The 65,623-nt window shown below is 43.3% G+C and overlaps 2 protein-coding genes across 2 annotated transcripts; both read right to left on the bottom strand.

Annotated features, from left to right (window-relative positions):
- Window positions 1-24,153: 24,153 nt before the first annotated feature.
- Window positions 24,154-39,933, bottom strand: MTFR1L (mitochondrial fission regulator 1 like). The gene is made up of 6 exons (XM_075264602.1): window positions 39,713-39,933; window positions 37,607-37,711; window positions 36,762-36,868; window positions 30,138-30,346; window positions 29,063-29,363; window positions 24,154-28,963 (listed from the first exon to the last, which is right to left on the bottom strand). The coding sequence occupies exons 1-6, from the start codon at window positions 39,806-39,808 to the stop codon at window positions 28,852-28,854; spliced, it is 930 nt and encodes a 309-aa protein (XP_075120703.1). The 5' UTR covers window positions 39,809-39,933; the 3' UTR covers window positions 24,154-28,851.
- Window positions 39,934-62,245: 22,312 nt separating this feature from the next.
- CNR2 (cannabinoid receptor 2) lies at window positions 62,246-63,319 on the bottom strand. Its single transcript, XM_075264641.1, has one exon. The coding sequence runs from the start codon at window positions 63,311-63,313 to the stop codon at window positions 62,246-62,248; it is 1,068 nt and encodes a 355-aa protein (XP_075120742.1). The 5' UTR covers window positions 63,314-63,319.
- Window positions 63,320-65,623: the final 2,304 nt, after the last annotated feature.

The following is a 65,623-nucleotide window of genomic DNA, read 5'->3' as shown; positions in this document are numbered from 1 at the left end:
GTGCACCCTGGGCGGGGGTGCACGGTGCGACGTCAGCTTCGGGCACGCCTTCCTCTTCTGTCTTCTTGGAGTAACGCCCTCTTGCTCCGTGTCTTCTTCCAGCTTCTTCTCGTGAAATCCCGCACCTGCGTAGTAGCGCTTCCCTCCGAATCGCTACTGCGATTTTTTCAGCAGTTTTTTAGTTATCTGTTCTTTTTCAATCTTATGCATCATTTTGTTAACCATTTATAAGACTAAGGCCCCATGTTAAGGAAGCAAAGCTTTTTTGTTGCAAATCTTGTGTGTTTTTTTTCTTTACAGTCAACAGTGACTGCAAAAGTAATAGAAAATATATAGGAAGTACTTGAACTTCTCTTTGTTGCTCAGTCCACTCTTGGCTTTGTCTCAAAAAATAAGAAGCAAATTCTGCAGCAAAAAAAGCTGCGTTTCTGGAATGTGGGACCTCTGCCTGTCCATTAAAAAAATGGATGAACTTAATTGGTCTATTTTTTTTGACCCAATGTACTCAGCACACAAATGTTAATATTGGACCTATCGACATGTATTGTCTGTCCTATTTTTTTTTTTTTTTTTACAGTACAGTAAGATGGTCCATTAAAGGACATTATTATGACCCCCATTGTTCTAAAAAAGGATGTGTAACAGGCCTATGGCTTTTTTACCAAGTTAATAAGAAAACTGCCTTTAGAATCAGTGAAGGGAATTTATGAATAGTTTTCAAGCTAGTTTTCGCCTTGATCATACCACATCTTCTGAGAAAACTTCCTCACAAATACTGCCAGGCTGGTTGGATTGTTTGGCTCAACTCCCAATGAAATAGGACTTTTGTTCTCTCCTGCGACGTACATTGCGGCCAGAGCATAGCGCAGGAGTATGGGTGAGGATATAACAATAACCCACAGTGATTTATTTATCTGTTACATATGCTCTTTTCTGATTCTACATATGTTCTCTATAGCTACTGTTTCATGTACAGTGGGGCAAAAAAGTATTTAGTCAGTCACCAATAGTGCAAGTTCCACCACTTAAAAAGATGAAAGGCGTCTGTAATATACATCATAGGTAGACCTCAACTATGAGAGACAAAATGAGAAAACAAATCCAGAAAATCACATTGTCTGATTTTGTAAGAATTTATTTGCAAATTATGGTGGAAAATAAGTATTTGGTCACCTACAAACAATCAAGATTTCTGGCTCTCACAGACCTGTAACTTCTTCTTTAAGAGTCTCCTCTTTCCTCCACTCATTACCTGTAGTAATGGCACCTGTTTAAACTTGTTATCAGTATAAAAAGACACCTGTGCACACCCTCAAACAGTCAGACGCCAAACTCCACTATGATGAAGTCCAAAGAGCTGTCAAAGGACACCAGAAACAAAATTGTAGCCCTGCACCAGGCTGGGAAGACTGAATCTGCAATAGGCAACCAGCTTGGATTGAAGAAATCAACTGTGGGAGCAATAATTAGAAAATGGAAGACATACAAGACCACTGATAATCTCCCTCGATCTGGGGCTCCACGCAAAATCTCACCCCGTGGGGTCAAAATGATCACAAGAACGGTGAGCAAAAATCCCAGAACCACGCGGGGGGACCTAGTGAATGAACTGCAGAGAGCTGGGACCAATGTAAGAAAGCCTACCATCAGTAACACACTACGCCGCCAGGGACTCAGATCCTGCAGTGTCAGACGTGTCCCACTGCTTAAGCCAGTACATGTCCGGGCCCGTCTGAAGTTTGCTAGAGAGCATTTGGATGATCCAGAAGAGTATTGGGAGAATGTCCTATGGTCTGATGAAACCAAACTGGAACTGTTTGGTAGAAACACAACTTTTCGTGTTTGGAGGAAAAATAATACTGAGTTGCATCCATCAAACACCATACCTACTGTAAAGCATGGGGGTGGAAACATCATGCTTTGGGGCTGTTTCTCTGCAAAGGGGCCAGGACGACTGATCCGCGTACATGAAAGAATGAATGGGGCTATGTATCGTGAGATTTTGAGTGCAAACCTCCTACTATCAGCAAGGGCATTGAAGATGAAACGTGGCTGGGTCTTTCAACATGACACTGATCCAAAGCACACCGCCAGGGCAATGAAGGAGTGGCTTTGTAAGAAGCATTTCAAGGTCCTGGAGTGGCCTAGCCAGCCTCCAGATCTCAACCCTATAGAAAACCTTTGGAGGTAGTTGAAAGTCCGTGTTGCCAAGCGACAGCCCCAAAACATCACTGCTCTAGAGGAGATCTGCATGGAGGAATGGGCCAACCTTGTGAAGACTTACAGAAAATGTTTGACCTCTGTCATTGCCAACAAAGGATATATAACAAAGTATTGAGATGAAATTTTGTTACTGACCAAATACTTATTTTCCACCATAATTTGCAAATAAATTCTTACAAAATCTGACAATGTGATTTTCTGGATTTGTTTTCTCATTTTGTCTCTCATAGTTGAGGTCTACCTATGATGTAAATTACAGATGCCTCACATCTTTTTAAGTGGTGGAACTTGCACTATTGGTGACTGACTAAATACTTTTTTGCCCCACTGTAGGTGGATATAACCAAATGTTCTATATACATATAGCAACAGACTTTGCTTAGATAATTTTTAATTTACCCAAATAGAGTAATGGGTAATTTTTGGAAGTAAAATATACACTGTCATCTTAGAGTTTCATAAACCCATACCCACATACTGACTGATTTGATGCGAGAAGATTGTAGACTGTATCATTTTGTTACAGTAACCATTCTCTTGAATTTGTTGAATTCTTTAATCATACGAGCATGTAGCATCTGAAGTATTGCTGTTAGACTTGTAAGCCTTCTTACATCCAAAATAAATTTAAGGACAATGAAAAGATTATACCAATAAAAAGCAGAGATATGGTAGATAATATTTATTAATGTATGTGGGTAATATGACTATCTGCGTGAAAAGCAGGGCATTTCTGTTATGGTCTGGGGATCCTTGACCACGGACTGGCCCCTGACTGATAACTTCTCAGTCCAGTAAAGGAAAAACATATATAAAAAACAATAATAAATATGAGCAGTTTGGATTTCTAGTGTGGATACTCCTACACCCTGCCTCGCACAACTAGAAGTAGCCGTGGGCCCGACTAACTTGCCTGAAGGGGCACGAGCACAGACGGAGAAGTAGCTAACCTGAAAAGGGAAATAGAGCCCCTGTCTAGCTTCACGTTTACGAAGGAGAGGCAGATACAGAACAAGCCCCCCACGGATGTCCAGACTTGGACTAACGGTGAACATGAGAACACAAAAGCATAGGGAGAAAATAAACGTGAAACACAGAATAACTGAACTAAGCAAGGGATAGGAAAAAACAGAACTGAGTATCACACACTATAAAAACCCCTACCAAAAAAATTCCAAACCTCCAAACAGAAAAAATACCTAGGGCTCGCTGCGCCCGGCACACTATGTCTGGATAGGAGCTCAACACTTAGCGAACCAGTCCTGTGTGAACAGGAGCAAGAAACTGGATGGGCCGGGATGCAGATGGAAGCAGCTTCAGACAACAGAGCATTACTAGGAACAGACATTTAAGACCGGCATCAGATAGCATGTGCAACAGCCTTATATAGTAAGGAGAAGGCCTCGCCCATGGCCTGTAAAGTATTCAGCACTGCAGAGAACTTAACCCCTTCAGAGGCCAAGACACACCAGGCACTGATCCATCAGGCCACTCACCACGTGATCCACGCCCGAGTGCCAGAGCAGAAACTGCATGTCTGGTGTGAACATTCCCCTGCCGTGCATCAGGTGGTTCACGCGCTGAATGCCGTCCGGACACTCTGCGCCAGAACCTAACAGGCCGAGACTGCTGAGACCGGGTCATAACAATTTCACATTTTAAAAACTGCACATTTTTCCAGATTTTTTTAAAAATTTCGTATTCCTATTCAGAAATAAATGCAAAAAATATCAATGTTTACCACTAACATGAAGTACCATGTGTCAAGAAAAAATAGCCTCAAAATCACGTTAAAACATTTCAGTTATTACCATATAAAGTGAAACATGTCAGTTTTCAAAAATGGGGCCATGTCCTTAAAGGGGTTGTCCCATCACAAGGATCCTATCTATACTGCTAGTTTATGTGGATTTAAGACTTTTCCTAAATGCATTTCTTTATCAAAACTGCTTTGTTTGGCCGCTATATTAATTTATTCACTTCATTGTTTACACTCCGTTTCTATGGCTCTTGGGATTATATCTGTTCTAATGTCAAGTGATGTAGCTGCCTGCTCTCAGGGGGGAGAGAGGGGCTGGGAGCAGCTATGAGCTGTTTGAGAAGCTCCGCTACTTAAATGACACAGATAGGGGAGGTGAGAGCTACAGGATTTCTGAGCTCTTATCAGTCAGTTTACTTGGATTTGGCTGATAAGGGCTGAGATAGGGAGTCCATTACATCTGTATGTAATGCAAACTGACTCAAATCCAGCTCTGCCACATCACCTTCACACTGTGGTAATTTATTTAGAACCAATCCCATGCAAGTGAAACCCCGCCCACCTATGTGCCGAGAGAAGCAGGAAGTGAAGAGAGCACAACAGTCTGCAGGTTAGTGAACAAGTGTCATGGGAATACCCCTTTAAGGTGTTTTTTTTTTTTTTTTGGCCGTATCCTTAAGGGTTAATAGGGTTGTGTGGATTGAAAAGCACATATTGAAATACACTTTGAAGGTCCCCTGTTTAGGAACCCTCTCTATACATTGCAGCAAACAGCAGCTACAAAGAACCACCTTGCTTCCGAGGAGTTCAGTTGATCTCAAAGTGTAAAAAATATGCAAATCTAGTCTCCTGGATGGAATTAGGAGAACAGAGTGCACTCTGTACACCACCCTATAGAGGGCAGCATCCTTAACATCATGAACGACTCAGTTATAAAGTCTTTTAATCATAATGTGGATTTAATTGCTAAATCAGTATTTCTGTCCCAAAAGGAACAGATTCCCAACTATGGACAGCGCTGTTTCGGCCTATTGGGCCATCCTCAGCATAGTGTAGGGATACTGATTTAGCATGGTGAGAGACTATAGACCAGGGTATGGGGGCACTCGTCCACATTAGGGAGAGTGTTCGCCTACATAGGCAGTACGGAGACTTACAAGTCATTCCTGCTCCGCTAGGGATTATGGGTAAAAAATATGCAAATCTAGTCTCCTGGATGGAATTAGGAGAACAGAGTGCACTATGAGTGACTATGACTATGGTCAGACAGTAAGATTCATGTGCCTCCCTATGTCACGTGCCACATTCTCAGATCTTGCCAACTATGTTGCTGTTTGGGGACTTTATTGTAATGATGGCCATATGACCCCCCAATATCGGACAACCCAAACTTTCCTGCCAGTCTTCACTCCTCTTTCCTTTCCCATTCTTTGGGTTAACCCACCCTTAGACACCACCTTATATCAACCTCCTCCCTCATTCTAAGCTACTTGCCCTGGCTCCATTGCCTTTCATTGGCGGTATGTTCAGCTTTTTAATTTCTATATTGCTCTTAAGACGTCTCACAACCTCCATAGGCTGTTATTGCCTTTTGAATGTTTGTGCCTCTCATCTAATGCTCCAATTTATATTGTCTGCCTCCTTCAAGGTATGCTCATGGAGGATTCCGCCAAAGGTATAACAACATTCACTGGTAGTTAGGAAAAGAATTTGGGGGTCTTATTCCTGCCAGACGCATGGTGCTCAGTTTTCCAGGCGTGTCACAGGTTCTCCATATCTTGAAAATCAAGATCCTCTCTAGATGGTAGAGGGTCCCTTCTGTCCTCCGTAAGATTTATCCCTCCACTTTGAACCGATGCTGGAGATGTAATATTGCCCAGGGCATGATGGTGCACAACTGGTGGAAATGTACACTCCTATGCCCCTTTTGGACAGGTGTCCATCTTATTATTCAGAAGGTCACTGGCATTGCCTTGGAAGATCACCCTGCTCATTTACTCCTCTCTATCTTCCCATGTAAGTTCCAGAGGCATACTTGCAGACTTTTAGGTTTGCCACTGGTAGCGGTGAGATCCATTATCCCTAGACTGTGGAAATTGATGACTCCCCCTTCTCTATTGTCTTGGCTTCAAGAGATGACATTACTCCTACATGACATTAGATTTACAGTCCTATGAAAAAGTTTGGGCACCCCTATTAATCTTAATCATTTTTAGTTCTAAATATTTTGGTGTTTGCAACAGCCATTTCAGTTTGATATATCTAATAACTGATGGACACAGTAATATTTCAGGATTGAAATGAGGTTTATTGTACTAACAGAAAATGTGCAATATGCATTAAACCAAAATTTGACCGGTGCAAAAATATGGGCACCTCAACAGAAAAGTGACATTAATATTTAGTACATCCTCCTTTTGCAAAGATAACAGCCTCTAGTCGCTTCCTGTAGCTTTTAATCAGTTCCTCGATCCTGGATGAAGGTATTTTGGACCATTTCTTTCTACAAAACAATTCAAGTTCAGTTAAGTTTGATGGTCGCCGAACATGGACAGCCCGCTCTCAAATGATCTGAAAACAAAGATTGTTCAACATAGTTGTTCAGGGGAAGGATACAAAACGTTGTCTCAGAGATTTAACCTGTCAGTTTCCACTGTGAGGAACATAGTAAGGAAATGGAAGACCACAGGGACAGTTCTTGTTAAGCCCAGAAGTGGCAGGCCAAGAAAAATATCAGAAAGGCAGAGAAGAAGAATGGTGAGAACAGTCAAGGACAATCCACAGACCACCTCCAAAGAGCTGCAGCATCATCTTGCTGCAGATGGTGTCACTGTGCATCGGTCAACTATACAGCGCACTTTGCACAAATAGAAGCTGTATGGGAGAGTGATGAGAAAGAAGCCGTTTCTGCACGTACGCCACAAATAGAGTTGCCTGAGGTATGAAAAAGCACATTTGGACAAGGCAGCTTCATTTTGGAAACAAAAATTGAGTTGTTTGGTTATAAAAAAAAAAGGCGTTATGCATGGCGTCCAAAAAGAAACAGCATTCCAAGAAAAACACATGCTACCCACTGTAAAATTTGGTGGAGGTTCCATCATGCTTTGGGGCTGTGTGGCCAATGCCGGCATCGGGAATCTTGTTAAAGTTGAGAGTCGCATGGATTCCACTCAGTATCAGCAGATTCTTGAGAATAATGTTCAAGAATCAGTGACGAAGTTGAAGTTACGCCGGGGATGGATATTTCAGCAAGACAATGATCCAAAACACCGCTCCAAATCCTCAGGCATTCATGCAGAGGAACAATTACAATGTTCTGGAATGGCCATCCCAGTCCCCAGACCTGAATATCATTGAACATCTGTGGGATGATTTGAAGCGGGCTGTCCATGCTCGGCGACCATCTAACTTAACTGAACTTGAATTGTTTGTCCAAAATACCTTTATCCAGGATCCAGGAACTGATTAAAAGCTACAGGAAGCGACTAGAGGCTGTTATCTTTGCAAAAGGAGGAGCTACTAAATATTAATGTCACTTTTCTGTTGAGGTGCCCATACTTTTGCACCGGTCAAATTTTGGTTTAATGCATATTGCACATTTTCTGTTAGTACAATAAACCTCATTTCAATCCTGAAATATTACTGTGTCCATCAGTTATTAGATATATCAAACTGAAATGGCTGTTGCAAATACCAAAATATTTAGAACTAAAAATGATTGAGATTAATAGGGGTACCCAAACTTTTTCATAGGACTGTATTTACCATGGTTATCGTTTTTTAATTAATTATCTGACTGCTACAACATAGTTTTTGTTCCCCTTCTCCTCCTGTATTCCCTTCCTGTTCCTTATGTGCTATTTCTTGTTTTTCCTACCATCCCCACCTTCCCCCAAACCATCCCTCCACCTTGTATGCCCATTATTGTTGATTTCCTGTTTGATTTGTTTTTTTGCATTGTAACAAAAATTTCAATAAAATTCTTAATGTTAAAAAAAAAAAGTTGACTGTGGCTTGACACTAGTGATAGTATGTTCAATATGTCACTAATGGCATATATATGGTTTATATGGCATAAAGCACCCTGCCATACAAATGAATGGTAGACAAGCCTGGGAGCCTTCAGTAGGCTCCCAGGTCTCATGACAATGGAACATCAGCCCTGGTTCTCACTCTGGATGCTGGCAATGCCCGGCAAAATGGTGCCTCGGTCAGCTTTGACCAAGGTGCCACTAGGCACTGATCGTGGCCATTAGGGTCTCTGCTGTATTATATTTAAATACCCCAAATCTGCCATACTATTATGACGGATATAGGAAAGGGGTTGCAAGTAAGCGGGTAACCTGTTTGGGGGTCAGGTTTAACCTTTTAGGGGGAAGGCAATATAATGGATGGGTTTAACTATATTGGGGTGGGGTTGAATGAGCTGTTTGCACTCATTCAGGAGTCGACTCGGGTCATTTGGTTGAAACTGCCGGCACAAAGAGTGAACAATACATCACTATTCCTCCTCAGTCTTTAGCTAGCTGCAGATAAGGAACTTAGTTTGTAAGAAAGTACCATTAGCTTTCCAGGGTAGTTACAATTAGCTAGGGCTTAACTGGCAGTCATAAGTCACCTGACCCCTGCTCGCACGATTAAAACCATCTCATTTTTGTTGAACATCTACACTGCTGTACCAGTGAGGAAACTCTAATGTCTTCTAATGTACCCTGCATTTCCCCAAGAGTGGCGAAAATAGCCACTGTGACCAGTGAAGCTTTCCACACTGCTCACCCCTGGGAGTTGCATAAGTAAATAGAATGTAAAGCAAATTTTGAATTTATTAGGCATAATAATAATATCTTACTAGGAAGCATGGTGATTCTAGTTCTTTATATAACATATAAAAAGCTATTATATGCTTCCATGCTTGGTGTAAGATTAAAAGGAAGTCTGCAAGATATTGCAAAGTCATTGCCATCCTGAAGTTCTGGCTTAGTATAACTAATCACCAAAGAGGAAAACAAACAGTTCCTAAAGTAATGGGGGAGGGTGGTAATTCTTATGAGACCATGTCTGCAGATGATCTTTTTGTCATGTTCTGTTTACAGATGTATCCAGGGATGGATTAAGGGTACCATGGGCCATGAACTGTTCAGAAAGTGCAGAGCCCCTCCTTCACACCAAAGATAATGTCCTATAGCAGCAGAATCCGCTTCAAAATCTGCCTCAAAAAACATCTCCCATTCATTTCAATGGCAGCCAGTAGCAGTTTTTTTCCTCTAGCTGATGTTTGTGTAAAAGTTTTTCTAATCTATTTGTTCCTTGGTAGAGATGAGCGAACACTGTTCAGATCAGCTGTTCCGAACAGCACGCTCCCATAGAAATTAATGGAAGCAGCTGGAACGGAGACCGGCCGCCGGCAAAGTGTATGTGCCAGGTGCTTCCATTCATTTCTATGGGAGCGTGCTGTTTGTAACGGCTGATCCGAACAGTGTTCGCTCATCTCTATTCCTTGGTTTTAAACAGATGTGTGTAGTGATTTCCAAAAACACGTAACCGAACAATGCCTATAGTTTTACAGCACAACTGTTGATTTTTCTTTGTTCCCGCCCATAGTAATGTATACAGTGATTTCATTAGATTTAATTTCAGCTTTTAATATAAGGTCATCTTTATGCTTTTATGCATGATAAAAAAATATATGTACCAGTGTCTATTTAAACTGCCACCCACAAAAAGTTAGTTCATTTCTTTACAGGTTTTTTTTTGAGTTTTCAATTCAGAAAGGATCACATTATATCAATAACATTTGTAAATTCTTACTTGAAACTTAACAGCACCGAGAATGTCATAAATGGGGAAAAAGTTGTACTAAAATAAGATTTGGAAAGTACCAAGTTCAATTCATGTTTATTTATTACTTTGCTACTCAGTACTTTTTAACACTTCTACTTTCTGTTCCTGACTATTGATCTGTCATCACACAAACATGTTTTTCCTTATAATTAGAGATGAGCGAGTAGTATTCGATCAAATACCTCACTGCCAATGGGTATGCGTGTAAGCGGCCGAATATTCGATGTGCTTAACCCCTCGGTATTCGGCCGCTTACACGCATGCCTATGGCAGGGAGGTATTCAATCGAATACTACTCGCTCATCTCTACCTATAATTCCTTACTGAAAATTCATTTGTAGGAATACATTACTAGGCTTTGCAGACCTAAGAAAGTGTTGTGCTCCACCTATTTCATATAACCTCTATTAACATGCAACCCCCAAATAAAGGTAGGATCCCAATAAGAAAGCTTTGTTTATATCTTAGGGTATGTTCACACATAGATCAAAATGTCCATGTTTCGTTTATTAATGGCTGTCTTGCGGCTGTCTTTAGAATACATTCATTGCAATGTGTCTATTCACATGTCTGTTTTTTGATGGTCTTTTCTAAAAGACTGTCAAAAATAGAATATGTCCTATCTTTGACCTTGTTCACATGTTACTCAATAGACAGAAATCTATAAGGGATCAGTGAAAATGGGTTCCAGTCAGATGCAAAACGGCCATGAATAAACGGACCCATGGCCGTTACCATGCACAATTCTGTGAATATAGCCTTAACCCCTAAGACAGGATAGTTTATACATTCTTCATATTTTCCTTCCCCACCTTCCAAAATTAATTAATTAATTTATTTATTTATTTATTTTTTACGTCAACATACCTATGTGAGGGCTTATTCTTTGCTGGACAAGTTGTACTTCCATTTGGCACTATTTTGGGATATATATTATGGTTTGATTAGCTTTTATTAATGTTTTTGGGGGGTCCATGAAAAAAACCAACAATTCTATCATCTTTTTTTTGCATTTTGTTTTTACAGCGTTCATTTTGCATTAAAAATAACATGGCAACTTTGCTGGTGGGTCATTACAAATGCAGAGATACCATATTTATATTGGTTTTATTTTGTTTTACAGCTTTTGCAAATAAAATGTAACTTTTTGAATATTAACAATTTTCGTGGGGTTACCATACTCGACTCTGTAACTTTTTTTACTGGCATGGCAACCTCTCGGAACCCGCAATCTTATCACAAGGGATTCAAGAGTTGGCGGGGGGAGTGATGTTGCCCTGGGACCCCTTGGATGCCATGATCACTCGTGACCATGGCATCCTGGGGGTTAATCCTCCGGAGTCAGAGTATCTTCCAACCTCAGCGGCTAGTCCTGGGGCATTACAGTGCCATACTATTACAGCACTGATTATTAACTATACGTTTTCGCAACATAATACAACCGTGCTGAGAGGGAATGGGTTAAAGGGGAGCTCCAGTTTCAGCAAAACGGCTTGTTTCTCATAATGAAAAAAAACACAATTTTCCATTTTAAAGGGGTATTCCCACCTCACATACTCAGCAGTCTTCACTCTTGTAAAATCTTCTTTCTTCCTGGTTTCTTGCATCATTTGGTGGGCGGGGTTTCACAGGCAACCTGCCGTTTAGCTCCGCCCCCAAAGATAGCAGATACATCATTTGACTCAGGAGCAGCAAGGTCAGGGCTGTGGCCACAAAAAATTTAATAAAGTAAGATAGTGGACAAACAAAGCAGTTTTGCTGAAGCAATGTATTTAGGAAAAGTCTTACATCCACATTAACAAGCAGTATAGATAGGATCCTTGTGACGGGACAACCCCTTTAATTCTTTCTAAATTTCAAGATCTGGGTTTGTGCTCCAACCATATGGGCATCTGGATAGAACAAACAAATGTTCAGTCCATGCTTCTCTGCATAATTGGGTTTACCTACTGTAATAGTAAATCGACTTAAAATGTTATTCAGGTGAGATATTGATTAAATCCAATAAGAGTAAATCATATAGATTATTTATGTTCACTATATGAAATCTCAGCTTCATTTGAATGTCCTCCCTGTGTTTGCATGGCTTTTCCCCGGATACTTTGGTTTTCTCCCACATGCCAAAAATATAATGATAGGTAAACTGGCTTCCTGTAAAACATCTGACTCTTGTGGGTGTTGGGGACAAGTGCCAATATGGCAGCCCTTAATACATAATGCTCCCTGTGCTTTGAGTCTCTGAAAAAAGCACATTACAAATGTTTGTCATTGTCACAGGATTGCAATAGATACAGATACATTAGGGTTTTTTTTTCATTGCATTTGGTTTTATTAATTTTATTTTACCAGGTAGATATGGAGAAGGCTATGTGGTTATAACAATACCGAGGCTCAGCAGGAACATGTTGAATGGTATAGTCCCCTAACCTACTGATTTCCAAGACATTGACTAAAAACATTCCAGCATTTCAAAAGTTATCTAAACATCTAAACTGATACAATTTTGGAAGGACAGATAAGAAGAAAATATTCTTACAAACATTTGCCTTATCTTTTGAAATCATTCACCCTACGCATTCCTTTAAGTCTTCCTCAGTAAAGTCCCCCAAGAAGAAAAATAATTTCTGTAGACACAGCCGGATAAAACATGCATTCCATTGTAATGATGTCACCGCACTCACATTGCTCAGGAGCGTCCAGTAAACATTAAGAATGCAAAGAAGCATTGTGGGAGGTAATGCCACAGATAAAGTATTTTCTTCAACAATGTCCCTTGCTATCATGCCTGGTTTCTATTATTTAATTAACAATATATACTTTATACAATAGTATGTATTAGACACAATGGGAAAGTGCTGACCATTATAACATATGCTGTATGTCCCCGTAGAATTACATTATTTTGCAATGTATCTGCCCTGCCATGTTTGTATACATCAGTCTAGCTGCACCTATGGGGCACCTATTTGTCACCTATGGGGACAAATTCTGTAAGAAACTGGGAGGTGCATTTTCTCCTTCAACCCCTTATAAAAATGAAACATCTGCGGTTAAAGCAAAGATTTATTAGAAAAAAAAAAAAAAGAATCTTTCATTTTTACTTCCCAATCGTAAAAAAATAGTAGTAGGGCCAGAATATTCACTATACCCCTTGATAATTCTTTGAGGGGTCTAGTTTCCGAAATACGGTCACTTCTTAGGGGTTTGGACTGTTCTGGTACCTCATGTGCTTCAAATGCAAAAGAGCACCTGACAATGATTCCAGTAAAACCTGCCCTCCAAAATCCCAGGGGAACTCTCCTCTGCTGTCTTTAGTTGCATATCCATACATCAGCTTACATGCACATATGGGATAAACCCATAACAGATTGTTGGATGCATTTTCTTATTTAAACCCTTTGTCAATATGTAAATTCTAAAGCTAAATGAATGCATTAGTGAAATAAATTGAAATTTTAAATTTCACCACCTTTTTAATTCCTGTGGAATGCTGAACGCGTTAGGAAACTTCCTAAATGTTGTTTTGAATGATTTCAGGAGTGCAGTTTTTAGAAAGGTATGATTTATGGGGTTTCTGTTACAGAGGCCTTTCAAAGCTGATGCTGAATTGGTCCCTAGAAAAATTGGTTTTGGAAATGGTCTTCAATTTCTGTTTGAGTTGTAAGTCTTATAATATCTAAAAGAAAATGAAAGATTAAAGTTTAAAGCAAAGATATGGTAAATTATATTTAGACAGTAAGTTAGGTAGTATGACTATATGAAAGGCAGGCATTTTCAAAAGTTTGAAAACTGAAAAAATATCAAAAGTTACGCCAGTGATTATGCCTCTATACAAGTCACTAGAACGGCCAGACTTAGACTATTGTGTGAAATTTTGGTCCCCAGTATACAAGAAAGACATAATTGAACTAGAAAAAGTGCAAAGAAGGGCAACCAAAATGATTAGGGGAATGGGTGGACTGGAGTACAACGATAGATTAACAAACTTTGGGTTATTCAGTTTAGAGAAAAGACGTCTACGGGGAGATCTAATAACAATGTACAAATACATGAAGGGATAATACTTTCTAATGATTTTTTTACTCCTAGGCCAGTGACAAGAGGACACCCTCTACGTCTGGAGGAGAGAAGGTTTCACCAGAAACATAGAAAGGGATTCTTCACAGTAAGAACAGCGAGGCTCTGGAACTCTCTGCCCCAGGAAGTGGTGATGGCGGATTCATTAAACAAGTTCAAAGAGGGCCTAGATGCCTTTCTCAAAGAGAACAATATTACAGGTTATGGGTTCTAGATTTTAAGGACACGTTGAGCCAGGGTTTTATACTGACTGCCAAATTTGGGTCGGGAAGGAATTTTTTTTCCCCCTGAAATGGGGCAATTGCCATGAGCCTCGGGTTTTTTTTGCCTTCCTCTCAATCAACACAGTAGGGGACTTGTTATAGGTTGGACTTGAAGGACTGTTGCCTTACTTCAACTTCATCTACTATGTAACTGTGTATGTATGTACTATATTCTGATATCCATAGTCTTTTTTTCTTCTTGATTGAGCTATGTAAGGAGCTATGTAAGGACTCTGGAGGCTATGGAAGGGTGTATTAGAGTACGATGGAGCATAGCAGATTGGAGCAATGGAGCCGCCCTTAGTGCTCCAGGTTACTGATTTGCATATTCTGAAATAAATAAACATCTCTTCAACTGAGGCCTGAATTTTCATGGGGAAAAGGGAGTTACATTCAGGTGAGCCTGACTTGTCTAATTTTTTGTCGTTTCACCCTGGTGACGAACTCCCTTTAAAACCAGCCATACAGTTGGATGTTCCTGTTGTTACAGAAATCGTTCAGCTTTGAATACAGATTAATAAAGTGACACGCATAGTTTCTGTCCACTAATCCTTCGAAAGTTTTTGCCTATTCTATTATGCCTGTTAAATATTTTTTACTTGGATAGGAATTCAGACACTTGAAACTCTCCCTGTTACAACTTGTCATTATTTGTCATTCATGCAAAAGGATGAAAAGATATCAGCCAAAAGCAAAATAGTTAAATAAGCAAAGTACTAAATAATTATTCCAAAGTGGAGAGTTAATAAACAGAAGTTTATTTGGTGGAGACAGCAAGATGTATCACAAGCAAAAATTCATGTGTAAATAACCATTCAAAGCAATCTATGAAGAAAGTGTCACACACACGTTTCTTTAGAAGATATGTGAACCTTTATGATACTTTATATTGCTCCAAGGCATCAGAAATAAAAAAAGACAGCAAAGCACGGAGCAGGGGACACTTCCCCATATTTTGTGGGAGTGCACTGAGCTGAGGGGCTTTTGGAACAGGGTATCTGTAAAGTTTACCAGGTTGCCCCTCCCCTTTGATGCCTGCCATCTACCTAGTTCACCGTCCTGAGATCTCCCTCTATGTTTATTGCAAATCTTTTCTGAAGTTGGGGCAACATGGTGGCGCAGTGGTTAGCACTGCAGCCTTGTAGCGCTGGAGTCCTGGAATTGGAATCCTACCAGGAATAACATCTGCAAGGAGTTTGTATGTTCTCCCCGTGTTTGCGTGGATTTCCTCCCATTCTACAAAGGCATACTAATAGAAGAAAAAAAAAAATTACATTGTGATCCCTATATGGGGCTACAATCTACAAGAATTTTTTTTTTTTTTCTGAAGCATCTGGTTAATGCAGCTAGGGCCTGCATCCCAGTGCTTTGGAAGTCTTCTATACCCACCTTCACTCCTACATTGGATCCATAAGGTGGAGGAGATCTAGAATATGGAGGATCTTCTATCTCATTGCGTGTCTCAGGGACACGCATGAGTCCTTTATTGCTTCCTAGACACCATGAATCATTTTTCAGGGCACGTAGGATTATAGAGACCTCGTGAGTTGAACTAGAATCCATGGCTACTGCTTCTGATCTGGGGGTCACTGGAACTCCTACCTTGATACCCTTTCCCCCCCCTTTCTCGATCTCCTCTACCACTCCTTCTGCTCCCCCTTCCTCCGCTCTCTGCATATGCTTCACTCTTGTTGTTAAATTTACACTGACGATTGCCTCTGTGGTTTATACAGTATTTTTCGCTGGCTCCTATTTCAATGGCAGCAGCTTCCTGTTTATGTGGTTTGTTCTGTTTGTTTCTATTTTTGATATAATATATAAATAATTTATTCCCCCCCCCCCCAAAAAAAAAAAAAAAAAACAACCCAGAAAATTAAAATAATCCTACACTTTTGTGCATGCAGAGGCTATGCAGGCCTTTTATGCCTGGTTGCCCATCGCAAATAATTCCTTTACATAAATCTAAGGATATGTTCATACAGAATTTTTGTGGAGAATGGTTCAATTTTGCCTAAATGCATACCTCCCAACTTTTGAAGAACTGAAAGAGGGACAAAATGTGCGGCGCGCGTAGCGGGCCGCGGCAAATTTAGCCCCGCCCACTTTTGTGTTGACCCCGCCCACTCGTTAATTTTTCATGTGCCCGCACACAATATAATCCTCCTACAGTCACCCGTAAATTATATGTCCCCCCTCTATTTCTCCCCCAGTTTCATATACACCCTTCATCTGCCCCCAGTTTCATGTCCCCCTTCCATCTCTGCCCCCAGATTCATGTCCCCACATCTCTGCCCCCAGTTTCATGTCCCCTCCATCTCTGCCCCCAGTTTCATGTCCCCTCCATCTCTGCCCCCAGATTCATGTCCCCCCTCCATCTCTGCCCCCAGATTCATGTCCCCCCTCCATCTCTGCCCTCAGATTCATGTCCCCCCATCTCTGCCCCCAGTGTCATGCCATCCTCTCCTTCATCTGCCCCCAGATTCACGTTCCACCTCCACATTAAACTTACCTTCTCCTCCGCTCCCTTGCCGCTCTCGCTGACACATGCGGCTGAAGGAAGGACCTGTGTCAGCTCCTCGCTTCGCCGCTGCCGCCGGCTCCTGGCTTATAGATGCGATGTGTCACATCGCGTCTACAAGCCAGTAGCCGGCGGCAGCGGCGAAGCGAGGAGCTGATACAGGTCAGCTCCTCGCTTCAGCCGCATGTGTGTCAGCGAGAGAGACATGCAGCGGCGAAGCGAGGAGCTGACCTGTCAGCTCCTTCCTTCAGCCGCATGTGTCAGCGAGAGAGGCGGGCAGCGGTGAAGCGAGGAGCTGACCTGTGTCAGCTCCTTGCTTCAGCCGCATAAGTGTTCAACTCAGATCTGCGTCCTCTGGACGCAGATCTGGGTTGAAATCGGGACATACCTCCCTCCAACCGGGACATGTCACCCAAATCGTGAATGTCCCGCGGAAATCGGGACGGTTGGGAGGTATGTAAATGGGACTTATCAGCATCCTGACTTGTAGCAGGTAAAAAGCTGCAAATCGCGTCATAAACCAATACTTAGCTGAAGATTTCTGCTGTGGGCTTCATGGCAAAAATACATGCATTTTAGTATGTGAACATGCCCTTACAGCTATATTCTGTCTGTCAGTGTCCTCTTTTTGTTAACCTGTAAATCGTAGAAGAGTGAAATATGAAAGTGTATAAATGCATGACTACTGGATCCATCTACACATAGTCCCATACTTCCCAACTTTTGAAGAACCGAAAGAGGGACAAATTTAGCCCCGCCCACTTGTGTTGACTCCGCCCACTCATTAATTTTTCATGTGCCCGCACACAGTATAATCCTGCTACAGTCACACGTAAATTATGTGTCCCCCCCTCCATCTCTGCCCCCAGTTTCACGTCCCCCCTCCATCTCTGCCCCCAGTTTCACGTCCCCCCTCCATCTCTGCCCCCAGATTCACGTCCCCCCTCCATCTCTGCCCCCAGTGTCATGCCGTCCTCTCCTTCATCTGCCCCCAGTTTCACGTTCCACCTCAGCGTACACATTACACTTACCTTCTCCTCGTTCCCTCGCCGCTCTCTCTTGCACGCACAGTTGTAGACGTGATGTGACGTCATCACATCGCGTCTACACAGTCAGTAGGCGGCGTGCATCAGCGAAGCAAGGAGCTGAACTGTGACAGCTCCTTGCTTCAGCCACGTATGTGTTCGACGCAGATTTGAGTTGAAATCGGGACATACCTCCTTCCAACCGGGACTGTGGGACATGTCACCGGAATCGTGAATGTCCCGCGGAAATCGGGACGGTTGGGAGGTATGCATAGTCCTGCATAAGAGCTGTGTACACTAAAACTAGGGCATTTTTAATCAAGATTATTATCAAACTTGCCTAAAGGGAGTCTGTCATTCTACCACTAGTGGCATAGTGAATATACCTTCCATTTGTGAAAGTACAGTTCAGAAAAACTCAGCTTTCAACCCATATGTGTATGAGTTATTTGGTGCAGCCAATATGGGGGTCTCACCTGCCAGAGTACCCATGTTTAGCTCTGATGAACAGTGACAACAAGCTAAAGCAGGTACTCTAGCAGACACCACACAGCCACAAATGCACATACCAGCTCATTTTCATGTTTTTTGTTTGTTTGTTTTTTGGGCGCCAAGACTGCACTTTGACAAAATATGGTATGTTCACTATTTCAACAGCCCCTACAACAGCATAAAACAGAAGGGAGCTGTTAGGAGCTGAATGGTGAAGCTGGGAGCTATCTCTTCTCCTGGTAGTTTGAAAACACTATATCCAGGGGTCCAGGGGTGTAACTAGCAAAGACTGAGCCCCATAGCAAAATTTTGACTTGGGCCCACCCCATCACCGCATAGCATAGTCCCCTTTCCGGGTCCCCACACGGTATAACCCATACTACATACTATAATGTCCCACAACACCCTCGCACACAGTATAATGTTCCATGGTGGCCCCTATGGTGTTCATTACAAATATTGCAAAAATTTCTGGTTTGAGTTTCAGACCCCAGAGTATAATGATCGGAGGCTCAGGGGAGGTGATCAAACATGCAACGTGCAATTCCCTGCTTTGTTAATCCCTCCTCAATGACTTCACAGACGTGAATTACACCAGTCATTATACATTGCAACCCCTGTCCCATGTGACGTCACTAAAGAGGCCTGAAGACAGCAGGGAGTCGCGCCAGAGTCCAGGAGAGATATCTAACTATGGTTTTTATGTTTGCTCACCTCCCTTGGACCACCAATCATTATACCCTGGAGTCAAAAGAGACCCTAGAGCAGTGATGGCGAACCTTTTTGAGACCGAGTGCCCAAACTGTAACCCGATAAATTATTGCGGAGTGCCAACACACCAATTTAACCTTAAAACTCTTTGGATCCACAATTGCGGACCCACAAATTACAGTAGTGTGAATGGGGCTTTACAGAGCTTGTACTGAAAGGTCTGTACACAGTACAATCTGCCCCGCAGTGGCCCCCCCCCCCACAGTACAATCTGCCCCGCAGTGGCCCCCCCCCCACAGTACAATCTGCCCTGCAGTGGCCCTCCACACACAGTACAATCTGCCCCGCAGTGGCCCCCCACACACACAGTACAGTCTGCCCCGCAGTGGCCCCCACACACACAGTACAATTTGCTGCGCAGTACCCCCCCCAAAAGAATTATACCTGTGTACTCTACAGTAGCCCCCTCCCCACACAGCATGAAATGGTCCACAGTAGCCCCCTCTCCACACAGTATGAAATGGTCCACAGTAGCCCCCTCCCCACATAGTATGAAATGGTCCACAGTAGCCCCTTCCCCACACAGCATGAAATATTCCACAGTAACCCCCTCCCCACACAGCATGAAATATTCCACAGTAACCCCCTCCCCACACATCATGAAATATTCCACAGTAGTTCCCCTCCCCAAACAGCACAAAATGGTCCACAGTAGCCCCCTCCCCAGGCAGTACAGATACACAAATATACTTACCTGAAGGGCCGCCGAGCGTCCTCGCTCTCCTATTCGCTGCAGGCGCTTATGACTTACGTCATTACTAGAGATGAGCGAGTACTGTTTGGATCAGCCGATCCGAACAGCACGCTCCATAGAAATGAATGGATGCACCTGGTACTTCCGCTTTGACGGCGGCCGGCCGCTTAACCCCCCACGTGCCGGCTACGTCCATTCATTTCTATGCGAGCGTGCGGTTCGGATCGGCTGATCCGAACAGTACTCGCTCATCTCTAGTCATCACGTCTGCGCTGGTACAGAGGTCACACTCTGTATAGTCAATGTAGGCCGTGCGTACCGCACGGCCTACACTGACAGCTTTCAGCTGGATGTGCATCCAGCTGAAAGCAGCAATCGCTCACTAAAGGGGAATCCTGTACCGGATTCCCAGTTATTGAGCGATCCGGGTGACCTCACACATGCCCTCTCTGGCACGTGTGCCATAGGTTCACCATCACTGCCCTAGATTATAATAGCGGTTTCAGTTCAGACGTATTTGGTGTGAACGGAACTGTCAGGCAAACCTCGACCAACAAATATTCTCCCCACTCCTGCCTCCGCTTCCCCTTCTACACTCTAGGGGGCCAATTGCTTCCCATATTGCGTCACAATGGGATGCACGGGATCCTCTGAAGGGCAGAAGGGGAAGTGGAGGCGGTCGTGAGCAGAAATGGGGATTGGTAAGTAAATATGGCCTCTTACCTGGTGGGCTGTTTTACTGTAAGTAACAGCCTGTTTAAAAAGAAATGTGAACGGAAACGGGAATATTTTTTCTATTGTGCATTCTAGTTTGGGGGCACTAGGAGGGGACAGTACATACACTGAGTGGGGGGGGGGGGGGGAGGGGTAACATTGAGGTGAAAAATTATACTGTGTGGGGACCACAAGGAGCATGAAACTGTGTTGGTGCTGCTAATGGAGGATTTTGCCATGTGGGTGTAAAAGGAGACATAGTTATGAATGGACTGTGTACAATATGGGAATTCATCATGGCACACTGTGCTCACTGTATATTTTGTCTCACTCAATACAGTTGTGAGGTGTGCTTAGTAGTGGCAGTGCAGAGCATAGCAGCCATGGGCCATTATCACCTTCACTTGTTCTGATATTAATGACTTATCTCTAGCCTAGGTTATAAATGGTGGGATTCCACAAAAAAAAAAAAAAAAAAGCATCTGAAAGGTCTCTGCTCTTTTCCTTGTCGCCTTCCACACTAGTCTATATTACTGTGTGATGCTGCCACCTACTGACCACTATAATTGCAGAGCAAAGAGAGGAGCCCTAATAACTTTAGATTCCCATCCTGAGAGTTACCAATTCTCTAGTACATTATTATTGTGTGCACTACTTAATAAATTATCAAAAATTAATCTTTTATAATACAGTGTGATAATAAACTGTCTGCAATAATATACAGGATGGCCTTCTCATTTATCAACACCACAATCTATTTACCTCCTCAAGGACACAGCCTAAAAGTAACTTATCCACTTCAGTACTGGGTCAATTTCTGGTTCAGGACCAGACACATTTTCGGGTTTTTAGTATGTACGGTTTTAAGGGCTATAACATTTTTATCATTTGCGTTATTCAACTAAATTTTGCATCTTTTTTTCAGTGACATATAGGGCTTTATTTTTATTTTTTCTTGTATGTGTTAATTTTTTTTCATATCCTGGAAAATATAAACAAGAGGGGGAAATGTGTCGCTTCTTCACTTTTTTAATTTTTCTATTAATAGCATAAAGTGCTACTAAAAAAATAAATAAAAAATTTACAGCTAGTGCAGAAACGCACCTTTTTTTTGTTGCAGATTTTCCTGCAGTTTTTTGAGCCAAAACTAAGAAAGGTTTCAAAATGAATAGAAAATATAAAGAAAGCTTGTAATACTTCTACCTTCTACTCAATCCATTCCTGGCTTTGGCTTTTTGTACTGATAATGGGCCTGGTCTTGAACCAGGGAAATAGCCCAGTCCTGAAATGGTTACTATGGTATGCTGTATTATCATTTTATGAATTCAATTGCTTTGTTGGCTGTTAATATATATAAAAAATGTTCAACCTTTACTAAAGATAGGTCACTGACATCAGATCTGTGGGGGCCTGGCACCCGACACTTAAATTGTCTAGGCGTTTTCAGCAGCTGGTAATACAGAGAATGGAGCAGGAAGATATAATAGGACATTATATCAAACTCTTATTGAGTATATACTATCCATCTATATCTTGATATACTTCTTTAATTGATCTGTTACCTTTTCCTGTGCGCACATTCCTGTACCAAAGATACGCTGGGTTCACACCTGCGTCTGGGGTCTCCGTTCTGTGGTTTCCGTCTTCTGCATGCCAGAAGACGGAAACCACAGACCGGGTCCGGCCGTGCGCGGCGGTGAGCGTTTTGCGCTCTCCGCCGCGAAACCGGATTTTTTTTATCCGGACACAGAGTACTGCATGTCCGACTCTGTGTCCGGATTATAAAACCCGGTTTCGCGGCGGAGAGCGCAAAACGCTCACCGCCGCGCACGGCCGGACAGCTTTCTCACCCATTCAAATGAATGGGTGAGAAAGTCTCCTGCAGGCTTCCGTCTCCTGCATCTGTTTTATGCAGGAAACGGAAACCTGCAATAAGGACCGACGACGCAGATGTGAACGAGCCCATAGTCATGTTAAGGTTGACCACTGCTACACATCCAAGCAGCCCTTCACTCTCCCCCAAAAGGTACTATCATTCTGACTCAATAGTTTAACTGCAAGTGTGAGAGTCCTGTAGTTCTCTGTATTTATTATGCTTACTTATATAGCGCCATCATATTCTGCAGCGCTTTACAGATATTGACAGTCACTGTCCCATATAGGACTCCAGTACTCACATAAGATATGTTGTCAGACATATGAGGAGGCATAGATAAGATTCCAGCTGTTTTATTCTGGGTAAATCTTGTTAAAACTTCATTACAGCAGGTGAAAAATAATGGATTTCCAGGAGCTGAGTAGACATGTTACAAGCATCAAGATGAACTAACAGAGAGCTGGGAGGAGCTATTACACACAGTCAAGGGTACAGACGCAGGAGGGACAAACTAAGAAAGCAAAACATAATATCACAGATAAATGTCAGTAAATGAACAAAGTCCTGGGGCATGACAACTATAAAACGTCATACTCTATTTGGCTAGTCTACTTCCACTGGGACCATGACTAGGTGCCCAGCATCCTAGGGATGCCATTGAATGATGGCTATATATCACTTTTGCATCATTTGTAACCACAGCTAAGTACTGTATTATCTCTCTTCATTTATTAAACATCTATTATTGTATTATAGTCTGGTGTGATTATAGTCATTCTTTAACCATCTTTGCGTTAACCTGATATAAAAACCTGTTTGACCATACCTGGCATCAGAGCCATGGGATTGGAAGATTTACTATACTAATTATATAATATATAACTATATTATATAATTCTAGATTATGGGGATAACGTCCATCCTTAGGGAGAGACCACCTTTTCAGGTGTATGGAGACTTATACATCCATAGTGGCTCCACTGCAAGGGAACATGGGAAGAATATGCAAATCTGTCTCCCAAGATGTAAACAGGGAGACAGTGCCTCTGTTATGCTGCCCTCTATGGAAAGCAGACTGATCATCATGCCCGACTTTCCCAGAAGTCTTTACTGCATAATGCGGGGTTATAACCAAATCAATTTCTCAGCCACGGACGACACAGTTTCTGTCTGGACTTCATCAGTGCAGCCTAGAGAGAATTGATTTGGTAGAAGTGAGGCTGAGAGACCAGATTATGGGGATAACGTCCATCCTTAGGGAGAGACCACCTCTGGCGCGCGAGTGAAGTCATCCAGGCTTCGGAGGGTCTGTACAGACCTTACTGAGCATGCACAGTATGCTCTGTTCGGCGAAGACTTCGAGGAGCGTACTGCACGTGTGCGCAATTGCGGCCTTGAAAATATGGCCGCCGGCCGGCATGTGCAGTCGGCTCTACTAGTGCCTCGCTGGTAGAGCCGACGGTGCAGGCGTCGGAACTGACGCAGAAAGAAGACGACAGAAGGGGAGGATGCAGCTGAAGAATGAGGCGTCGCTGGAGAGTTCTCGGGCAGCAGTGGGGACGCCCCCATTGCCATTTGAGCGCTGGGGCTCGCCCCCATTGCTGCGAGAGAACTCATTAGAATACCGGTAAAAACCAGGATTTCTAAGGAACGGCGCCATGGAGACCACGTCTAAAGGTAAGAGACAAATAGCCTTTCTAAAGGCTATTCCGACATCTAAAGCGGAAAAAAATATCTATTTAGTGGTAAATTCCTTTAAACATTTTGGTCTGTAAAAATGTATAACGTACATATCTGATCTATGGCACAGACAAACTATCAGTTTTCATCTCAACACCTACCAAGGGGAAACAGTCACGTGAAAAAGTTTTACCAAAGGACAGATGTCACTCACAAGTGGTTTGATTTTAAAAATGGTTTATTTCAAAGTATACTTTTATGTTATGTAGTACATACTTCTGTTATAGTAGCAAATAAACAGCCTTCATAAAAGCCATGCTGGATGATCAAGTAGCAGCTTATTTGCTCACAACCCATGCTACTTCCAGCATAGTATGTATTAAAAGACATAGGGGCGCACATTAACACACATATCACATTCAATAAACAAACACACTCATTAATGGCATAAAAAGGAATTTTCTTAACACTCAGAGATTTAGATTGATGCATGTCTGACACGCCAAAAAGAAAACAGCCCACGAACAAAAACAAGGACAGTTTAAAGGCTAAGACTTCATGTTGCAGAAACGCAGCAGTAAACAAAAAAAACCCCAAAAAAACGTGTTACAGTACCATCAAAGTAAATGCGACTCTGGCTAATCCCATCTACACATTGTGGGGCCAAAGAAGGGGGGGGGGGAGCCACTGCAGAAAAGCAGCATATTCAAAAACTGATCTGATTTTGAAACACACGCATTTTTGAAAAGCGCGGCATGTCAATTTTAGCTGTGGAATCGCTCATATTTTCTCTATAGATTTAATACAGGAACACAAATATTGCAATGAACAACGCAATGCATTTCCACTCCATATTTTCCCGCTTTTTTTTTCTTTTTGTTAAGCTGCATTCCGCAACATGGGGCCTTATACTAATACCATGCTGCAGCTTGAATGAGAGTCTTCGACAAATTACTATAGACTGACTTCATTGGGATTCCAAGGTAAAAAAAGGTTTTAAAAAGGGAGGTTGTGTCATTTTTAGGACCTCAAAACTATTAACAGCACTAGAAGGGCATGTTTTAATTACTTCTCTAGGTGAATACTTATACAAAGAAAACAAGAGTTTTAGTTTGACTTGTGCCATGATTGCTATTGTACACCGAGTGTTCCCTAACTATTAGGCTGGGTTCACACGGGAGTTTTTTTGGACCGGATTTTCACACGGTGACCGCCTCAGAATCCAGTCCAAAAAAACGTCTAGCTGCGACTAGATGCAGGTGCAGTGCAAATTGTACACAGTGCACACTGTATGCACTGCACCCGCATTCCGCTCCAGATTAGGCCCAAATGAATGGGCTGAATAGGGAGGGAGTGTCGCAAGGGGACGTTCAGCCGTGGCATCCACCTGAACAAATCGCATGTCGCTTCTTTTTTCTGCGAGCAGGTTTGTTCCCACTTGCAGAAAAAGAAAATGACCAGCTCCCATTGATGCAGAACAAGGTAGGTTAAACACTTTTCTAGTAAGAATACTCTCCTAGGTGGTGGTTTACCTATTTTACATATAACCTGAACTCCATTCAGATGTATGGGATGCAGATGCAGCACTTACAGAAGCCAAATGAAACTGCACGCACTGACTCCTGGGAATGGCATACTTGTCTGGCTCAGTATTCTGCATTTCAATCATCATGACATAATGCATCATTATTAAAACAGATGAATGAAATGCTTTGATCAAATTTTAACAATGATTTCAACTCTAACAATAGGATGGCATATTGCTTAGCACTTATTACCTAATGCACTTGTGTTCTCCTTTAAAACTTGCATCAGACTATAAAGGTGGTTGACATCTGCCAAGAGTAATGCCCCTACAGTCAATGGACTGCGTTTAGTACTGTAACTCACCGCAACTCGCTTGAATAGAACCAAAATGCAATACCAAAAGCTCAGTTTCATGTTTTTCTTACCTCACACAACCATATTTCATTTTGAAGTTGACACATACATACGATTTGTGACATGCAAAAACTGTCAGATACTGTATTATACTATTAGCAAAATATTCAGAATGCAGGAAAAGGGACAAGCCTGTTGAAAGGTCATGTGAAAAATTACAACCACATTAAAAACAAAAATCCCTAAAGTGCAAATGAATTATACAAACTATTTGGTAGGCGTCCAATGACCACAGGAGATATTGAATCAACTATCTAATTTCTATGATATGATTTACACATATATGTGCAGAACTGATGTATAGCAGAACAAACATGGCCATTTATCACATATATGACTTACACATTTAATTTGCCTTAATACAATGCAACTCTGCCAGACATGTCAACTGAACAAATGCTACTTATTTTTGTGTTATAAAATAAAGCTTAACAATTGCTAAATGGTGGTCAATTCTTTTAACCATTCACTGATCTAACTAGAATTGAAAACTAATTTGCACATTTGCTTGTTTTTTTCAGTGGAACAGATGATCCATCATCCTTCGGGTCACTAAGGTACACAGGGCCTCTACTATAACCATTAAGATCTGTAATGTGATTTAGTCGTTCAGCATATTTTTTTCCCCTGGAGCCAAAAATCTAAATTTGATCAAAAAAAGGGATAGGTTGAAATATAGGTCTTTTGATTTGGTTTCATTCTCGATTTCACTTATGTAACAATAAGATAAGATGTTTAACTCAGCCATAATACTGTTTACTGCAGAAATAAATACACTAAATTCTCATTAAAAATATAGCATTACTACATCATCACTACAGCTCCAACTTTTTGCGTTTACAGAAAGAATTCTTGGACCCACCGTATTACCATAACATGTAACAGCTTCCTCCCTCATGAGAAATGAAAACAATTCTAAAAGGAGCAGTGTTAAATAATAAGGAAAATATAAGCAAATAACTAGGCGGATTGATGGATCCACTGTATATCATTATATGAATAATTCACTAAATATAAATATGGCTTCTCTCTTGCATGAATATATCACCAAAGTACCACAGCCAATAATTTGCCAGGGCTTCCAGGTTATTTGGTTCTGAAGCTAAATAAACCTGAAACAACGCTTTTGTTATACAAGCTACAAGTCACTGGCGACCTGCAAAATTAAGTAGGGTCTCTAATAAAAGTAGGGAATCACAGTCTGATGGGGGTCACTGTAAACAGTTCTATATTTTAGATATAACAGTGTTTTTGGTGTCATATTAAAGACTGCAATTCCTCTCAACATTCACTATTCGTTACGTTTTGTTTATTTCACCAGCTGAAAAACACTATTTAAAAGCCCCCTCCAGCCAGACTCTAGCTAGAAAGTCAAAACTTATTTGAAAGTATAGTTATGCTTTAAAGGACACCTTTCACCTCCACAAGTTTAAGCTCTTAGCGTCTATGAAAAGGTGTCACTCCCCTAATGCCAGCCATGTTAGAATTTTTTCTCTAGCTCCCACCATTCCTGAGCAACAAGCAGTTAGTTTTGGTGCCCGATATGCTATTTAAGCTCTGTAAAGTCAGAATGGTGGTGTCAGGCATGGGTCATGACTCAAAGCTACAGAGACAGCCAATGTCAGAGCTCAGACTCACACCCTTTGTCTGCTCCCGTCTGACACTGCCCTCCTGACAGCACAAAGCCTAACAAAATAGGCTATCAGGCACCAAAACTAACAGCATTGACTGCTGGGGAATGGTGGACGCTAGAGAAAATAGAGCAGCACCTATTAATTGACGTAAAGAGCTGAATTTATTGGAGGTGAATTAAAGTCCTGGCTGCATGATGGATAGCCAGTCAGATCTGCGATGAGCCAGATCAGCAATTCCATAATTTTCTGTTGTGCTCCATCCTAGGATCAGAGCAACAAATGGCTAGCAGAGATGTTAACAGAGCCATAGGCTGCAATATCCATTTGCTAGATGTATGTCCAGGATCATACTATCTGTACTAGCTAATGTATAAGTAGAGCTTTATTCCTGTACAGATTTCTCAAACAGCTTGTAAATCTTTATCCTTGTGCGAGCAGACACTGATGCTGAGGAGCAAGTGAATTTCATATACTTTTCCACTACAAATTTGCCACTAGTTCTCCCCTTACTAGGGAATTTTTAAAGAAGATTATTTAGAATTTTGCTTATCTTTGTAGTAAAATCGGCAAATATGCCCATAGCATATAATTATTGTAACACTGCAATGCCTCTTCTATGCCTTTTTCTGAAATAACGTTCCTGTCTATTCAGATAGGTAGCACCACATCTGTAATAAAATTAACCACCACAAGACATGATATACCAGCAGGTGGAACTCTACAACAAAAAAAAAGAGGTGGCTGCGATCTCTCAGGAGCAGTGCCCCTAATGTCAGTCAGCTGTTTTAGTACTGGAACCGCAGAACAACAAAAAACACACTCACTCAAATCACTCTGTAACAGGTTAACAGGGTTCAGTTCCAAGGTTCATCGGTGGCAACTGGCTTCTAAGTCATCTTTAGTACAATATTCCATAGCTAAATGCAGTTTTACCAGGTAATTAAAACTGTTTTGTCACCAGACATGTCTGGCCTAGGAGAAATAGCGAGTGGTAGAGGTTTTAAATGATATAAAACAATTATAACCTCCTAATAACATGCAATGTACATAACGGCAATTAACACAAGAGATTGTGAAGCTTGAAATATGCAGTAGTTTACATTTATCTTCAATCCTGTCATTTATTACCTATGTGAATTCCACAAGTCTCTCACATTACGCAGCCATCCAAATTATTAGATAGTTAACAGACACTCAATGGAAAGAGATTTCTCTTCAGGTGTTGTAGACTAAGTAAAACCTCAAAAAAGTGTGCCGAATTCTTTTGTCCTTTTTTTATATAAACAAAATAAGTGACCTTTACATAATTTTACTACATGGAGAAAATAATTTAATTCATTTTGTTAAATGTTCTTTTTATCATCGTGATCACCTAGTGCAAACTTTTGCCTCAGGACCTCTGAAATAAGATTTATAGGATCCTCTTCTTTCTGTAAACCCTGGTTTCTATTGGACCTAGTAAAAAAACAAAACAAAAACAAAATGGAATTAACTCAAATTACAGAAATTTCATAACTAGAGAGAACATAACGAGGAACTGGAAATGTGTTATACCAATCTCTGTTCACTTTCATTTTGTGGATATCCTTTAATATGCCCATCATATCTGCAAAACTGTTGGACTTTGAGAGGCAGAGTGAATCTTCATCATCGGACATGCTGGCTTCTAGTTGTTTCTGGTGGGTGAAGGAAGATTCCATTAAAGAAGCAGATGAATATTCAGAAACATCCAACTCATCCTCTTCTGTAATGTCACTGATTACAAATGATGTTGACTGAAAAGAAGGAGCAAAATCGGGAAAGGAGGCATTTGTGTCCACATTTGCTGTTAAAGAATCTGATGAACCTGGAGAAGCTGAAACAACAAAGTAATAAATAAAAATATATTAGTTTCCAATAGCAAGTTGCTAGAATATTGGGGTGAAATCTGGACATCATAAAGCATACTATATATTATGTGAGCATTTCTAGATGTGAAAATAATTGTAATTCCACATCTTAATATATTTCCACCCTGCAACCTTCTGTGTGTAGCTAAAAATACATAAAACTGATTCATATGCTGCACAGCGTTATATTTATCCTTATCTGCAGGTTCCAAATGTTAAGATTTCCTATAGTAAATCTTAGAAAAGAGGTTGATAATTTAGTACCTGTTCCCCTAATTATTACCTTAATTACCTATTGCTTTCTATCTAAAAATTCATGGAATTCTCCATCTCATTTGGGTCATGTGATCTTATGGCGATCCCCCAAGTTCGAACATGCTTTTCAGTTCCTTCAAGGTGATCACCATTTCAGGCATCAGATCTTCCTGTATAATTTAAACTGGATGGACTGAGTTAGTGATCAGACCCCCCTGGGGTTCAAGATCTTCTAAAGGATCTCATAACAGTTAAAAATAAATATCATCGTATACATAAAATGTTTAATTTTTAAAGTAATAAAAATGGAAAGCATCCCCTTTCTCTAGGGGATATACTATTGCATTGCCTAGAGACAAACCCACACCAATCTAATATTGGCGACAAATTCTAAAGATGAAGTAACATTTCTGATGTCCTAGAGAACACATTTTCTAACTGTACATTATGCACCTATATCAAATCTATTCATGTCTGTAGAGTACCTGTGTCTGCAGCAACAATTCTAGCAATCTGGCTTCTGAGTAGACTTAGTTCATCTTGTAAGTCTGTGGACCTGTTTAAAGACATGCCTGGTTTCTTTAAGCAAAACATTTTTTCTTCTTTTATCTTTAGGTTGGGAACAGATGAATTCCTCTGCATCACCAAGAGAGGACTTGGCCTCCATTTATGCTTCAGGGGTCTTGTGTCACTCCTAATCGAAAGAAAGAAACTAAATATGTTACAAGTGACTAAACAATTCCTTAAAGGGAGTATCATTGGCAATAGTCAATTTTAACTAAACACATCTTTGCATAGCCTTTAGAAAGGCTATTCCAGGGATACCTTCTATTCTATCATTGGCACCAGCATTTTGGCGTGAGCCCGGTTTTAGTGATATGCAAATTTGCCAGCACGGAGTACCGGAAACCTTCCAACTATTTCTTGAGCACCACAGCATCATCAGCCTTCCCCTTGTTACCATCTCCCTCTTTACACAGGATCCCTCCTCCTGCAGTTCTTCACTGCTTCCAGAAGGGGAAGGCTGATGATGCTGCAGTTCTAAAGGCTATGCAAAGATATAATTAGTTAAAAGTGGCTATTGCCAATGATAGACTTAAGTGGTTTCTGGAATTTAAAGGGAATCTAAGGCCCCGCATAAAATCCTGCATCGGAAAAGCATTGTAATTTTTCCCACAGTGCTTTTCACAGAAAATTCGCTGCGGTTTCCTCTGCGGACTTTCTGTTTCAATTATACCTATAGGGAAACCGCTGTAGGTATAACGGACATGCTGTGATTTCCAAAACCACAACAGTTTTGGAAACCGCAGCATGCCCGCTGTGTGTATTTAATTGGATTGTAGCAAGTCCCATCCACTACACAGTGACTTTAAAACGCCACTTTTTTCCAACCACAGCGTTTTCACCGTGTGTGTGTGGGGGGGGGGGGTCACAGTTTAAAGCAGTCTCACTGCCAGGGCTAATAGAGTAGTATTTCTGATAGTTGTTAATCTTTACTTATAGTATACATAATAGATTACAATGCAGCCTGACTTAAGTGTAATGCATCAAATGCAGAAGGATGAGAGCCAAAAGCAAATGTGGCAGTTCACAAGGCAACAACATTGGATTTACAACAGCACTCTCCGGAAAGATTCCCCCGCCACCCACAGAGAAATGAAAGAGTGGAATCTGAAAATAAAAAGGCCTTCCTCCATTAGTACACCAGTAATTACCAGAGAATAAGAAGGAGGTTAACATGATTTATGTACAAATACAGCAGTAACTAGAAAATCCCATGCCATTGTGAAGGCTATAGACTATCCAATTACCAGTAACACAACTGGAGGATTGAATAGAGACTATATTAGTGAGGGACCAATGTTGCTTTACTGGTACCAGCCCCTTTTATTAGATACCTAAATCTGAGTCAGGAGTCTGTCGGAATTCTGGAAGTTCTAAAATTATTTCAGATAATACTAGGTTCACACCTGCGTTCGGTTCTTCGGAACTGTTTGGAGAGCCAAAGAATGGAAACCTAATCCATCACATGTGCAATAGCCTACGATCGCTCAGGAAGTCTATTAGCATTGCCTGAGTTGACGAATTACTGCACGCTGCTGCTGATGCCACCTGACAGTAGGAGGCAGGAAGGAAGGCAAGTATGATGGGGAAGAGTGTAGTGAGGGGGACGGCTTGGAGAAAGAGAAAATGGTATGTGACCCCCCGTTCTCCAGAAGCTGCGGAGACGGATCATCACAGGATACTATGAAGATGTGCCCGGGGCAGTCACGTGACCGCCCCAGTGATAGTGGTAAATATCAAGTTTTGCTAATGAAAGTGATTTATAAAGTAGATAGGGGTGGTAGTTTAGCTTAAATGTTAAAATGTTTTTTTTTTGTTTTTTTTTATCCCGGACAATCCCTTTAATGTTTGCAGGACAAATTGCATAGAATAATAAATGGTACCATTACGAAGAACAATGTATTGGGAAGCTGGAAAAAAAATAAATTCACAAAGGAGTGGAATTGGAGAAAGAGTACATTTGTGCGACATTCTTATTGGCCTTTGTTTTTACAGCGTTCACTGTGCAGACATCTGACCTGTATTCAGTTTCGGTATGATTTCAAGGGGGGGGGGGGGGATACCAAATTTATATGGTTTTATTTGCAAAAGAATACATTTTCTTCATAAAGTTGCCATATTCTGAAACCATGCAATGGAAGTCTCTCAGGGCCAGGTGTACTTTCTAGCTATAACATTTTGGGGAAAGTCTTTTACTTTGATTGCTTTTTATTCAATTTTTTTTTTTTTTTTTTTTTTTTTTAACAGAGGCAAAATAGCAAAAAAAAAAAGTAAAATGGCATTTCAGCAGTTTTGATTTTTTTTTGTGCTATGGTGTTCATCGTACAGGAAATATACTTTTATTAGTTTGTAGACCAGGTGTTTTCGGACACAGGGATACCTAATGTGTACGTGTTTCACAATAATTTTCTACTTCTATATGTATCCTAGGGAAAGGGAGGGTCATTCCAGTATTATTTGTGTAATGACAGTAACCTCTATTACAGAATTGTCTGAATACTGTATAAGTAATGCCGCCCCTGCTACCTCTTGTGTCACCCCTTCTACCTCATAGATTGTAAGCTCTCTCAAGCAGGGCCCTCAGTCCCATTGTGTGAAATGAAGTTATTTGTTATGTATCTGTCTGTATCTGAACCCTACAAATTGTACAGCGCTGCGGAATATGTTGGCGCTATATACCGTATTTTTCGGACTATAAGACGCACTTTTTTTCCCCAAAATTTGGGGGGAAAAGAAGGGTGCGTCTTATAGTCCGAATGTGGCGCCTGGCATCCGCTGTACTAGAGAGACAGATGCCGGCAAGGGATTGATGCAGGTGCCTGAGACATCGCTGCGCTCCTCTGCCCTGCATGAAGCCAGCAGCGGCAGGGGCGATGCTATTCCGCTCCTCCGTCCCCCCACCGCTGGCTTCATGCAGGGCAGAGGAGCGCAGCGATGTCTCAGGCCCCGGCACCTGTGCTGACGTCTATCCCTCGCCGGCATCCGCTTCTCTAGTACAGCGGATGCCGGGTCAGTATCGGTGGCCCCTTCTCCCCTGGGGCCGGTCCCCACCGGCCCCGTACCTGTGAAGTTGCAGGCCGGCTTCTGCGCGGCGATAATGAAGACTCCCAGGCCTGTCACTGCTATATTAGTATTGCGGCTGGGTCTATGACCAGCCGTAATACTAATATACAGAATGGCCCATAGACGGCAATACAGTTGTATTGCCGTCTATGGGACTTGCAATCAAGTGACCGCAGGTTCAAGCCCCCGGGGGGGAATAAAATAGTAAAAAAAAAAAAAAAAAAAAAAAGCTTTAAAAATATATAATAAAAATATGAAATAAAAGTTCTAAATCACCTCCTTTCCCTAGAATATATATAACAGTAGAAAATCATATATCATAAACCGCCGGGTTTTTTTTCAATACAAGGTGACCTAAGCAATAGATATTCCCCAAAATGGTATAACTAAACAGTACTTCTGGCCCCGCAAAAAAAAAAAACCACTCTATGTATCCCCGTACAGCTGCAGGGTCACCTGTCAATGTGGCCTTGCAGCTGTTGCAAAACTACAACTCCCATATATTAAATATTTTACCATTTTTTGCTTCAAAATTTTTTTTCCCTATTTTCCTCCTCTAAAACCTAGGTGCGTCTTATAGTCCGAAAAATACGGTAAATAAAATGTATTATTAATTCTTTTTAAAACTTTATCTATTAGCGTGAACCCCGAGGGGTCTGGTCACTAATGCACTGCAATATATCAGCAGTTGTATGACAGGCTGTATAAAGCAAGGTAAAGATTCAGAATGCTAGAACTTTTGTAGGAATGAGGACACCCTCAGCTTCCCCATCTGCCTGATACACTCCATAAGGGGGTAGGGAATCGTCCACCATGATCTTATTAAGATTGTAGAGCAGGGGTAGGGAACGTACGACTCTCCAGCTGTTGCAAAACTACAACTCCCAGCATGCAAACTTACTCTGCTGTTCTTGGAACTCCCATGGAAGTGAATTGAGCATGATGGGAGTTGTAGTTTCATAGCAGCTGGAGAGCCGAAGGTTCCCTACCCCTGTTGTAGAGCCTGCGACTAACAGCATTGGTATAGGAGACAGATAAAGATATGCTCCCTGGCATTTCTGGTCTATAAAAGATACAATACTCCATTACGTACGCTAGTGGTTTTTCCACCTCCCATTGATTTCAATGGGTTTTTCAATGTGGAAGGCGCCTGAACATAGGTCATATTGCTGTTTTTTTTACAATCTAGCTGGGGGGGGGGGGGGAGAGAAACTGCTACTGACTTCCACTGAAATGAACAGGCATTTTTTTGAAGAAGATTTGGCCTCAAAATCAGCCTGCAAAAAACTCCATGTGAATATACCCTTATTTTATTTGAAATTAGATTTTTAATGAGAGAAAAAGATTTTACAATATATTCAGAAAGGCAAAGGATACCAATAACACACTATGCAAAGATAAGGTAGCGAGAAAAACAGCTCCCCATATCACAAAGCATGGACAGCAATATAACACATACAATAAACAATTTGCATAATGACACGAACCTAGAAGAAAAAAAAAAAAAAAGTCGAGAAAAAGAAAAAGACAAGACAAAAGTAAGAAGGGAGGGGAGAAAAAGAAGGGAGGGAAAAAGTGAGAGAGAAAAAAAAAAAAAAAAGCAGGGATAGGACAAATGGTCATATAAACAAAAGCAAGAGAACACAACCAAAACATCATACCTGGAAGAGGTTCGAAATCACAAAAAAAAAAAAAACCCAAACAAACTGGGACTAAGGGTTAGGTCACACGTTGGCAGTCTCGCGCGGGTTTTGACACAGAGAGAGACGTGGCGAGCCACATCTCTCTCTGGTCAAAACCCGCCTGCCGCGACTATCGCGGTTTTCCCCTCCGTAGTCGGCTCAAATGAATGAGCCGACATAGGAGGGTGGTGCTGCTGCTAGGCGGAAGCCGCGGTCCAGCGCGCGGCGGTTTCCACCTGAAGATAGGACATGTCGCTTCTTTTCTCCGCTAGCAGCAGCCCGCTGCTAGCGGAAAAAAGAAGCCCGGCAGTCTGCATAGACCACCATTGTAAAGGGGCGGATTTTGAAGCGAAATCCGCTGTCAAAATCCGCCCCTTTGTTCACGTGTGAACGAGCCCTAAATGTGTCAGAGCCACCGCCAAATAAGATGTATCAACCAATACGATCAGACGGTCAAGAAGCTAAGGAAGGAGGGGTCTAGGACAGTGCGGGAGGAGAAGCTCTCCTGGCCTCCATAGGAGAGGACCAGAGGGACCACTTGGAGCGGAAACTGAGACTGGTGTGATTTTTACTAGCTAGCATGCGCTCTAGAGTGAAGGCCAGGTCAACGTGATGGCTCAATTCGTTAATAGTCAGACACGGTACGGATTTCCACTGACGGGCAATCATAGACCGGGCTGCTAGCACTACTTGTCCCAATACTACCTGTGTGCCCGAAGGAAAAAGAGCAGTATCTAAGAAGCAAAGGGCAAGACTAGGGGAGGGATGTATCACAAGGCCAACTAAAGAGGACATAAAACTAAACACCGCCAACCACAACGTTAAGACCGGAGGGCAGTCCCACCACAAGTGCCTGAATGAGCCCACATAAACATACCCTCTCCAGCAGAGTCTAGAGAAAGAGGGGTCTACATGTGCCAGTTGACTAGGAGTCTTGTACCAGTGCAGCATTATCTTAATGGCCGTTTTCCAATGCAACGCTCCCCTCCAGACACGTTTGACAAACCAGTGAGCTTCATGCCATTCCATCAAAGAGATGGACCTAGAGAGATCAGCCTCCCAGCGAAGTAGATGAAAAGGCTTGACCTGTCATGTGAACATACGCTTAGATGCTCAGAATATTGGTGAGCTGAGCAGAGTGTACAGAGCACCAGACTGCACTACTACAATGAAGCAGAAGGTCTACTGCAGGGCTGGCTGGCCTGTGACATTCACAAAGTTGCTTACAATGCTGAAGCCAAACTTCCTCCTTCCATCTCTAGCTTATGGAGAGCCGTTCAGAGACACAAACTGAGGCACAAACTCCCCAGATCAGATGTCACACGTCAAATATCTTCAGGCTCACTCTACTGCCTGACCTAGCTTAGGCAGAAAAAAGGGGGTTGAGGAGAGAACCATGCAAACCAAGTCAGACAGAGGCATTATGAGACAGCTTACACCCTGCCAGGAGTAGGAAGAACTGATAATTTTCCTATCCTCAGCCTGGGGACCTCCCATCCAGAGGACAGGAAACCTGTCCAGGATGGGCAGTCCTACTTGCTGGGGTGCCATCAATGGCAACAACAATGACTCTTCAAAGTGTGGTCCTACTTTGGACAACCCATTATTAACAATTTGACGACCACCAGCAATACACAATTTCCCAGCAGTGCCACTGCAGAAGAAGTCAAAAATGACACACTTCCTACTAAACTTTAGGCTATAGAAATGCATGGGTAGGTAATTTAAAAATCTATTCCTCCATACAGTGGTCTGTATCATAAAATAAATAAAACTGAAATGTGAAAAGCTAATAAATACCTAACTCTTGCATATGTTTCATCATCATCTGCAGCAATCCACTTAATGTCAGCTAGAGTAGGAACCATTGGTGCATCAGTGAAATACAATTCTGAAGCAGGGAGAGCCTGCAATGGAAAAACATTGGCATTTGCATCTGTTACAATGCATAATAATTAATAAATGAATATGACATTGAGCAGAACAAATTAAAGTGTGAATGTGAACGTCTAGGTACAGTACAGTGCTGGTGTTTTTGACACAGGCGTGCATTTTGTGCAGCTCAGTATTATTGTAGTTTGTAGGGCCAAAGCCAGGAAATAATTTAGAAGAATGAAGACATGCTTCCTTTATATTAACCATTCATTCAAGCCAGGCTCAAAAATAAAAGCAGATTTGCTGCAACGTGTGACTTTAGCCTTAAGAGAAGTTTTGCCTATAAAAGGAAAATAATCACAAATCCAGTGGATTACGAATAGGTTGCAGATTGTACGGGGTTCATCTACTGGGCTGCAGTTGTCACAAAACCATAGATGTCTTACACCTACATCTGAATATAGCAGGGTTGCAGTGAGGGAATTCACACTGATTCTTATAGACCGGTGGGGGTCCTGGCAGTCAAACGCCAACTGATTTGTAACCTATTCCCTTATTCTTTCATGTCAGTTTAAGCTACAGGTTTACCTTGACGCTTTAATCCTTTGCAATGCAAAGCTTAAAAGCAGCAGAAGCACTGCAGTGAATCGGGGAATGGCACCACACAAAATCACATTATTTTGGGTAGGAAAGACCTCTATACTAGAGTGTAAGTCAAGGCCAGTTCTAAAAAGTTAAAATACATAAAATGTTAAAAAGATCAGCAGTACCTCAAAGTGAGCTCTTGTACATGGCTTTAGAGGCAGGTGAGACCCTATCTTTCTAACAAGGCTACGAGAGGAACCACATGGCTTGTTCTCCCACACAGGAATAGTCTGAAATAAACAAAAACATTTGACCACAAAATATCCACCATTGTACACACATACCTATGCATTATACATGTCAATTATCATCCATCTCAAACACGGTTTCCAAAAAAGATTTTCTTATTGTGGACTGATGCTCTCAAAATTCACGTGTTTATGCAAGTGAAGGGAAAATGGCTTTTGGGGTCATTGGACTACAGTCAGGGCTTCTCTCAGTGCTGCAGATTACAGCCTTCAACTGCTGCCCTTTTACCAGTTAACTTCCGGTTCAGCCAATGTTAAAGGGGCTCATAGGACATAATTTTGATGATAGAGCCCCTTTAACTTTGGCTGAACCTGAAGTTAACTGGTAGATATGTGAATTTTGAGAGCATCAGTCCACAATAAGAAAATCTTTTAAAAAAAAAAAAAGAAAAAAGAAAGGCTAATGGAATTTCAAAAGCCCCACCCCCTGTTTTAAACAATAATCCTAAAAACTAATATTCAAATCATACTTACCCATGCACGGTGGGCGGTTCGTGCACTGGTGGTCATCTTCGGTCTCGCCTTCCAGCAACGTCCTCCTGGGCTCTGTCTTCCACGCCTTCATCTTCTTTTCTTCAGGCAGGTTGTGCTTAAATCCCGCACATGCGCAGTACTGCTCCCTCCGGAACGCTACTGTGCATGTTCCGGCGCCATTTTTGTCGTAGTTCTAAGGGGAACTGAGCAAGCTTTCCCTTTCTATGTACAGGTGAAGAGCTATCGGTGCCGATACCGTAGCTCTTCACCGTCAGAAGGGCGTTAGCCCTATAGCGCTGTACTGTGAGAGCGGTGAGGAACGCCCCCTCCCTCACCTCACGGTACTTGTCCATAGATGAGTACTGGGGGGGGGGGGGGAGCGCGCGTTCCTCACTGCTCAGCGTCCTCACTAGGTGATAAGCAACGCTCCCTCTAACAGTATAGCACTATAGGCTGCCGTGAAGAAGGGCGTTCCTAACTGTCAGAAACGCCCTTCTGACGGTGAAGAGCTACTTTAACGGCACCGATAGCTCTTCACTGGTGGCACAGAAAGGGAAAGGTGATAGTGCGCTGAATTCAGCTGTCTAGCGTTATATAAAACCGCATTGCCCCAAGTGATGAAAGGTCCTCTTTAAATTATGAGATCAGGGGAGTAGGGAGAAATCACATGACCCAGGGATTGTGACACCATTAGAATCCCTAGATCCATCATCAGTGAACTCCAGGATCAGGTAAATAAATTACTACTCCTCGAATAACCTCTTAAGATCAAAGGCCGAGACTCAGCTTAGTGGTGTGAATAAAGGCTAAGAGAACAAAGCACAACAAGTGACATTTAATGCAGCCTGATGGAACTTTAGGACGTCCATGGGATGTCAAGGAGAAATGTGATTACATTGATGGATCCCTAAACACAGTAGTCAATGGCAGAAGAAAACTACCAATGGTTTCTGATGTTTGAGGTTTTGTGCTTCTGCCCATGATATTTATCCACTACCTGTCCACCTGAAAGCATTAAACCCCAGACAGCAGCAGGTCAGTACGTATGGGAGAGCAAAAGGGACTGCTTACCTGCTATGTTATAGGGGTTATGTCATGGGGACATTGGTAAAACTTACAAGAGCTTGGGTGCCAGTCAGGCTGAGGTAGTGATAGCTATATATATATATATATATATATATATATATATATATATATATATATATATATATACACACACATACATACATACACAGACGGGGTGTCCTGGTGGTCTCTTACAGATGTAAGGGGGTCTGTTATGAGGGACTGGAGGATGGTTTGGGTTCGGCAGGACGAACACTACAGAGCACCACTAGACGGCCGTGTATAGTAACCCCAGCATCCTCCTATCAGTCCTATCTCATGTGGGCTGCCATTATGTCACCCGAGGACCTTACCACAAGGACATGTCCGTTGTCTATTTGCTATCTGACACCGGTGCTAGCACTATTGTGTCACAACAAGGAGCCGGTTTCCTCCACCCCTTACCTTAGATCGCTTCCTCCGACCACTTCTCCGCCCCTCCATGGTCTCGGGGGTCCCGCAGGCCTCAGCTCCATCGCATAGTACGTCCAGGGAGTCCATGGTAGGGTAGCAGTAAACTTACAGTACAGAGGACGCTGTGCCCTTCCTCCCCAGGCGGTGTGATAGGACACCGCTGCCGAGCGCTGTTATACCGGCCTCACAAACACAACGGTGCATTCAGTACGTGCTCGCTCCTGCAGCAATATACCGTATGTGCGCATGCGCTTGAGAATGTAGCGCGCCCCCGATAAGTGGAGTGAGATAGGGTGCTGCACGCGGCGTGTACACTGACCCTGAAGAAAGTCCTTCACCCTTTTACTTCTGAGTCTGCGCTTGCGAAAGTGAACCAGTAGTAAAGAAAAACTATGGGAATATGTCTGTGCCACTAGCTTGATTTCTAGTGAGCACAAACGTCTGGGTGTAACACTAGTGAACAGGCTCCCTGGCGATCTCATCTCACTACTGTTATGAATTGACTTACCACTAGGTGGCACTGTAACTGGGAGGTGAACATAGAAAAGCAATGAGGTGGATTCCTCAAGCCTGGAATATTTGCTGCCATTCTCGATGAGTGTTGTCACTGAGCATAGTAACGTGTGCTAATCCTTACTGCAATTTATAAAAGCATCATGTGAATGAGCCCCACTTTACCTAAGAACCAGTGGCGTAACTAGGAATGGCGGGGCCCCGTGGCGAACTTTTGACATGGACCCTCCCCCCATCCCAACTAACGCCGAAGACCTCAAACGACCCCCTCCTCCGCACTCTATTATGTCCCTTAGTAAGCCCAGCACACAGTATTATGTCCCTTAGTGTACCCTGCACACAGTATTATCCCCCATAGTGTCCCCTGCACACACAGTATTATGTCCCATAGTGGCCCCTGCACACAGTATTATCCCCAATAGTGGCCCCTGCACACAGTATTAACCCCAATAGTGGCCCCTGCACACAGTATTAACCCCAATAGTGGCCCCTGCACACAGTATTAACCCCAATAGTGGCCCCTGCACACAGTATTATCCCCCATAGTGGCCCCTGCACACAGTATTATCCCCCATAGTGGCTCCTGCACACAGTATTATCCCCCATAGTGGCCCCCGGCACACAGTATTATCCCCCATAGTGGCCCCTGCACACAGTATTATCCCCCATAGTGGCTCCTGCACACAGTATTATCCCCCATAGTGGCCCCTGCACACAGTATTATCCCCCATAGTGGCTCCTGCACACAGTATTAACCCCCATAGTGGCCCCTGCACACAGTATTATCCCCCATAGTGGCCCCTGCATACAGTATTATCCCGCATAGTGGCTCCTGCACACAGTATTATGTCCCATAGTGGCCCCTGCACACAGTATTATGTCCCATAGTGGCTCCTGCACACAGTATTATGCCCCACTGTGGACACCCATATACAATTATTATACTCTGGGGTCTTTTCAGACCCCAGAGTATAATAATCGGAGACCCGGGGAATAACATTAAAATAAAACACAGTTGCTTACCTGTCCCTGGCTCCTATGCTGTCGCCCGCGCTCACGTCCTTCTTTAATGATGTCGGACGTCACATGACCCGGGAAGCATGCCGGGTTCATGTGACGTCGGAGTCGACAGAAAAAGTAGGACAGAGGCCTGGCAGGATCGCAGAGAGGTAAGTAACAGTATTTTTATGTTCCCTTACCTCTCCGGTCCGCCGATCATTGTACTCGGGGGTCTGCAAAGACCCCCGAGTATAATAATAGCCTTTGTGGGGCCCGCGGTGTCACTTGCCAATCCCGTCCCAGCCAGGATCGGCAAGTGAATAGGGCCCGTGACAGCCTATTGAAAAAAAACCACAGCGGTAGCGGCTGTCACCGGGCCCCCTAATGGCCCGGGCCCTGTGGCAGCCGCCTCCGCTGCCTCTGCGGTAGTTACGCCACTGCTAAGAACTGAATGTGGTTTTTAGTTGCAGTTATGGCTAGCATGCAGTTATGGCTAGCACGTTTCTACTATGTCTGTACAGGCTTTTTGATCTAACCACTGTTCGCTTATAGAGAGTCTGTCATTGGAAAAAGTGTTTCTGAGCTAAACATATGTCCGAATAGTCTTTAATAAGGCTGTTCTACTACTACCTTTTACCTTTCCTGTTGTCTCCGCCACTTCTTTTTAAACCGCTTTATTTCTTTATGCTAATGAACCCCACGGAGCACCCTGGGTGTTCCCTAAGGCCTCTGAGCACCCCCATGTCATACCTTTAATACCACCCCTCCACTGCTAGTGCTCCGTCTGCCCTCCTCCTCAAATATCAGTTCAAAGCTCAGTTCTCCAGAGAACTACAGCAAAATGGCTGCTTGGACATGCCCAGTACTGTCTGAGCGGCCATTTTGGTGTAGTTTTCTGGAGAAATGAGCATGCTGGGGGTCGCTTGGAGGCCTGAGGGTACACCCAGGGAAGGTGGCTGAAGAGATACAAAGTCCTTAATGGTGGCCCAGGCTGTCCACGGAGACGGGGTTTCCCAGGGGCATCTTTTTAGGCATACGCTTGCCTATCACAGCAAAAAGGAAGGCTGAAAGGTCCAAGTACCAGCTGTACAGGAGCAGAGCTAAGAGGAAAGCAGCTTACTCCATACAAGTTTAGAGAACACCTCAGGTCTGATATGTTGGTATCACGTTTCCACCAGATTGTGTAAATGTTTATTAACACCTCCTCACTTTGGTGGAGATGTGGATCCTTAGAGGGCACTATCTTACACATTTTCTTGTCATGCCCCTTGTTTAGGGCTTACTGGGAGTGTGTTCACTGCATACTCATAAAAGTCTTTCAGTAATCCATACCAAACTCCATGGTCTCTTTTTTACTGTATGTCTATGACCTATCTCTCAGAGCCTACTGTAAGGCTGGTCTTACACGACCGTAATTTAAGTCTGCAAATGGTCCACAATTGCGGGTTTTCAATTGCGGACTATTTGCGGATACATTATATTCAGTGCGGCCTCTTACACCACCAGATATTTTATCTGTGGCGTGCCGTGCCATGACCGAGGTCCGCACTGGATACAGCATGTCCGCAAAGGCCGTGAATTCACGGCACTGCACGGACTCGCCCATAGAACTCTATGGGCATGTGCAGCAGGACACGGATCAGCAACTTGCGGACCATAAAACCAATACGGTCATGTAAGACCAGCCTGAGTCTGAAACATTTAGTTAACGCACCAAAATTTGTATCTCTGTCCTCTGGTATTCTCCCTTTCCGCCTAAGCTTATTCATTGGGTATGTAGAGTAGAGGACAGTCAGAAAATGGAGGACCTCATATCCTCTCTCAGGGAAACACACAAATCTTTTATCTCCACCTGGACCCCATGGATTATATTTCAGGGCATGCGGGAGTAACGAGACTTCATGAGGCCTTGAAGGGCACCACTGGGCAAAAAAAAAGTTGAACAAAAAGCTTAAAGATATTCCTGAAATGGTATAACTAAAAAGTACATTTGCAGCTTAAATTGACCTGTGTTCCTCAAAAATGGGTGTTTTTTCAAATGCAGCTTTCCCACATGTTTGTTTTTCCACATAGTTTTTTTTTTTTCATGTGGCTGAGATGAAACAAAATCTCATTCATTTTGCTACATTTCTGTAATGTAGGGCCCTATACTCAAAGGGGTTTTTCGCCCTATCTAAATTCAATTTGGGGCTAGAAAATCCCTTTAACTATTTCACAACTTATATTTAGTATTTGGTGGATGGGTGAAAAATGATGTCTGCGCAACCCCTTTAAAAGAAGCTTGGATTAGATACCAAAGATATTTCTGTACTCAAAAGAAGTCAAAAAGTCGACCAAGGTGATAAACGTCCATTTTTCACAGCCGTCTTGCACCCGAGGGGCACCTGGTTTAGTGGATCACGCATCCATTTGAGAGCATGGAGGGATCCGTGAAAATGGGTAAAGATAGGACATGACCTATATTTTGAAATGACAACTGACTGTCAAAATAAAGGTTATAGGAATATCCACCATTCACTGACTTTGAAATTAAAAAAACGGATGTCACACGGCCATTAGTCAAAGTTGTGTAAAAGTAACTTAATTGATGGGGAGAATAAGCACCAGGAACAAGTGAATAGAAAAGTAATTTCCTTAGAAAAGAAACAGACTTTTGTTTATACTCATCTAGCTTATTTTACAGATAAACTGCGCAATATATATATATATATATATATATATATATATATATATATATATATTTATATATACCTAACTGTAGATTTCTGGGTCAAATAATTACTGAACTGAAATTTGCATAAACATTCAGAAAGGATAGCATTAGCGAGATTTAGGTTTTTGCATGCAGTTTCTGAAACCAAAACCAGGTGCGGATAATAAATACCGAGAAACTTGATCTGTGTGTTGGCCTGATTTACCGGCCTGCAGCTTACACTGGGAGACTATTACAGTATGTGTAAGTATGTCACTGGGAGGAAGGGACTCCTAGCAGCAGAGTTCCTCTCCCAGTATAAGGTGCAGGATGCTAAATCTAGCCAATACATGGACTGAATTTCACGTTTGAAACTCAGTCGTGTGAAAATGAGGTAGGGATGTGTTTACATGTTCAGGTTTTCAGATACATTATTAAACCCAAAACTAGGCGAGAATCGTGAAAAATATAGGTACAGCGCCGCACCTCCCATGAGGCGACCTGAAGCGACCGCTTCAGGCAGCGCTATGTCAGGGCCCCAGGGAGGGCGGCATTTTTGCTTACCTAAGCCAGTCCAGGACAAGCTGTCCTGGACTGGCTTAGCACCGAGCGGTGGATTGGGGAGGCCACTGAAGCAGCGCTGATCTAGCAGACTCCCCTCACGCTCAGGCAGAGAGCGGGTCCTCTCCGTGCCTGCTCTCTGCCAGCGAACGCCTCTAAGCCCCGCCCCCTTTGCTTCGCGCCACCACGCCCCCTCCCGTGGGGGGGGGGGGAGCGGCTTTCTGTCGTTCGTCTCGGGCAGCGAAAGGGGTAGGTTCACCCCTGTATAGGTACTACTTCCTCTATTTTATTAACTTCTTCCCAACATCCACCATATTATTTACAGTGGATGTTGGGTCTTTAACCCTTTGGGGACACAGCCTAGAAAAGTACCTTAAAGAGGACCTTTCATCAGATTGGGCAAAGGCAGTTTTATATACTGCTGGAAAACTGACAGTGCGCTGAATTCAGCGCACTGTCGGCTTTCCCGATCTGTGCCCGGTGTAAAGCGCTATCGGTCCCGGTGCCGTAGCGCTTTACAGTCAGAAGGGCGTTTCTGACACTTAGCCAGGGACTCCCTTCTGCCCAGCAGCGCCTATCGCGCTGTACTGTGGAGCAGGGAGGAACTCCCCCCCTCCCGCTCCTGATAATACTCGTCTATGGACGAGCTGTGTGAGCAGAGGGAGGGGGAGTTCCTCCCCGCTCACACTCTACAGCGCAATAGGCGCTGCTGGGTAGAAGGGCGTCCCTGGCTAAGTGTCAGAAATGCCCTTCTGACACTAAAGCGCTACGGTCCCGGGACCGATAGTGCTTTACACCGGGCACAGATCGGGAAAGCCGATAGTGCGCTGAATTCAGCGCACTGTCAGCTTTCCAGCAGTATATAGAACTGCCTGTGCCCGATCTGATGAAAGGTCCTCTTTAAGGACTAGTTCGCATTTTTCAATTTTTCAAAACTTTAATTGCATAGACAGAGTCACCACACTCTCCTTGTATAGTTACAATGCTACGTGGTCGGATTCTCCAATCCAGTCTCTAGTGTAGTAAACACCACAGCACATGTTTCTTTTGGGAGAAAGTTTATTTACATATAGTTATATGATCTTCCACTAATGCATACAACAATAATAGCATAATAATTTGATACAGAGTAGAGGTGACATTTCGGACGTAGAGACAGCCTTTTTCAAGCCCAATCTGCAAAGAGAAATTCGGACATATATAAATATAGTTTGTGGAAGCTAAGAAAAGTAATTCAGCATGCATATGGGAAAAAGACACATAACAAAAACATATACACAAAATTACAGAACACCAAACAAAACATAATACTGAATCCAGAATAATTATTCAAGATGCAAGTTGTCAAGAATGGCATCATTAGTAGCAACACGTTCCAGGATGAGTGGGTATACATGAATTACAGCAATAGGTTAGTAAAAACATGGTGGTATCCGCAATAGCAAACAAACTGTAAATAAATATGTGGACCACTAGAGGGCAGTAGTTAACAAATGTAAAGTTGGGTATTGGGTATATAAAATAAAAAAAAAGAGTTAAGAGGCGTACATGCTTAGATTTATAATAAGGTGTAGTTGTATGGAAAGATATTACAAAAAAGTACATAGATATGACATACAAATCTGAAGATAAGATGGTTAGTAATTATGCCTTATCTAAAATAAAGGGAAAGGTTAGATATTCAGAATTAATATGGACTAATAATTTTATGGAAATAGCAGCTGCTGAGATACCGGAACAATCTCAAGCACAGTGTGAGGAACAAGTTCAGCGGCAGGCCAGCTTGAGAGCTACCAAAACGCCAGAGTAGGCGGATCATCAACGCCAACAACACGCTTATTTTATTGTGTCCTGGCGAGCTACTGAGATACTAGAACAATCACGAGCATGGTGCGAGGAACAAGTTCAGTGGCAGGCCAGCTTAACAGCTGCCGATACACTGGAGCAGGCAGATCATCAACGCCAACACGTTCATTATATGGCGTCCCAGCCACCTCCTGAGATGTCGGAATAATCACAGACCCGACACAAGGAACAAGTTCAGCAGCAGGACAGCTTGAGAACTGGTGAAATGCCAGAGCAGGTGAAGCATGGCGAATCATCGCCGCCAACATCACACAGACAAAGTCGCGGGCAGAGGCTAGTATATATACATATTTCCATGTATACTGTACATACATATATGTATGTATACTATTGTGTACAAGGGTGTAACTATCAAAGACTGGGCTCCATAGCAAACTTTTGACTTGTGTCGACTACCCCCCACATGACATAGCACCCCCTTTCTTGGCCCCTATTTTGTATAATTCCCCATTTACAAACACTGTAATGTCCCAAAATGGCCTCCAGACAGTATAATGTCACACAATGGTCCCTGCACACAGTATAATTTCCCATAGTGGCCCCTCAATACAGTATAATGTCACATAGCGACCCTTCCACACAGTATACTGTCATATAGTGTGGCCCCTCCACACAGTATAATGTTCCATAGCGGCCACTTTACACAGTATAATGTTCCATAGCGGCCACTGTACACGGTAAAATGTTCCGTTATAGCCCCTCCACACATTATAATGTCATGTAGGAGCATCTTCAGGCAGCATAATGTCCCATAGAAGCCTCTGCACACAGTATAATGGCCATAGCGGCCCTTCCACACAGTATAATGTCAGATACTTGGGGTACACCGCCCATGAACTTTTCAGACCCCAGAGTATAATAACTGGAGGCCCAGGGAAGGTGACAAAAGTAAAAACCAGTGCTACTTACCTTTCTTGGATTCCGGCAGACGTTGGTTATGCTGGTATAATTATGCATCTTGACGTGGGCCTGACCCAGGTAACATTACTAAAGAGGCCTGAAGACAGCCGGGATTCCAGTGGGATCATTATACTTACGAGTATAATAATAGTAGTTTCAATTTGAACATGTGTAGTCTGAACGGAACCGCCAGGCAAATCTCATAAACTGCATACCGTGGGGTTTGCCAAACATATTCTTATGCTGTGGGCTTATGACCTTACTCACCGATCCCCACTCTTACTTCTGCCCGCTTCTGCTTACCCTTGTTTCCTCCAGGGGGCCCCGTGTTCCCATATCATGTCGCTGTCAGCACGTGATATGGGACACACGGGGCCCCATGGAGGAAACAAACAGAAGCAGAGGCGGCTGTAAGGAGGAATGGGGATTGGAAAGTAAATAGGGCCTGTTACCTGCTGGGTTACTTCAGCAGCTAACAGCCTATTACAAAAAAAAACAAAAACCATAGAAGCCCACAGAGAACTCTAAGTGGTAGTTAGAGCAGCACAAGTCTCCCTCCCTATTATTACTATTGTTAATATTATTATTATTATTTTACTTTATAACTAATACAAGGGTAGGAGGTTCCTCTTACCTTCTTATAGGGGGGTTTAATTGCTGCATTAATTTAATTAAAAATTCCACCTGTCCTAAACTGCACACAGGGGTAGGAATACCCCATCTGTTGTGCTGCTGTTTGGACTAAGGGAAAACAGGTTATCATACATAACCAACGAATTTACCCCACCACATGTCAGTTATTGCTGCAGGTTTTACCAGTGTAAGGATGGAAAGTTGATGGAGACCTGCAGCAATTCCTCCAGTTGATAAGTGACTGGTGGGGTCTGACCACAGGGATAAACACCGATCACAAAAACCAGGGTCTTGTGTCCCCCTAGATTAATGGTGCAGTGGTCTTATATGCTGGTGTACCATTCAGATTTATGGGACTCCTTGTGATAACCAAGTATTTGGCTATCAGCCATCCAGTGTCGGACTGGGATGTCTAGGGCCCACTAGTGAAATTGTCGCTGTCACTTTCAGCACGTGATATGGGATACACGGGGCCCCATGGAGGGAACAAGAGGAAACAGAGGCTGCTGTGAAGAGGAACCGGGATCGGAAAGTTAATAGGGCCTGTTACCTGCTGGGTTACTCCAGCAGGTTATGGCATATTACAAAAAACCCCACAGAGGCCCACAGAGAACCCTAAGTGGTAGTTACGCCACTGATAGTGTATATATTATTCTGTATATGTTCTCTCTGTTTATGTTTATCTGTATCCAATCCCTAAAGAGAAGAACCCCTAAAGTCCTCAGCAGCAATTGTGCTGGAGGAGAAAGAATTGTAACTAGAGATGAGCGAACAGTAAAATATTCGATATTCGTTTCAAATAGCCCCTCAATATTTGACTATTCGAACGAATATCGAATCCCATTATAGTCTATGGGGAAAAAAGCTTTGTTTAAGGGGAAACCACTATTTGACTCAGGAGGGTCACCAAGTCCACTATGACACCCCAGGAAATGATGACAACAGCTCTGGAATGCAACTGGGACAGCAGGGGAAGCATGCCTGGGGGCATCTAACACGCCCAAGTCACTGTATTACGCCACTAATAATGCGGGAGCTGACTTTTTCCCATAGGAATGCATTGACCAGCGTTGATTGGCCGAATGCCATACAGTGTACAGCATTCGGCCAATCAATGCTGGTTCTGCCGGAGGAGGTGGAGTCTAAAATCAGTCCACAGCAGTCTCCATTGTGGTCTGATCTCAGATGTAGCAGAGTTCAACGCACAGCTCTGCTACATCTCAGGTATAACAGAATTGAGCGCACAGCGGGAGCTGACTTTTTCTCATAGGAATGCATTGACCAGCGTTGATTGGTCGAATGCCATACAGTGTACAGTATTCGGCCAATCAATGCTGGCTCTGCCGGAGGAGGTGGAGTCTAAAATCAGTCCATAGCAGTCTCCATTGTGGTCCGATCTCAGGTGTAGCCGAATTGAGTGCACAGCTCTACTACATTTCAGATGTAGCAGAGTTGAGCACACGGCTCTGCTATATCTCAGGTATAGCAGAGTTGAGCGCATAGCTCTACTACATCTCAGATGTAGCAGAGTTGAGGGCACAGCTCTGCTACATCTCAGGTATAGCAGAGTTGAGCGCACAGTTCTGCTACATCTCAGATGTAGCAGAGTTGAGCGCACAGCTCTGCTACACTTGAGATGTAGTAGAGCTGTGCACTCAACTCTACTATACCTGAGATGTAGCAGAGCTGTGCGGTAAACTCTGTTACATCTGAGATGTAGTAGAGCTGTGCGCTCAATTCTGCTATACCTGAGATGCGCTCAACTCTGCTACATCTGAGATGTAGGCTACACCTGAGTTCGGACCACAATGAAGACTGCTGTGGACTGATCTTAGACTCCGCCTCCTCACAGATGAGCCTCCGGAAGAACCAGCGTGGATTGGCCAATGCTGTACACTGTATGGCATTCGGCCAATCAACGCTGGTCAATGCATTCCTATGAGACAGAGGCAGCTCCCGCATAACGCTAGCTGCCAGGGATCCCGACTAGCATATAATAGGCTGCCATGAGATGTGCTTGCAGGTGAAGTTTGAAAGTGATGAGACCTTGCCATCCAGAGCTAAATGCGAGAGTAAGTTAAATGCAAACACATCGTGGCAGTGCACCATATGCTAGTCGGGATCGCTGGCAGCTTGCGGTATGTGGGAGCTGACTTTTTCCCATAAGAATGCATTGACAGTACTCCAGTCCACCTCAAACTGCGCTGCCCGCTTAATTCACCTCACCCCCGTTCTTCATCGGCTGCTCCCATCTGCCAGTCCCTCCACTGGCTACCTATAGCCCAGCAAATTGAGTTCAAGCTATTAACATTAACATTCAAAGCGATCCACAACCTGGCCCCTCCATATATCTCTGAACTAATCTCCCGCTTCCTGCCCACACGTAACCTCAGATCCTCCAACGACCTCCTACTCCGCTCTTCTCTCATCCGCTCCTCACACAACCGTCTCCATTATTTCTCCTGTGCATCCCCCATACTCTGGAACTCCCTACCAAGACACATAAGACTGACCCCCACAATCACAGGCTTCAAGAAGGCCCTGAAGACTCATCTATTCAGGAAGGCCTACAACCTCCAATAACACTATCACCACACCACCATCTGTACAGTCTCCCCCTCTCCTTCTGTCTCTACCCCCTTCCCTCATAGATTGTAAGCCCTCACGGGCAGGGCCCTCTACCCCACTGTGCCAGTCGGTCATTGTTATTATTATATCTACCTGTATATTTTGTGTATTGTATGTAATCCCCAAATGTAAAGCACCATGGAATTGATGGTGCTATATAAATAATAATCATAATAATAAATCTCGGGCTGGAAAGGAAGGTATATAGAGCCCCAAAGAGCTGTTTGAGTAAGATTCCTACCTAAATAAAGCTAATTCTTAGCTACCCCTGCCTGTACATCTATCCCTGTTTAGTTCACAGTCTCATATGAACCAAATCTGAAATCCACTATTTGTATAAAGTGGAGGTCACCTGATTTAGCCAGCCAATTACTTTTTCCGATTTTTTTCGATCTTTACGTTTTTCTACTTCCTATTCCACCTCCCCTGCACAGTTATTGGTGTAAAAAAAGTGCCAGTGAAGGTAAACAAATTTTTACTGCGTATGCCGCGTGGTATTCGATTGGAATCGAATATCTTGAACAGCCTGATATTCGATCGAATAGCTATTCGATCTAACGCTGTTCGCTCATCTCTAATTGTAACTACATTTCATTACATTGAAAAGAAAGACTCCTTCACATTTATTCACTTGATATCCAGGAATGCTGCATATGATTGTTTTTAGCTGTCTGTCTATCTATCTGTTCATAAGGACGAATATAGTGGATTTACTGCCCACAAATATTAATCTGCATTTTGAAAAAAAAAACACGTCCGCACAGCGGTGAACCTAGCCTCTCTGCACCCTGAGGCGGACGATCAAAAGACTTCCCTCCCTTCCCCCAGACTGAATACAGCGGGAGGTGGGGTGTATGCTAGTGGTAACATTACAGTAAATACAGTTAAGTAATATTTTGTTACTTACAGGAGACGTCCCCCGAACCATATATATATATATATATATATATATATATATATATATATATATATATAAAATATATATATATATATATATATATATATATATATATATATATATATATATATAGTATATACAGTGTTGGCCAAAAGTATTGGCACCCCTGCAATTCTGTCAGATAATACTCAGTTTCTTCCAGAAAATGATTGCAAGCACAAACTCTTTGGTATTAATTAGAGATGAGCGAACACTAAAATGTTCGAGGTTCGAAATTCGAATCGAACAGCCGCTCACTGTTCGTGTGTTCGAACGGGTTTCGAACCCCATTATAGTCTATGGGGAACATATACTCGTTAAGGGGGAAACCCAAATCCGTGTCTGGAGGGTCACCAAGTCCACTATGACACCACAGGAAATGATGCCAACACCTCTGGAATGACACTGGGACAGCAGGGGAAGCATGTCTGGGGGCATCTAACACACCAAAGACCCTCTATTACCCCAACATCACAGCCTAACAACTACACACTTTACACACTCAATACCACCTCTCTGACAGTAGGAAAACACCTTGAAACATGTGTATTTGGCACTTGCAGTGAGGAGAGCTTGTCACCAGCAGTGAATTTGGCCCTTGTAGTAAGTTGAGGTTGGCACCAACATTTGTTTTGAAAATCAGGGTGGATTGAGCCTCTAACCAGCAGAGTTTGGGCAAATTCATGGTGGAGGGAGCCTCTAAAAACCCCAGTTTGGACCAATTCATGCTGGAGGGAGCCTCTAAAAACCCCAGTTTGGACCAATTCATGGTGGAGGGAGCCTCTAAAAAACCCAGTTTGGACCAATTCATGGTGGAGGGAGCCTCTAAACAGCCCAGTTTGGACCAATTCATGGTGGAGGGAGCCTCTAAACAGCCCAGTTTGGGCAAATTCATGGTGGAGGGAGCCTCTAACCAGCCCAGTTTGGGCAAATTCATGGTGGAGGGAGCCTCTAAAAACCCCTGTTTGGACCAATTCATGGTGGAGGGAGCCTCTAAACAGCCCAGTTTGGGCAAATTCATGGTGGAGGGAGCCTCTAACCAGCCCAGTTTGGACCAATTCATGGTGGAGGGAGCCTCTAAAAACCCCAGTTTGGACCAATTCATGGTGGAGGGAGCCTCTAAAAACCCCAGTTTGGACCAATTCATGGTGGAGGGAGCCTCTAAAAACCCCAGTTTGGACCAATTCATGCTGGAGGGAGCCTCTAAACAGCCCAGTTTGGGCAAATTCATGGTGGAGGGAGCCTCTAAAAACCCCAGTTTGGACCAATTCATGGTGGAGGGAGCCTCTAAAAACCCCAATTTGGACCAATTCATGGTGGAGGGAGCCTCTAAACAGCCCAGTTTGGGCAAATTCATGGTGGAGGGAGCCTCTAAAAACCCCAGTTTGGACCAATTCATGGTGGAGGGAGCCTCTAAAAACCCCAGTTTGGACCAATTCATGGTGGAGGGAGCCTCTAAAAAACCCAGTTTGGACCAATTCATGGTGGAGGGAGCCTCTAAACAGCCCAGTTTGGGCAAATTCATGGTGGAGGGAGCCTCTAAAAACCCCAATTTGGACCAATTCATGGTGGAGGGAGCCTCTAACCAGCCCAGTTTGGACCAATTCATGGTGGAGGGAGCCTCTAACCAGCCCAGTTTGGGCAAATTCATGGTGGAGGGAGCCTCTAAAAACCCCAATTTGGACCAATTCATGGTGGAGGGAGCCTCTAAACAGCCCAGTTTTGGCAAATTCATGGTGGAGGGAGCCTCTAAAAACCCCAGTTTGGGCAAATTCATGGTGGAGGGAGCCTCTAACCAGCAGAGTTGTGGGAAAGCAGGGTGGAGGGAGCCTCTAACCAGCAGAGTTGGTGGAAATCAGGGTGGAGGGAGCCTCTAACCAGCAGAGTTGGGGGAAATCATGTTGGAGGGAGCCTAGTATTAGCAGAATTGTGCAACGCTTATGGTGGATGAGTATGAGGATGCGGAGGAATTGGAGAGGTTGAGTACAGACATGGAGTTTCATGTTGGGGTGCTTTACACAGGTGGGCACAAAAATGAAGGCTCTATCCAGTGGTGGTTCATTTTTATCAAAGTGAGCCGGTCGGCACTCTCAGCTGACAGACGGGTGCGCTTGTCAGTGATGATGCCACCGGCTGCACTGAACACCCTCTCAGATAGGACGCGGGCGGCAGGACAGGACAGCACCTCCAAGGCATATAGGGCAAGTTCAAGCCACAGGTCCAACTTCGACACCCAATACGTGTAGGGCGCAGAGGGGTCGGAGAGGACAGGGCTGTGGTCGGAAAGGTATTCCCGCAACATGCGCCTATACTTCTCACGCCTGGTGACACTAGGACCCTCTGTGGCGGCACTTTGGCGAGGGGGTGCCATCAAGGTGTCCCAGACCTTAGACAGTGTGCCCCTCGTTTGTGTGGACCGGTGAGAACTTGGTCGCCTACTGGAGGAACTGTCCTCCCTGCCGCCAACGTCACATGCTGGAAACATCTCCATCATATTCTGCACCAATTGCCTGTGGCAAGCATTGATGCGATTGGCCCTCCCCTCTACCGGAATAAAAGACGAGATGTTGTTTTTATACCGGGGGTCAAGGATAGCAAAGATCCAGTACTGGTTGTCCTCCATGATTTTGACAATACGCTTGTCGGTTGTAAAGCACCCCAACATGAACTCAGCCATGTCTGCCACAGTGTTAGTTGGCATGACTCCTCTGGCCCCACCGGAAAGTTCAATCTCCATTTCCTCCTCATCCTCCATGTCTACCCATCCGCGCTGCAACAATGGGACGATTCGAAGTTGCCCGGAAGCCTCCTGTATCACCATCACATCATCGGACAACTCTTCTTCCTCCTCCTCCTCCTCCTCCTCCATTAAACGCGATGAAGCGGACAGATGTGTGGACCTACTCTCCAGCTGTGACGGATCGGATGCTATCCCTGACTCCTCTGTGTGATCTGAGTTATCCCTGATGTCAATCAGGGATTCTCTCAGAACACACAAGAGCGGGATTGTAAGGCTCACCATCGCATCCTCAGAGCTCACCCTCCTTGTGGACTCCTCAAACACCCGTAGGATGTCACAAAGGTCTCTCATCCATGGCCACTCATGGATGAGAAACTGAGGCAGCTGACTTTGTGGCACCCTAGGGTTTTGTAGCTGGTATTCCATCAAAGGTCTCTGCTGCTCAACCACTCTATTCAACATCTGAAACGTTGAGTTCCAGCGTGTGGGGACGTCGCACAAAAGCCGGTGTTGTGGCACATGCAGGCGTTGCTGGAGAGATTTTAAGCTAGCAGCGGCTACTGTCGACTTGCGAAAGTGGGCGCACATGCGCCGCACTTTCACCAGTAGCTCTGGAACATTGGGGTAGCTCTTTAGGAAACGTTGCACCACTAGGTTGAAGACGTGGGCCAGGCATGGAACATGTTGGAGTCCGGCAAGCTCCAGAGCTGCTACCAGGTTCCGGCCGTTATCACAAACGACCATGCCTGGGCCCAGGTGCAGCGGCTCAAACCATATTGCCGTCTCATCGAGGAGGGCATCCCTCACCTCGGAGGCAGTGTGCTGTCTGTCCCCCAAGCTGATCAGCTTCAGCACAGCCTGCTGACGTCTACCAACGCCAGTGCTGCAACGTTTCCAACTCGTAGCTGGGGTCAATCTAACAGCGGAGGAGGAGGCGGTGGCGGAGGAGGAGGCGGTAGAGGAGGAGGAGGAGGGGGGTGTTCTTCTCGTGTCCCTGCCAGGAATGTTAGGCGGGGAGACGAGGTACACCGGGCCAGTTTGGGAAGCAGTCCCAGCCTCAACTACATTCACCCAGTGTGCCGTCAGTGAAATGTAGCGTCCCTGTCCGCATGCACTTGTCCACGCGTCGGTGGTCAAGTGGACCTTTGTGCAAAGCGCGGAACTAAGGGCCCGCCTGATGTTGAGTGACACGTGCTGGTGCAAGGCGGGGACGGCACACCGGGAGAAGTAGTGACGGCTAGGGACGGCATAGCGAGGTGCCGCAGTTGCCATCAGGTCCAGGAAGGCGGGAGTTTCAACAAGCCGGAACGTCAACATCTCCTGGGCCAGCAGTTTAGCGATGTTGGCGTTCAAGGCTTGCGCGTGTGGGTGGTTAGCAGTGTATTTCTGCCGCCGCTCCAATGTCTGAGAGATGGTGGGTTGTTGTAAAGAAGCGCCTGATGGTGCCTTTGATGGTGCAGGAGAAGGAGATAAGACAGGAACAGGGGAGGATGAGGGAGAAGTCAACAAAGTGGCGGAGGCAGATGAAGTGGTGTCCTGGCTCGTCCTCTGGAGTGCATCGCCAGCACAGTCAGCAGTGGCAGAGGCAGTGGCAGAGGCAGTGGCAGTGGCGTGAACGGCAGGCGGCCTTTGTCCTGCCGTTGCTGCCTGCCACTGATTCCAGTGCTTGGATTCCAAATGACGGCGCATTGAAGTGGTGGACAGGTTGCTCTTCTCAGAGCCCCTAATCAATTTCGAGAGGCAAATTGTGCAGACAACACTATATCTGTCCTCGGCGCATTCCTTGAAAAAACTCCACACCTTCGAGAAACGTGCCCTCGAGGTGGGAGTTTTTCGGGGCTGGGTACGAACTGGAACATCTTGGGAGATTCCGGGTGTGGCCTGGCTTCGCCTAAGCTGCTGACCTCTGCCTCTGCCTCTAGCTACCCTTTTTGGTGCTGCACTTGCCTCAACATCCACACTACTTTCCCCGCTTGACATCCCCCCTGTCCAGGTCGGGTCAGTGTCCTCATCATCCACCACTTCCTCTTCCAACTCCTGTCTCATCTCCTCCTCCCGCACAATGCGACGGTCAACTGGATGCCCTGACGGCAACTGCGTCACATCATCGTCGATGAGGGTGGGTTGCTGGTCATCCACCACCAAATCGAACGGAGATGGAGGAGACTCTAGTGTTTGAGCATCTGGACACAGATGCTCCTCTGTTAGGTTCGTGGAATCGTGACGTGGAGAGGCAGGTTGAGGGACAATGAAAGGAGCGGAGAACAGCTCTGGGGAGCAGGGACAGTTGGGGTTATTGTTCTGTGAAGCTTGGGAATTTTGGGAGGAAGGAGGACAAGACTGTTGGGTAATAGGAGGAGAGGAGGCAGAGTCTGACTGGCTGCTGGACAATGTGCTGTAAGCGTTCTCTGACAGCCATTGCAAGACCTGTTCCTGGTTCTCGGGCCTACTAAGGTTTGTACCCTGCAGTTTAGTTAATGTGGCAAGCAACCCTGGCACTGTGGAGTGGCGCAATGCTTGCTGCCCCACAGGAGTAGGCACGGGACGCCCTGTGGCTTCACTGCTACCTTGCTCCCCAGAACCATTCCCCCGACCTCGCCCACGGCCTCGTCCACGTCCCTTTCCGAGAGCCTTGCGCATTTTGAATTCCCAGTTAGAAATTGGCACTATATACCAGTAGCAAAAATTGTGGGTGCACGTAACCCCAATATATTCTTTGAATTCCCAGTCAGACAATGGCACTATATACCAGTAGCAAGAAATGAGGGTATTTATAACCCCAATATATTCTTTGAATTACCAGTCAGAAACTGGCACTATATGGCAGTAGCAAGAAATGAGGGTATTTGTAACCCCAATATATTCTTTGAATTCCCAGTCAGAAACTGGCACTGTATACCAGTAGTAAAAATTGTGGGTGCACGTAACCCCAATATATTCTTTGAATTCCCAGTCAGACAATGGCACTATATACCAGTAGCAAGAAATGAGGGTATTTATAACCCCAATATATTCTTTGAATTCCCAGTCAGACAATGGCACTGTATACCAGTAGTAAAAATTGTGGGTGCACGTAACCCCAATATATTCTTTGAATTCCCAGTCAGAAACTGGCACTATATGGCAGTAGCAAGAAATGAGGGTATTTATAACCCCAATATATTCTTTGAATTCCCAGTCAGACAATGGCACTGTATACCAGTAGTAAAAATTGTGGGTGCACGTAACCCCAATATATTCTTTGAATTACCAGTCAGAAACTGGCACTATATGGCAGTAGCAAGAAATGAGGGTATTTGTAACCCCAATATATTCTTTGAATTCCCAGTCAGAAACTGGCACTGTATACCAGTAGTAAAAATTGTGGGTGCACGTAACCCCAATATATTCTTTGAATTACCAGTCAGAAACTGGCACTATATGGCAGTAGCAAGAAATGAGGGTATTTGTAACCCCAATATATTCTTTGAATTCCCAGTCAGAAACTGGCACTGTATACCAGTAGTAAAAATTGTGGGTGCACGTAACCCCAATATATTCTTTGAATTCCCAGTCAGACAATGGCACTATATACCAGTAGCAAGAAATGAGGGTATTTATAACCCCAATATATTCTTTGAATTACCAGTCAGAAACTGGCACTATATGGCAGTAGCAAGAAATGAGGGTATTTGTAACCCCAATATATTCTTTGAATTCCCAGTCAGACAATGGCACTGTATACCAGTAGTAAAAATAGTGGGTGTATATAGCCCCAATTCTATTGCTAGGGGACTTGCAGGGTATTTCTGGGGTGAAGGTGGGGGGGCACACCGTTGGAACGGGTATCGGGGGTATATATCGGGTATACGGGAATACACTGACAGTGTATTCCATTCAGGATCCTGGGAAAGCTGGGTTGCGGCGATTGAGCCCGTCAGTGCCACGTTACACTGACAAGCTTCTCCCTGGAATTTAGCTCTTACAAGAGCTGTTGTGGTTGTCTTCTCCTTCCTATCCTAGCCTGTCCCTGCCTACCCAGAATCTAAGCCCTAGCTAGCTGGACGGAAACCTCCGTCCTCGGTGAATTGCAAGCTCAGAATGACGCGAACCTGGGCGGCGCTGTTCTTTTAAATTAGAGGTCACATGTTTTCGGCAGCCAATGGGTTTTGCCTACTTTTCTCAACGTCACCGGTGTCGTAGTTCCTGTCCCACCTACCCTGCGCTGTTATTGGAGCAAAAAAGGCGCCAGGGAAGGTGGGAGGGGAATCGAGTAATGGCGCACTTTACCACGCGGTGTTCGATTCGATTCGAACATGCCGAACAGCCTAATATCCGATCGAACATGAGTTCGATAGAACACTGTTCGCTCATCTCTAGTATTAATATCTTCATTTATTTTGCTTGCAGTGAAAAAACACAAAAGAGAATGAAAAAAAAGTCAAATCATTGTTCCAAAAATGGGCCGGACAGAAGTATTGGGATAGCACTTGTAAATTTTGCTATCCCATTGACTTCAATGACATTTTACTGGCGTATTTTTACAGGCGTATTTTTTACACGTGTAAAAAAAATATCATTGAAGTCAATGGGATAGCAAAATTTACAAGTGTAATTTTACTCTACAAAATAAGCTAGCGTTAGCATTCACACTGAGTAAACGCGCTTGTATTTTTGCAAAATACACGTCTAAAAATACACGTGTAAAAATAAGACTCCCATTGACTTCAATGATATTTTTTACACATGTAAAAATACGCCTGTAAAATGTCATTGATGTCAATGGGAGTCTTATTTTTACACGTGTATTTTAGACGTGTATTTTGCAAAAATACAAGCGCGTTTACTCCGTGTGAATGCTAACGCTAGCTTATTTTGTAGAGTAAAATTACACTTGTAAATTTTGCTATCCCATTGACTTCAATAACATTTTACTGGCGTATTTTTACAGGCGTATTTTTTACACGTGTAAAAAAATATCATTGAAGTCAATGGGATAGCAAAATTTACTAGTGTAATTTTACTCTACAAAATAAGCTAGCGTTTACTAAAATGCCGTGGCCAAATGCTGTGGACCTGGCTGGCTGTGGACACTGGCCAATTTTGGTCTGTCATACTGTGTCCTTAGCTTAACAAAGAAATTTATACAATTAAAAATATGTAACACAATATTATTACAAATATAATATAACAGTAATATCTGATCATGTACAACTCATATAATACTAGGAAATAGTTACCTGATAGCACTACCAGAAAGACTACATTTTTACATACTGCACAGAACATATACATGCTTATATTTATATACACTGGCTGGTAGGATAACTGATAAAAATGTACAATGACAGATTTTAAGGGTATGATAACTTGACAATTATAAGATCCAGCAATGCGACTGCAGAGGGTTAAACAATTTCATTTATTGTGATTTTTAACTAGGAAGTTATAGCTATGGTCAAAAAGAATACACCGTGGTAGATTTAAGCTGAGGCCACACATTGCAGAAAATCTGAATTAAGCTAAGGCCCCATGAAGTGGGACTGCCTGCTTACACTATATCTATTGGGATTTCCAAAACTGTGAAGTGTCTGCTGCCTGTATTTTTCCACAGTGTGTGGATGGGATTCAAAAGAATCCCATTTACTTTGCAGGGATTGTAAAACGCCGCAGTTTTTGCCACGTGGGGCTCTGGCCTTTTTTTTGTTACCAATTTTGCTGCGGTATTACTAGCAAAATCCAAATGAGTGGCTTCAAAAGGAATGGGAAATATAAAGGAAACTCTTAAGGTAAGTTCACACTGAGTTTTTTGGTCAGGATTTTGACCAAAAAACTACGCTCAGAGTTTTTTTCAGCTTGTTCTGACACTCCCTCCTCCGGACTAGGCCCATTCATTGGGCCTAAACCAGAGCGGAGGTGCGCGGTTGGATGCCGGTGCAGTGCACTGGATTTCAGGCAGCCTCTGCTTCAGGTTCCGGTCCAAAAAAACCCCGTCTGAACTTACCTTTATACTTCTCCCTTCAGCTAAATCCACACCTGGCATTGGCTCAAAGCTGTTGTATGACCATTATTCAGTGCCATGAGAATAATGGCTGTGTTACACTTTGCACAGACATACACAACAGTTTTTTACAGACTTTAACACTGTGAAAATCAACACAACCGTGTGAATAAGACCTGAGTCCATTCACATGAAGGAAAATGGTGAGGGATTTTGTGGGGAATTTCAGCGCTGAAAAAATAAAGGAACCCAATGAAAGTCAATGGGAGGCTTTTTTTTCAGAGCTGAAATTCCACATCAAATTCCTCACCATTTTCCTCCATGTGAATGGACCCTAAGAGTGAGCTCACACATTGCTGAAAAATAGTATTTTTTGTTACAGATTTTGCTTTTTTTGGAGCCAATGTCAAAAGTGATGTCAAAAGTTATTGGAAGAATTAAGAAAGAATTTATACTTTTCTCTTCTGTTAACTGGCTTTGGCTCAAAAAGGCAACAAAATTTGTAAATGAAAATTGCAACTTTTCCACAATATGTGTACTCAGCCTAAAAGTAGATTTTCTTGCTACACAAAACTTGTATGCTTACCATGCCACTTATGCCTCCTACAACAGCTTAGAAGAGACTTTAGTGGTGATAGACTCCCTTTTAATTGTACCGAGTTTATCATAGTGGTGTATGTTGCATCCTAAGGGTTGGTTCACACTAGCACTTGTATTCCGTCCGCAAGGAGTCCGCATGGAGACCCCCCCCGGACGGAATGCATTCGCAATTGCAAGCGATGTGCTTACAAAGCACATGGAGCCCATAGACTATAATGGGCTCCGTGTGCTTCCCGCGCACTTCCCGCACGAATGAATTGTGCGGACAGTGCGCGGCAAGCACACGGAGCCCGTTATAGTCTATGGGCTCCGTGTGCTTAACTGCACAGCGCTTGCATTAGCGTTGCATTAGCTTGCGCTTGCATTAGCGTCGGGGGGGGGGGTCTCCATGCGCGAATACAAGCGCTAGTGTGAACCAACCCTTAGACTGTTCCCCAAGTTGTGGAATGCAGCTAAAAAATGCATTGTGCTGTTTTTCCGCAGTTTTTCATTGCATTTTTGCTGAACTTTTCTCTGCACATTCTTTTCTTTTATTAAACTGATAGAGAAAATGCGAACCAGAATCTCATTCACTTTACTGGTACTGTAAAACGCTTCATTTTATTCCACTGCGTTCCTACAAAGTGGGGGTTCAGCCTTAGTTTCTATCACCATCGTTGGCTTAATTTTTGCCAATCTTAAGCAACTTGTCAGATCAGTAATAAAAAAGGTTTTACAACACATAAGAAACGGGGTGCACAGTATGTTCAGTAGATTATTGGCACAAATGAGCCAGAATTCTATAACATTTAGCATAGTGCCCCACTGAGTTGTATGTGATATTGTGGACTGTAGCTGTCACTCGGTAGTTAAAAATTTATGACTAGTGCTACAAAATATAGTCTATAATACAAACAACAATCATCATACTTATTGGACACTTTTGTGACGCTAAGCATTTTGGCAATGGGTGAAATGTGCTACACATGACCATAGTGTTTTATGTATTCCAGATTTTGGTGTGGAAAGACTGTAGATTAAGCAAAGACTTTGTACCGCAAACAAAGAATGAAATCTGTGCTGATTTTTTTCATGATGTGGATGAGTTATCTTAAAATTTCACAGATTATCCAAATAATCAATTTATCATGAGCATCGCAGCACAGACTGTCCGTTTCATACTACAGTTCTTTGTTCAATGGGACAGATATATTATACCTTATACGCCATGGGACCTGAGATTTGTCTTTGATGGCTATGCGACATGTTCACTGATACGCGTTATAATATTCTGTTTAACATATACTGTGTAACCCTTCAGGTTTTTTGTTTTATTTTTTCAAAACGCTTAGCATGGTTTTCTTTGGTCTAAGTCAATGATGTTGGATACAAATGAACAGTCTTTTTCTATTTGATCATTCCATGTTCTGATAACAACTGATACTCCAGTAATGGACAGGCAATTGTAGTATGAATTTAGCCTTTGCAAATGCTTGTTAAATACTGACTTCAGTATCACAAATTGTGTCATCACAGGTGACATCACAGCCCTTGTTCCTCTCTGCTTCATCTATTTCTTGCTGACTACTAGAGAGCTTTTTCAGACATTTCAGCTTTCGTAGTATTCTGATTAACCTGCGCCGTAACTCTCTGCTCCGTAGGGCATAGACCATTGGGTTAACCATGGAGTTCACCAAACAAAGAGTGCTACAAAATGCAAACACAGCCTTAATGTTTGCATCTAATGGGTGTATGAGACTGTGAAGCATGAGAATGAGAGCTGGGCTCCAGCAAACGATAAGCACAATTAATACAAGTACTAGGGTCTTGGCCAACATGATGTCCAGTCTTACGCGGGCTTGTCCTTTCTCTGCTTGTATATTACGCTTGCTCATATAATTTGTATGCCTGTTTGCCTTCCACAGAATATGGCTGTAAGAGAATATTATAGAGCTGAGAAGTATCATTACTAATACAATCCAACTTGACAAGTATTTGTTGCCAATCAGCGGAAACAGCTCTGAGCAGGTAACTTCAAGGTCACAGCAGTTAACACCCATGAGAGGTAGATATGAGAGGATGGCGGTACTGATCCACATTACTGTCAATGCCAGAAGTGCTCGCCTCCTGGTCACCATTACCTTGTATGCCGATGGCTTATGAATACAAATGTACCGATCAAAAGCTGTCAGAAGTAAACTTCCAAGTGATGCTGTGAATGACAAGGTGACGCCACCAAGTTTGAATAAAAAAACTCCAGGAGTACCGGCACCATGAAACACATGAAAATCAATGAAGCTGTAGGAGAATATAAGACTTGCTAGCAGATCTGCTGTAGCCAGACTGCTGATAAACAGGTAAGAAGGTTTTTTTCTGAGATGGGAAGATGTAAAAATCATGGAGAGAACCAATGTGTTTTCCAGAATACACAGAACTCCCATTACAATGCAGATAATTGCAATACAGATTTTCTGTGTGGTGCTGTTCAGGATTAAGTAGCACTGGATGTCTATTCCTTGGGTGGAACATCTTGAATTATTGGAGTCAGTGCCACATTGATTCATTGTTTAGTTATTGGCTTATCCAATTCTTATTCAAAGCACTTGTTATAAGCACTGTAGAAGAAAAACATGACATTAGTTTAGCTGTACATGGACTTGAATTCAAAGTATTATAACGGATAATTATACAAAACTTGATGACAGAACCTAATGAACTCTTGTCATGTAATGTTTTTTTTCTGCTCTGCTCACCAATACACAGCGTAATGGAGTGTTTAAGGCCGGAGCGCCACGTTGTGGAAACGCAGCTTTTTTTTGTTGCAGATTTTGCTGCAGTTTTTTGAGCCAAAGTCAGGAGTGTATTGAGCAAAATGGAGAAGTATAAGAACTTTTTATAGACTGCTCATTCCTTTTGAAGCCACTCTTGGCTTTGACTCAAAAAAATGCAACAAAATCTGCAACAAAAAAAACCTGTGTTTCCACAAAGTAGGGCCTCAGCTTTAAGCAAATTTTTAAAATATGCTATTTAAGCAGTTTTTTTGGTTGATGTTCATCAACAGCATGTGCTAATCTAAAAAAATAAAACTGTTATTTAAAGCTAAATTTTCTTGAAAAACTTGTTTTTTGGCAGTCACTATTATAATTAAGCAGTTTGCAGTTAAAAAAAAATGACTAGAAAAAAACAGGGCAGGCGATAGGAAAAAGGAGGGGGTGAGGAAACACGCATGCAAATACTAACAATATGACTGTGTGTGGCAACGGCAACATTGCCTTTCGTCTTGGTGGCACCATCAGCAGCCTCAGGATTGTTGTACTTCCTGAGAAAAAAAGATGATGTTTTTGATCATTTAACTCTATCATTTCATCTGAGAGTCATTAGATCTTGAGACTGGCTTCTGTGTTTTTCTTTTCCTCCTACATTCTAGAATGTCAATCATGTCTCCTTCATGTTCTCCACTGATACAGATCCCTGATAGTGATGTAGTATCTACTGATTAATCTATTTCTCCTAGTCAGAGCAGTCTTCCTCCTCTCAGAATTGTGTTTAAGAAGAGAAAGAAGACATGACGGTTGGTGGTGGAGGTATTAGTGGCAAGGGGTGTGGTACTACTATTGCTAGCTGTTCCAGTAGTAAGAAATCTAGAGGAGAAAATTGACGGTGTGCAGGAATACCATGGCCATGATGCGTAACGCATGAGGGGAAGATAGGGATTCTTTTCTGGTTGAGACCTAGCAACCGGTTCATCTATATGTTCTATGTTAAATGTAATTTGTATATTGTTTTCCCTTTTATTTTTTCCTTTTTCCCCCCTTTGCCGTTAAAACCAGTGCCTTGGTTCAGCCCTGGCCAATCACCGGCCATTGGGCGGGGTTGTGAGGAGACTCTAGTCTCCTGGTGGCAATTGGGTCTCAGTGCCTAGTGTTAGCAGCCACCCTGCACAGTTGGTATGGAGCTGTGTAGAGGGAGAACCCTAATGGTCACCTGCACAGCCTCTAGGAGGGATACTTATTCCAAGATGGCGCCGCATGAGTGGCAGCTTCGATACAGAGCTCCAAGCTGAGAGCAACCTTTATCTTTCCTTTTTCACTCTTTTTGTCTGTATCTTTAAGAACCCTCTACTCAAGCAAACTAGCACTATGAATTAGCAACTATAAATCGAATGGAAGACCCTGTGGAGTATTTTTTCCTTTTGTTTCTATTGTTAAAGCATGGACAAGACTCAAGACCTGATCAGCTGGAGATTCCTGTGTGGACGTGTGCCTGTTACCATCCCCCACGAGCTAAGGACAGCATAGTCACCATGCGGCAGACAAAGCTGGAGGAGAAACCTGCATGAAAGTGTGGACTTCTTCATTCGAGGAGATTATTTTTGGCGTCTATTGCTGATGTGTGTAGATGCCTACAGCTGACTGGTATTTCTTTTTATTACTGTGGACATGTGGTACTCTGTTACAGCCTGGGAACCTACCATCACCCACCTACCCAACGAGTTTATGGAAGCTTGGCAACAGAGCAGCACCCTGTCTACCTTGATGGCTTCAGACTTCTTTGGGCTGTAGAACACAGTGGTAAGAAGAAAGGAGGAGGGCTTGTGATGAAGGACATTTGGGGCATTTTTTGTGGCTAAGGAACAATAGTGCTGATACAAGATACCGAACTATCAGCTGTGAGCAGGAGATCTCACTACCTACCAAAAGAACTGCCACATGTTATCATGATAGCTGCATATGTCCCCCACCTCTGCAAAAAAAAACATTTCTGCTGTTATATCTACATGCTGTGATCCCCCTCCTCGTGTCCTCCAACCACATTCGGCTGTATTATTAACATCACTTCACACAGACAACTAAATAATCCTGCAGTGTGTCTTT

This window comes from Leptodactylus fuscus, chromosome 2 (assembly GCF_031893055.1).
Source record: "Leptodactylus fuscus isolate aLepFus1 chromosome 2, aLepFus1.hap2, whole genome shotgun sequence".
Taxonomy (NCBI): Eukaryota; Metazoa; Chordata; class Amphibia; order Anura; family Leptodactylidae; genus Leptodactylus; species Leptodactylus fuscus.
The sequence above is the reverse complement of the archived record's forward strand: the minus strand, read 5'-3'. Positions and strand labels throughout refer to the sequence as shown.

Coding starts and splice junctions, on each gene's coding strand:
- MTFR1L (XM_075264602.1), bottom strand. CDS start 39,808: ATGGACTCCCTGGACGTACTATGCGATGGAGCTGAGGCCTGCGGGACC. Junction 37,712..39,712: donor GTCGGAGGAAGCGATCTAAG/GTAAGGGGTGGA, acceptor TGTTTATTTCAG/ACTATTCCTGTGTGGGAGAA. Junction 36,869..37,606: donor GTACAAGAGCTCACTTTGAG/GTACTGCTGATC, acceptor TTTCCATTGCAG/GCTCTCCCTGCTTCAGAATT.
- CNR2 (XM_075264641.1), bottom strand. CDS start 63,313: ATGAATCAATGTGGCACTGACTCCAATAATTCAAGATGTTCCACCCAA.